The sequence below is a fragment of the Hypomesus transpacificus genome, chromosome 12 (assembly GCF_021917145.1).
Source record: "Hypomesus transpacificus isolate Combined female chromosome 12, fHypTra1, whole genome shotgun sequence".
In the NCBI taxonomy this organism is placed as follows: Eukaryota; Metazoa; Chordata; class Actinopteri; order Osmeriformes; family Osmeridae; genus Hypomesus; species Hypomesus transpacificus.
Window position 1 is genome coordinate 2,405,110 of NC_061071.1, and position 62,667 is coordinate 2,467,776.

A 62,667-nucleotide genomic window follows, 5' to 3' on the forward strand; every position below is an offset into this window, starting at 1 on the left:
AGCATGGTGATGTCATCACAGGTAGGAGGAGACTCGGGGCAGAGCAAACGAAGGAGCCTATTAGCCCTCTATAATTAACGAATAAACAATATGTTAAATTACTCTCGTATTCGACACTTATTTCCATTATTCAAAAGACGGTCTCTTTTTTTTTTCAAACAGCGGGTATTTCTCCTGTTAAATATGCACTAGAGTTGCCATCGTGCTTGACAGGCACATTTTATGTGCCTTTTGTTTTACCAATCAGAGCGGACATTTACATACAAGGAAGAGGTGACTTGGTTAAGGCAGTTGCTACCTAACTTCAGCACAGTTGAATGTGGAATGTAAAGTGTACCGACACGAGGAGCGCATTCATTACCTTATCGGGCACTTTGTTTGAGAGAGAAGCTCAAGTGTCTGTGCATTAGTCTGTTTAAACCTTTGCACTTGATTTCTCTTCCTATGTTGTCTACTGTTAACAGATGTTCACTTGCATCGTATTATATGACACCAAGAAAGAAGGGCATCAGCCTAGGCGCATCCACAGTGTAACCATAGGGACTGATGAGACAGGCTTGAAGACTCTGAGAGAGAGACGTGTACAAGGATGCAATTGCTTAAAATGTAAGATGAAAGCATCCTGAGGGGAACAAACAACTGTTAGCTCCCTTGTCTAGAAAAAAAGATACAACTTCTGAGGATTTGTCTCCATAAGATCATCTGAACACTGTTTTTTTTTAGTATTTATTGACCGTCCTTCAGAGCATGGAAATATGAGTTGATTTATTTGACATCTCTCACAGTGCTATTTCACATTAAGATGATTAACCCTGAGAGGAATATTTGGAAAAGATGTTCTATATATGTTTTTTATTTTAATTAGGATTGGGAGTGTACATTGTTATTCACCATATAAGTCAAGATAATGGTATAGTTCAGCTGTGGGAGCTTTCACAGGTTGTTTCATATGGATATGACACCTTACCCATTTATCATCACCATGGCAAACATACTCAATCAGGGTTCTTTGTAAGAAAAGACAGAAATAAGGCCCCCTCAAGTGCTGTAGACAGCTTTTCCTCTCACGTTTGGCATAAACAGCCGTCCCCTCTCACAAAGAGGAACATTGTGCAGAGGTAAATGTGTTTTAGCACAACAACAATAGCTACCACTCTCCTCCATAGTGTGGGTCATTAGGAAGGGGGTTGGTTTTGATGGGATATCCATTCAGCACCATGGAAACAACTACATTTCAAAGAGTCTTTCCCCTCACTGCCTTTCAGGAAGATACCTTAAATTCTTGGTGTGAATATTGAGCATGAGCAATAATTGATAGTTTACCATCCAACTGTTTTAGACACACACTCACCATTATTCAGGATCTTCACAACCAGAGCACTTTCACTACAGATACAGAACAGCTCATCTATTTTTATGCAACACTGTTAAATAAAATTAGGTGGATCATGAATAAATCGTTTCCATAAACAGGTTGCACTGCGTCCGGTGTGATGCTTACTGAGATGAAATGGACAGATGGGTAAAAAAAGAGGCACACTATCATGGGAAAATACGATGCTGTACTATGATAATCTCCTCCACAGTGAACCTGTCTTTGTGTCAGTATTGCACAGTGCAATCACAGTGTAAAGCAAATCCTGGAATTAATTACATTCAGACTCCCCCAAGTAACTAAGAGCACTGTCTCACATTTATCATATATGTGCCTATTATATTTCTTATGTTTATATCTCGTATAAGATCCCCTCATTACTTGAGGGGAGTTGTTTAAAGCCTTTTCAAATATTTTAAATGGGAATGTATTCAATATTGTAACTCCACCATGAAGTCTTTCAAGAAATACTTCAGACAAGTGGGTCGATAGTGCCCGGTGACAGATGCTTCCCTTACAACAAGTTTTAATTGGAAATGCTATGCCCCACCTCCGCTCAGCAGCTGTTACCTGTCTGGAACGAGCGACACAGAGACAATGGCCTAAAACATCAGAGACTTCAAAGCGGTGAAGAAAACCTTTTAAAAAGCAGATTGTTCAGTCAAGGGGATAATATTGTTGTGTTTTACTGTTGTCTTAATGATGAGACTCGTGATAGATACATACCCCACTGAAACATAGTCAGGAGGACCCAGGCGTGAATAAAATGTGGACAGGTTGATAATCTGCTTCTGCATTGAAGAAAAGGCTGCTTCCTGGGTTGATCACTTACTGTATACAGTACATGCCAAACAGATCCCTAGGCCTTAATCCATCTCACCATGCTGTCTTCAAAAGCAAGCTGAGAGAAGCTATAAGACATTTGAGGGGCTACTTTACCCAGAACTCAGATGTAGAATTTATTTGATTGTACTGGCCCAGACTTGAGAGAATTTAGTACCCCGTGTCCATGACAACTCATGCTGGTCAATTTAATCATTCGAGGATTAAAAAGGTCAAATAAACAAAGAATGAGGGGGGTACCAAGCTCCAAATCACACCCCAGACCTGCAAAACTACCTCTCAGACAGAAGGGTTGGAGTCAAACCAATGCAGGAACAAACAGCCACTCAAAGGGTACAGTGTGAGAAATCAGTATGCAGAGAAATGCACTACATTTTCAGTTGACCCTGAAGAATAATCCTTATGTTGTGCTGTCTTGTAGCATTTCTAAAGCACAAGTAGACAACTGTACACCTTCACTCTTTGTTGGTTAGAAAATAGCAACACTGCATGCGAAAATTGCGAATGTCCATGCTGCTGCTGTTCCAAGGCAGACACTCTCAGCCAGTAGTGAGTAATGTGTTATCTTAGTGAGAGGTCAGCTGGACAGATACTCCTTTGTGTCTGTGCAAAGCTCAGGTTCCACCAGGACAGAGAAACACAGAGAGAGAGAGAGAGAGTGAGAGAGAGAGAGAGACAGAGAGAGAGAGAGAGAGAGAGAGAGAGAGGAAGAGAGGAAGAGAGAGTGGGATGGATATACCTACAATCTCAAGATCAAAACAAACGTGTGCAACCACACAACAACAGGATGGATTAGACCTAAACAACTAGAGCCCTATCCATTCCCTCTCCCTGTCTCTCGCCCTGCCCTTGTGTGTGGAGGTTGTGTGTGAGTGTGTTTACCATCTGAGTGTGTGTAAGTGCGGAGGGAGGGGGCAGTACATGTGCGGTACCTGTCCAAATGTATGTGTTTGGCAGTGGTCTTTTGTTGCTTTGAGGACATTTCCAGTACATCCCTGTACACTTCCATGTAATCATCCTGACAGTCATAAAAACAGTTCCTTGTCATTCCCCTGCTTGTGCCAGAGGTTAATTCTAATGTGTCTGGGGCTCGGCTCAGTCTGTCCGCCTTCAAGAATGATTACCTCTAATTGATGAAGTTTGCAAGACACAAATGACTGCTTTTGGACGTGGGACAAACAGGCTCAATTTAGTCCACGGAAGTCATCAAGACGCGGAAGTATCAAGGATTCACCCCCTCATGGGCTCATAGTGAACTCTGGTTGCCTCTCACTCTTTCTCTGCACTTAGACATTAAAATAGCATTGGGGTAAAGGAGCTTTACCACAGCAGATCATTCTCATTCTAATGGGATGAGAGGATCTATGTAAACTAAGTGAAAATTAATTGAGTCTATAAAATAGTTAAATGGTCATTTCACTGGTCCAGATGTCCATTTAGCCGTGTACACTTAGCTTGGACCTCTGAAAACCAGGTTTGTTTGCTTATTGACTAATGGCCCAATTAAGTCCCTTAATAAAATGCATTGTAATATGACAAGTCAAGTTAGATTTACCTATTCATTACAATGAAGACTGATACCTGATATGACCAAGGGGAAAATGTAGATGGAACCGGTTAGCATTTCTCCACCTTAATTCCTCTGACTGTGGGCATCATTTCATACAGTGTTCCACTTCATCTCAAGTTTTGCTGTCACCATTGCATTGATATATTTTAATGTGCCAACACTCACAATTGCTGATTCAGCCAGCGTGTTTGAATATTCAGCTCAGCTCATTGACACATTTCAGAACACATAGAAACAGTACAGTTGACGTGCGAGGTGACCTTAAAGTTTTTAAGAAAAGTAACTGTATTCAAATTTCTTTCACAACTTTTCAAAGAAGATTATACTCAAAATAATCAAGTCTTAACCTTGACTCAACGGAATTCCTCATCAAAATGTGTACAAAAGTGTCAAAATGATTTGAAGTTGAAGAAAATCTTTGGAATATGTGTGATAGGTCTTCCAATCTTACAACAGTTAATTCTCTGAGACAACAGAGCAATCACTTGCTACTTAAATGAGTGTTCACTGAGAGTATGTAAACACACATGACATTGTAAGCCTCCTTGTGTCTTTATGGAGTGAGCATCAGTACAGTACAGATATTCTCCATCATGGAGGATATAGGTCTGTAGGCCAGGGCTGTCTGTCGGTCACCTGAGAATGTGTACACTCTGTGGGGGATGGATAGCTCTGATCTGACAATCGTAAGCTGATCGTGGGTGGGGATTGTATCCTCGGCCTATCCTGAGTGAGAGTTACCCTGAAAGAGGATTACTGGGGCGATGAGAGATGACATGGCCACTTTGAAGCACACCACAAGACCATTTAGTAGCATGCATGTTTACATGTTGGAGTAGCGAAAGCCTGGAATTCATGTTTATTGGAGATATTCAATCAGGTTGTGACCAATTGTATGATGTCAGACAATGTAAGACTGTGTAGTCACTGAGTAGTATAGATTGTTTGTTTAATAAATATTGATGTGGTTGTTTGTGTACAATTTGGAAAGGGCCCCTCCACATATGAGTAACCGTGATTGTATAGAGTAGGCCTATTGGATTAGGTCAGAGAGACAGATATAGGATCTCCTGATCCTTACTGTAACTATTAGACATGAGGAGGAAGTCAAATAATCCAGGGTTGCCTTCACCTGCCTTGTTGATTGCTATCGTGTCACGTTTGACATGGCACGAACAACACATAGCCTGTCTGGAAGCAGCTTAGAATAGAGTTGACCCCCATGCAAAAGTAATCATTCTCTGTGCCAGCTAGACAGGAAAACATAATTTAAAAGGGGAGAATGTTTGGGGATGGTTTCTAAAAAATAATAGATAATCACTCTGACTTCAACTGTCCTGTATTCTTCGGAATTCTCTGTCATTTAAGTGTTCCGCTACTCCCATCTAGTGGTGAACACCCAGCATCATTTATCGGCTCTCAAAAATTTGATGTTCAGTAATGGACTAAATAGTGGTACAGGAGGTATCATTATGGGGTTCACCTGTTCCCAAATAGCTATGGTCACTGCTATTCTTTCTGCTGTCACACTTATTTAATCTAACTGTATAAAACTAAAACATCTAACTGATGTTAGTAATGATATCATATTATAATACAGTAATATAAACATAAAATTGGATGAAGCAGGATTGTAGAGTTGAATGATTCCAAACAATTCCATGCAATACTAGATGAAAGAAGAGTACAAATAAGGGGGATTTTTCATTTGCATAGCCCAGCGGTTTGCCTCCTGAGCCCATGCCAGGTGATGAGTCAGACCCTTGGCAAACCTTTGGAGCTCAGCTTGAGGTAATGGCCAATCACCATGGCAACGGGAAAGCTGAAGGAGCCTGCATGATCTTTCAAAGTTACCGCTCTTTTGCTGGAAGAATGTCATAAAAACAAACAACACAGGGCAGAAGAATCTCTTAAATATAAATCTTGGTATCTCATTATACTAGGATACAGTAGTTATTTACCTTGGTGGATTTGCGGCTGTTGTTAGTCGTCACTTCAGTGTATTATTAGATTTATTGTAGTACATCCTGGTATTATAATTATCTTGTGTACAAAGGGTCCGACCCTAATTAAATGGCTTCTGTACAGAACAATGTACCACATACCTCACTGCAAATGGAATGTAGTGGAAGACAGGCAAGCAGACAGACAGACAGACAGACAGACAGACAGACAGACAGACAGACAGGCAGGCAGGCAGGCAGGCAGGCAGGCAGGCAGGCAGGCAGGCAGGCAGGCAGGCAGGCAGGCAGGCAGACAGACAGACAGACAGGCACACAAGAAGGCACGCAGGCAGTTGATCTGACAACAATGAGTACACACATTTTCTTTAGACAGAGGCAGTGTTTCAGTCAACAATGGTTCACTGTTGTGATGGCATAAGAAGTTTATAGCAGAAGAGACAAAGAAACTTCTATCATGTCATAAATAGTACTTTCACTAAACATGGCAAACAGCTTCCTGACAGGAATGAATATGTGACACCAGTGAGTGAGGGCTTGCGGGGGAGGATGAAGTAAGTCCAGCAACCATCCAGTGTTGAATTAAACTTTTTGAATGTTAATTTAGCATTTCATAATTGCAGCAAACTGTGTGCTTACTGTCGGTGCATAACATAATGGTTTTGTGGTTCACATAACATCTGACGATAATCTTCAACCAACAATGCTTCCAGTACACCTTCAATTTAGTTTGCTTTCAGATCACCAACCATACATCCAGTAGGGCAGACAACGGTTGAGCAACACATTTGGCATGAGAGCGTTGGGCATCGGTAGCTGTGCCTGCTTGGTACTTCATGGGTGCATAGGGCACACGTCTGGCCAACTCCACCACAGAAAAGAATCTCTTCATTAACATGCAGAACCATCCGTTTCCTCTAAAACAGAGCATTGTTAGAAAGCAGTAGCCTGATTGAGTAAACAGGGGTGGGAATGGTAACGGCCAGAATGGTCCAGCCTGATTAAAGGAATTGCCATGCATAGATAATGGTCTATACATTGAAGACTTTAAATGACTGAGGCACATGTTTAAAGGCTTGTTTGTTAGTTTTTTCCTTGATTGGATTTGATGGGGTCCTTTTAACTTGGTGTGGTACTCTGTCATTACTCTTGTAAACAATTGAAATAGCATGGCCAATGGCTACTGCAATCAAATACATTAATATGGATTAAAAAGTAGTCGGTTAAATAAAACTATCCGGTATGGTTAACAGCATGTCATCAAGAACTACCAATTGTATATATTTCTGCAATGCAATACATTGTGTAAATCATCTGTTTGGAAAACAAATTCAAAAACCTGTCCACATAAGTTAAAACCATATTTTTGATTAAACATTTAAATGGTACTAAAAGCCTGTGTACCCATCAATAGTCACTTGTCTGCGGGCCCAGTGGAGTGAGTGGGATGAGAGGAGGCTATTGGTTAGTGAGCTGGACTGGCAGGGCATCTGGCCACAGTCCTGATCCTCTTCACCCCAACTATAAAAGCCAACGCTCCGTCCCTCCGTCACTAGTCACTCTGATAAGACAACAACCCCTGTTCCCGTCCAAGGCAAACAGGTAAGTCAAGATTGATCTCTCTTATTATTTCAGCCCCATTGTTTTTGTATGCACATGCATATCAAGAAATACTGTAATATTGTAGTTTGTGAGATGCATTCATAGTTGTTTTTGAATAGAAATAAGCGGTGATCTTTAACTGCTAAATAAATACTTTCTGAGAAATTCAAATACTAATTGCATTTTCTTGTGTGAATATGCTATTTGTGGTATATTATCAATATACATGAACATTTGACTGTGTTTTTGAACAAGTTCCTGGTTGATATTTTAGTATTACAGTACGATGACTGACCTGGAAAACTCCCTGGCCACAATTATCGATGTGTTTCACAAGCATGCAGAGAAAGATGGGGACAAGCATAAACTAAAGAAAAGTGAACTAAAGGACTTGATAAATGATGAATTACCTAATCTGGTTGGGGTAAGTTACAGTAAAACATGTACTATGCAATAAATCTATTAAAAAGTCAGACAATATTGATGTTCTGGTTTGCCCTCAGCAAGTGAAAGACCAAGCCACTATGGACAGTTTAATGGAGAGCCTGGATTCAGACGGAGACTCAGAGTGTGACTTCCAAGAGTTCATGACTTTCATCACCATGGTTACCGTCTGTTGCCATGAGTTCTTTGAGCACCATGAAGACGAGTAGGCACCAGGAAACACAAATGGGAAAACTAGTAAATTATGAGAATGAAATTAAGTCACCAACAGAAAATCCAGTACAAACTTTGGATAGTTTTTGATAGGGTTTCATATCGTATAACCTGTTGATGTAGAGACCTAAAGCTTCTATTCATTATCAATGTTTGATCTGTGTTTTTGCTCTGGTTTGATAATCATAACAGATATTGAGTCAAACTGTTGTTAGCTTATCATGATACTTCAGTGAAACAGTTTTGTCTTCTATATTCTATAACACTTTTCCTTATTAGTAAGTGATTTGGGTTCAAAATACAGAAGTTTATACTACCAGTACAGTATACAGTTCATTGTTTACTACCGAATAGCTTATGTAAATCGATATATCTGCATTATATGTTGCAAATCATTCTATCACCATTATGTCAGTCAAATGATGACTTTATACAAATGTCAATTGTTGAGTCCTCATGAGGTCTAACACAGCAAATATTGTCAGAATTAATAAAAACAAGTTCAAACCAACTTCAGATTGGGACATATTGTAAAATTTATTCTGCCTCAAGATGGCAGTGTTGCAATATCAGCAAAGAACAACCAAAAAGCATGGTTTACTCATAACCAGAGGGAACAATGTCAGAATATATCATTTTATCATATAATAACTTTTCACAATGGGCTTTGTATGAGTTCCGATTAAATTAGGACAAGAAAGTGCAATAATTGTGGTGACACAAGGACTGATCAACTAGTATAGGTTTTCACAATGAATTGCATAATATGACTTTTCAACTATAGACCTAGGAGATGGGCTTTTTTGACACAAAGCCTTAAGTTGAATTATGGATGTTGACATGACACTAAGTAACTGACAAAAATTATACAACGTTCAGGTCTGTATCTATTGTTGAAGTTTTTGAAGCTCGAAAATGAGGACTAGACTTGACATTGTAGTGCGAAAAAGTAGCTGTGGCTTGTACATTTCATGAAGCATGTGTTATACAATCTTGTGTCACTTACCTACCTACTTACCTACCTACTTACCTACTTACCTACTTACCTACTTACCTACCTACCTACCTACCTACCTACCTACCTACCTACCTACCTACCTACCTACCTATGGAGCACGTTTGATCAGAAAATGATTTGCATCAATAATTTGCATAATTTTCTGTTCCAATCAAAGTGCCTGTATTTGTCAAAATAAACAGTATGTGCATAAGGACTGAGCAGATGCATGTTTTTAAAATATAATGAAGACCCATGAGGAAAACATCTGCATGAGAGTTTACATTGTGTCCATGTAGTTACCACAGTGTTTGGACTTGATACTGTACCCTGAAGAGAAGTTTGGTATCTTCCCTGGAGACAATTTGCTCTCCCTCGAGTCATGACATTCTCCTTCCCTTGCTCAGTGACCTGTGGGAAACAGGTGGGGACACTGAGCCAGTGTGATGTGAAGGAGTTCCAGCTAGAACCAGGCCAACAGCAGGTCTTACAAACAGTCCAGCTGTCTCATTACAGAACCTGACTAAAATTGGTTCATACAGTGAGTTGGCATTCACTTCACACTTACGAGTAGAAAAATCCACCTGTTCAGTCTGTCTCCACCATTATGCAGAGGAAATCAGGTACCAGTGTCAGATCAAGTTATGACTTTATTCACACAAATCACATTGATTCGGTGCACAAATCCATCTTAAATGAGATGCCATAACAGTGTGTCTTGTTTATGATCCATCGAAGATTTCAAAATGCGAGTGAAGGGTGATGTGATAGATTCACAGTGGGGGAAAAATATCTGCCACTTCAATTTGCATCAAAGGAATAGACTCCCTGCTCATAACATTAACCCCCTGTTGTAGGACGTGACATCTCCAACAGGAGCATTTCTGACTATAGAGGAAACCTGGGTGAATGACATGCTGGGTTCTCAAACATTGCAACAGCAATATTGCTTTTGTTAATTGCCGGATAATGGACTCTCTGCAGGTTACTGTCTCCTCTAGTTCTGTGTCAGCGAACCATTGCCAGGACACGACAGAAGGACCCTCCCCCTGCTGTGACCGCGGTGGCAGTGCAGGGGTGGGCTTCTTAGGCCTTCCGCTGAGTTGATTACCTGTTCCTTCCCCTCAGCATCCACCAAGGAGCCATCTGCTTCCTCCCAATATGATTGGTTACCACAGTGGGACTCGAAGGCAATTACTTGCATGGGATGACTAAAAGAAATACTTTAATGACTGTGAGAGGTGAAAGATGACATGTTGGAGAGCCTTGCAGTGCCTTTGTTTGTCTTACTGTGTTGAAAAAAGCAATGGCCGATGGTAGGGGTTCATAGGTGCCCGTTAAGATTTTAGAGCTAAGACTTTCCACTGTAGGATATTAGATGCTAGCCACATATCCCAAGAACTGCAACAAAGTTGGAATTTGTTCATCATTATTTCTATTAACAATGACAAAACCCAGCATTGTTTGACATGAAAATCCTGCAATCAACAATTGTTATGTTGTCAACGTCAACAATCCTACTATCAAACCTCTCAAAGTCTCTCACTGCCTCCACTTTGATCCACCTGCACCTTTACCATCATTCTCAGTGGTAAATATTTGCTTGTGTTTAGCTGCTTCTGTACACTGATTAATCGAATGAGTGAACTGAAACATTAAAAACATATTGCCTTTGGCAAACACATGCTCCACTCCAGCAGTGATAGGACATGGGGTATCATTGTCTCGCTTCAATTATCTCCACAGTGTCCCTCAGGAAACGTAGAATCCGAGTATTAAACCTAAAACTGCGAAGTGGAATGACGTCCTGGAAAACGATCCTCTTTAATTCATAGGCGCTCACTTTTTGTTCATTCCTCTCATGGGAAGTGTATTTTTGAACAGCAGTGATGAATGACTGTCAACCGGTTTTCTGGCAGTCTACAGAGAGAGGCCTTGTAAATAGGGATGCTGATGTAGATTAGGGCAGGGGGACGGTCAGCGCCCCAGGTAAACTCCATGTGAATCCGTCTCTACTCCTCCAGAGACCCTGAGCTTCACATCAGGATAACCCTGTCATATGATTGGTCTTCTGGCTCCCAGGATAAAAGCGTCACCATACCCAACTGTGATTGTACTTACTGATTAAACTTAAGTGCATAGCGTGCTTTTGAATGTTTCTCTCTCACCCCTTTCAATTTGTCATCAACTCAACAAAACTCAATGTTCAGCTTACTTCTGTCGAGAATGAGTCAAATGGTTTCTGCATTTTTGTCTTTACATTTCTGGTTTTTGTTTGTACTGAAGATTTACTTCATGAGAGTAAATGTGGTTCCAGATAAATGATCAAAATGTAATGGATTACTATAAAAGTTAATAGTGTAATATGTGGATACGTTCAAATAATATACGTAAGTTATGTATTCAAAAATAACTGATTTGGGTCAGGTTTATCATCTTGGGGCGTGACACCAACCAATGAGATAATTGTCAGCACACCTTTTGAAACATGACAAGGCATGGTTGAACCATATCTACGTAACATTACAATGGCTGCTAAAATGTGTCAGTTATATCGATTAAGTGTTACTTTAAACTGCTACATCAAATGAATGTAATCTCCTGTTGTATTCAGTAGGTACATTTTGATGTGAACATTTTGATGTGTATATTTTGATGTGTACATTTTGATGTGTACATTTTGATGTGTACATTTTGCCTCCTACACCGTGTTGTTTTCCAGAAGTGAAATAAAATCACCTCGCAGTTAGAAACATAGCGCTTGCATCTACGATTCAGAACAACCTCCTTTTCACAAGTGGACTAGGGATGAGAGGGATGAGAGGGACCTACAGTTTGTCTCTCTATATAATAAGAATATAACAGATTAGTATTGATTTGTTTTTAAGTGTGATTTGAAAGATGGCCTTGTCTGTGTTTCATGGTTTTCATTCCTAATTTTGTTAATACAGTTCCAGCCCCCTGAGTTCACTTTCAATCTGGAGAAAGACGCTGTATAGCCTAGAGCCATAGCGTTTAGTGACTAAAAGTAGAAGTGATCGGGATTGAAATTCACAAACCGCCACCACAGGACTGTGGTAGATAGATAAACGTTGAAGGTTATTTGAAGGTACATTCTAGAGGCTATGTGCTCCTACATGTGAAATGATTTTTTGCCACATATTTCACCTCAAAACATGTTTGGAAGAATTACATCTACATCAAAACCTAACCAAGCAGCCCTCAGACTCAAGCTAATTGACAATATCCCGGCCCATTTGTATGTAGCTAGCTGAGATGAAAGATGAAAAATGAGATGGTTTTGTGATGACGGGCAGATGGACAGCTGGGTGGTACCGCTGCCCGTTGCCCAGGACCAGATGATCCGTCATGGTCAGCTCTCTCCCCCTTGACTCTGATCATGACTGTTCAGGTATCTGTTCAATCTTTTTTTATTAATATCAGGATTATCTTACACATTGCTTTTTTGTTTTGAATTATGAATGGTGAATACAACAAAAGTACACAGGGTGTAGTTTTATTCTCAGTGGATGATAATGACGATGGTTTTGTAAAGCTTCAGTGCCAATGATCTGGAATGGTTGTTAGTAAATTGATCTTCTGGCAAGATTGCTGAAAACCATCCATCTGGACACCAGCATCTGTGACACATATGCAATTATAAGCACTGTAGTCATAATGTGTATAGTTGGGTTTGTTTTTGCACATGCTGGCCTAATTCTGGGATAAACAGCACAGTACCCCATGAGCACACACGCACACATAGACAAACACTGCCATCAAGTGCACAAACAATAATTCAAATATGACAAGGGAAAGTGCCATCTGAATCAGCAGTTCTTCACAAACTCCAATTAATGCTTTGGATTAGAGCCTTTCTTTCGAAAAGTCACATGGAGTCTCCACAAGCCTGACCTGGCTTTTCTGCTTCTAGTTTAATCTCCAATTCTCTTCAAAATAATACTACAGCCACAGGTATGCCAATCACACTGTTACATGGCACTGTCCATGTTGCATAAAGCAAAACACAAACTGAAAGGCTCATTCCTTTCGCTTGACGTCTACCACGTCTCTAAATGACTGTCAAGAAGGCGACATATTGATGAATGACCACATCTACATAGGAAATGAGCTGTAAGATGCATAAATGAAGGTCACTGCCTAACACATAGAAGACTAGTGATAATTGCTTCAATGCCCTGATGTTTTTCATGAATATCAAGGTAGACCCACTTTCTATTCATTCTGTCACAGGGTTGCTGAAAGCTGAATGCAAAGAGGAGGCTTGGTTCAAAACACCTACGTTCTCTTCCTAATATTTGTTCACGGTAATTTGACACCAAATTACCTTTTTGCTTTTCTTGTTTCAAGGTTGTGTGTGATTATCAAGTTCTTTTCACTTCTTCTAGCGTGAAAAACGAGACGAGAGAGAAGGGCTTGAGAGAGGAAACAATTGAATTGGCAGAAATGCTTCTCGTATGACATGATATGATGTTACTGTATGTTTCTTCGCAATCAGATCAGCTACACAGTGAACACAACAATCCAAAAGACACTAAGGGAGATCAATTGTTTTGACTTATTATTAAAATAAAATACTAACCCAGTATTTCTGTAGAAGAGACAAACCTGATTCAATAAGTGAATGTGATCTTTGAGGGGGTAAACAAGCTTGCTGTGTGAGACATAATGTCTGTCCTCAGAAAGGGATTTAGTGGCCAGGGTCACCGTCTCGCTGTCGCCATGTCCTTTTGCAGACATATGAAACTTTGTGTATCATCCTCAAAGCTGGTAATCAGTATAGCATGTCCGGCATCCTAGGAGCAAATTATTCCCAATAGGTCTCGCATGAATAAGCAAAATCAGACCACCTTACAGAAAAGTCAATTGTATCTACTGATTTCTAGAAAATGAGTAGTACTGTATTACTAATTCAGTCCATTTTCAGAGTATCCATTAGCAAGGGGTCTCATATCCATTTAGGATTTGAGTGTCTGACTCTATTTGCACCTCAAACTGACCCTGGCCTGGCCACCACAGGCTAACGAGCTTTCTCTTTCCAGAAAACAAAAAAACAATCAACAAAGGAAATGCAAAACAATTTAGATGTGTGTGATATCCTGAAGGAACTAGAAACGAGAAGTATGCCCAGTTATTTATCTTAGTTAACCTCCTTTCTTATCGATACCTCAGAACAAAATATTTTTTGTTAACTTAATATCCATACAATGTTATTTATAAACCTGCTAGCTGAACAAAAAATGTAATGTACGTACGTGGTACTGTCCGTGGTCCTGACGCCATTCGTTTTCTCTCTCTCTCTCTCTCTCTCTCTCTCTCTCTCTCTCTCTCTCTCTCTCTCTCTCTCTCTCTCTCTCTCTCTCTCTCCGTATTTTTCTTTCAAACCAAAACACACATACGCATGCACGCACACACACCCAAACACACATACACACACACACACACACACACACACACACACACACACACGCACACAAACAGACGCACACAAGGCATAGCCTAGATGAATACATCCAAGTGCGAGGATCAGGCTTGCGAGTTAGGGTTGTTTTGTGTACTGTAGGCTTCACAATATCGACTGTGCCGGGGAGTTTTCAGAGGATCAATAATCAATAGTTTTTACAGGTGTAGTACTTCAGTAGCGTAGTTAAAATGAAAGGACTTTTTAGGAGTTAATCAAAAAATTATCACATGGCATTCATGGTAGTGGTTGGAAAAGCTGATCGGCCAATGGAAGAACTGTGTAGCAGAATACACATTCGTGGAGAATTTATATTGCGACCTCGATACATTGCTATTACAGCTTTTGGAAGTAGTATACTTTGAAATGCTGGGTTTTCTGGTCACGATGAGAGCGGTGTGGAATGTATGGCTGAGTGCATTTATTTTGCTATGGTGCAGTTGTAGTTCCACACACGCAGCAAATAACTGTAAGTATTATTTCGCTTTATGTGTTTGCCTGTGGCGGCAAGTTGAAATCGTTTTGTACAATAAATGGTGATAAGTGGGCTAAACAAAATCAATCATGTCTTCCAAGGGGCCATATTCTCAACTCAGCTTTGCACATAACTATAACACAATACGTAATTTTAAAGAGGTTAAAATATATTATCAACACAAGAGGTCGGTGTTCTACCTTTCTAAAGGAGCTTTGTTTTCTTCTTTAAAAATAACTAGAACATAACAATGTGTGTCAGATTTACGATCACGCTATTTATGCATCAAAATGACCGTAAGTAAACTAAACACTGTAGGGTCTGCCTGAAGGCCGTAGATTAGAATAGAGCCACTTAAGTTATTATTTCCGATCTGGAAGGAGATACTAAGTGAAAAGAAAGAGCTTTTTGATTGAAGGTTTTCAAGCTGAGCAGTGTTGCAAAGCAGCTATGTCCTCTGCCAAAGCTAATAGTCATCAATGAAAATTGCTGTATTCATTTTTTTAACTGTGAGACTTTCCAAAACTTGACATGCTGCAAATGACAAACACATTAGCGAAGTACCATTGATATCTTGACAGAGAAAAAAATGCATGTCCATGAAAGATCTTCTCAATTTCAATTGAATGCCACTTTGGATAGCTACACATTTTGGAATGAAGTGGAATAAAGTGTATCTTTTAATTTTACAATCGTTTTTTTGTGATTTGCTACAAGCAACAAGAATGAATCATCCTCTGAAAATTATATCGACTGTGATACATAGTCTACTATAATGCTTTTATCTTTTAGATAATTGTAACGGGCCATTGCTCACAGTTTTGCCTCAGTCATCCTTCAAAGGCTCCACATCCTCCAATGGACAGTTTCCTCACTTGGCCAAGCTGAACAATGAAGAGGGTGAGTACTCTAACGTAACAAGACTGAAGACAAGATAAAGTAGGGAATTCTTGGAATTGTCAGTGTTGTCATCCATGCAGGGGAGGGAGGTTGGGCGCCCCGGCAGTCAGACAAACAGCACTGGCTGCAGGTGGACCTACTGGGGAGGGTAGAGGTCACCGGCATCGCCACCCAGGGACGTGCAGGCAGCTCTGATTGGGTGACCAGATACATGCTGCTGTTCAGTGACCTAGGACAGGTATGGAGGCAGTACCAGCAAGAGGACGACACAGTGGTGAGTTTGCATCTGTCCACGTTATCAATTCATTCGCTATATTTTTTAGGGTACCAGCTTTGTCTCATGTCATATTGTCTTGAACAATATGATGCTCATCCTCTGCTTTCAAACACAGATAATATGAATCGGATGTTTTAAGTAGATTCTTTGTAACAAACCTGATCGGAAATAGAATAATGTCCAATAATACTTTTCAAAGTGCTACAGCCAGACACGCATTGCAATTAATGAGAAGTTCATTCTGCAAGCTGGTGAAAAAGATAACTCTGAAGATTGCTGTTGGACTTGACGTGTGCCTTCAGAGCCATAATGAAAAGCTTAAGAAAAACTGTGCCTGGAAAAAAAAGTAAATGATGGGATTTGTCAGTTTATCGTAGGTCTTAAAGGAAATCCTTGTTCTTTTCACATCCTCTGTTCTCAACTTCTTACTTTCAAAATTAACAAATGTGCAAATTAAACAGCCATCTCCTGGTTTCGCGACAGTGCAACGCAACACCTGAATCTGAAAGTGTTGATTTGTGTTGAATTATACCAAATATGACAACAAATGCTGATTGTTTGGCAATTATCATTTTTACTTTACGTTACTATGTGTCACCACAGGCAATCTAAAAAAAGTCACAAAGTTAAGCAGTAGTTCTGATTGTGTGGACAGGACCCTTGTCAGTGTGTGAAGGCACTCTCAGTAGAAGGACTAGCAGAGGTACAGTAAGACAGATTAGAGATCACTGTCCACTGGGACATAGGGTCACTGCTCAGCATTCCTGACTTGAATTACTGCTTTTTTCCCCTTGTTTTATTTGAACAACTCTTGAATCGATGTGTGCGGCCACCAGAGAGAACGATTGCGGTATTTCTCCTACATGAAAAAACACACGAGTAGGCTTAGACCTCCAAAGATGAATCAATACCAGTTATTTTAGAGCTCCATCATCCTTTTGGCTGTCCTTTTCCAAAGGGACAGACAGGAAAAGTTTGGAGGAACTAAAAAAGAAAACCAGCATTCGATGCACAATACTGCACACCAGGTTATCCCGGCAGTCTATAATACAGTATTTGAGGCAGGTGATGAAGTATAATGGGTATCAATCTCTGACGTTTGTAAGCAACTACTATACTCTTCCTCACGTCACTGGTGTATTGTTTTATTTTACAAAGGTTTGGAATGTGGTGATGATGATGATATCGTTCTTTATCTCTGCCCACCCCCCACCAGACATTCCCTGGGAACACCAATTCAGATGCTGTGGTCCCCCACAAACTGCCCATGTCCATCAGGGCCCGCTTCCTTCGCTTTGTCCCTCTGAAGTGGAGCCGGGAAGGGGGGATCGGCTTGAGAGCTGAGGTCTACGGCTGTGCATACAGTGAGTGCATTGAGCCGCCTTCTTCGATTCTCCAAAAATGGAGCCCTGTCTGTATTCCTGTTCCATGTTCACCAACTTGATGAAGGACTTTGGTGTTTGCAACCCAAGACCCTCACAGTCACTGCTCAAGGAGTTAACATCCTTCAGTTTGAGTTTTCTTTCTTCCTTCGTAACTGTACTTCTGCTTGAAGTACAGTAAAACTGCCCAGACAGAGTCGTACTGCTGGTCTTTTCCAGACTAGCATTTGGGTTCAGGGTATAATATTGATTCGGTGCACATTTCAACTGTGTGGCCTCCTTAGGAATGAGACTCCCCTAATGGCGCCATGGTTTACCACACTGATTAAACCTAGAGTGTAAACTGGAATTCGGACCAGTGACCACACATTATTCTCACCTCAGTCTGGCTGTTAAAAACACAACTCTATACATCCTTCCACAAGAAAGACAGATGTACTGTACATCGATGGATATAATACAAAACAAAGTAGTAGAAGGTAAGCGTATGTGTGCGTGCATGTGTATGCATATGTATCCCTGTGTGGCCGTGTGTGTGTGTGTGTGTGTGTGTGTGTGCTGACATTGCTTTGTGTGTGCACTTGATAGGATCTCCCTCAGTATTCTCTCTGTAACAGAGCAACCAGATGGAAAGTTCTTCATTCTTATTTTCCTGGTCTTGGTTTACAGAGTCAGATGTGGTGGACTTCAACAGTAGAAGTGCTCTGTTGTACCGCTTCAACCAGAAGTCCATGAGCACAGTGAAGGACAGGATCTCTCTCAAGTTTAAGAGCCAGGGAGCAGATGGGGTTCTGGTTCATGGGGCGGGCCAGAGAGGAGACTACCTGACTCTGGAGCTCCACCAGGGAACCCTGGTCCTGCACCTCAACCTAGGTAGGCATGGGCCAGGGTTTGGTCCTAGAAACCACTGGAGCAATGAATATTTCATGACAGATTTAGATGGTACGGATTTGTATTTTTATTTAACAGATTTCAAATAAATTCCATATACAATACAATTGGAACCTTTAAGTTGACTTTAACATGATTCTGTCAATTAATGTTATTTGTCTTGAGACTCTGCTGTTGACTATTTATAACAAATAACTCTACACAGACTGTTAACTACAGCCATGCCGGTTAAAGTTACAGTTATTAAATAGTATTAGTATTATTATAGTATTAATCATCTACAGATTGATTCTCCATAAAACTTAACAATACTGTAATTAAAGTTTGGGTGAACATCCCATACGCTTTATTCCCTGAATTTATGTTTTTCCAAAAATTAAGGTGATTTCTTGTCTTTGTTGTCTTCTACCTGACGACATCCTTGCCTCCAGATGATGAAAAGTTATATCCCAGAAGTGGCAACCTATCGGTGAGTGTAGGCAGTCTCCTGGATGACCAAGGCTGGCACTCTGTCCTCATGGAGCGCATCAACACACACGTGAACCTGACGGTGGACAGGCTGACATACCACTTCAGCACCACAGGTGTGGCCAATTCACTGGAGGTGGACTATGAGGTGGGGCTTCTCCTGTATACTAGTTCATCATTCCCCCGCATTCTTCCTGAAAAAAAAAAAAACACATTATGAATCAATTGGTTGTAGAGTCAGACACAGCAGCACACAACCTTTTATATCTCTTCCTTTCTCAAAGCTCAGCTTTGGAGGTATTCCCCTGCCCGGAAAACCAGGAACCTTCCTCAGAAAAAACTTCCATGGCTGTATTGAGAACCTCTTCTACAATGGAGTCAATATAATTGACCTGGCAAAGAGGCGCAAGCCCCAGATGTACAGCGTGGTAGGACTTTAAATGCCTTTTGTTGGAAAAAGCTATTCAGAAGGCAATCAAGGGTTCCTAGCTCTGACGTGTGCACCATGGGTATAGCTTGGAAGCTGAGGTATTTTAAAATACAAAGAAAGCCTTAAAAATATAAAACTAATTAACTTTTTGGTTTGTAACATTCAGTCGGAATGTCATGCCACCTCTTGCTGTGGTAAGTAAGCATAAAAAGTAAGATGTAGTTAAAGTAATGGCCATTTACAAAGAAAATCACAAAACCTCCTTTGGTGTTCTTTATGGTCACAGCTCCAGTCTATTTTTAATAAGATTCAAATGCCCTGTTGACGTCCAAACAATACCTGGTGCAATCAGGTGTAAATTATTCCTACTTCTTGGGACAATAATTGCCCATTATATTTAACTTTGGGGGCAGACAAAGATTGACTATTGTGGAGCAGCTAACCCCCCTCCTCTAACCCCGTCACTCCCTCCACCCTCTCACACCCCTCACCTCCAGTGGCAGCAGTATCGATTATGTTTTCAGTGTGTGCTCCTCTGAGCAAAGTCTAGATATTGGACATGTATTCTGTAGTCACTCCCTCGGCACCCAGGACTTGGCCAAACAAGGGATGACATTTGACATTTCCATGGCCTTTCCCTTCCCATGATCAGCTACCGTGTGTGTGTCATTAGTCTTCATTCCATACTCCACAGCTTCACTTAGATGGGCAGAAAGATGCAGTGCGGTATTCACCTCATGTCCATTTCTTTCTCAGGGTAACGTTTCCTTCTCCTGCTCGGAGCCCCAGCTGTATTCCACTTCCTTTCTGAGTACCAACAGCTTCCTGTCTCTCCCTGTTGAACCCGGGATGGAAGGGTTGTCGGTTCGATTCCAGTTCCGCACCTGGAACCAAGAGGGGCTCCTGCTCTTGACTGTTCTGTCTGGAACCTCAAAGCTCCTGTTTGTGCACATCAGCAGAGGCCAACTGCACCTCACTCTACAGAGACTAGCAGTTCAGAAGTCTGACGTTGCCATATGTGAGCAGGAAGAAAGCAAACTATGAATAGTCCTCCTTTCTTTCTATGTGTGGTCTTACAAAAGAGACCAGTCACAGTTCCCAGATTACAGTGTCAGTTAAAACCTTTGTCACTGAAACTTGATAGAGACTGGAGTTATCTATACAAATATTACATTGTATACTCAAGGAACCATAGTATGAAGTCTATTTGAATGACAGTTGTTGTGAAGGTTGCGAAATAGGTTCAGTTTGTGAGCTAATGTACCTACACAAAATGTTTCCTTTCTTCTCCTTTCTTTTCCTTCAAGCAGCACATAGTGTAAGTGATGGGCAGTGGCACTCAGTCAGACTCAGCCTCAGAGATCTGAAGGTCTCCCTGACCTTGGATGCTGGGCCAGTCTCAACGATGGAAGTGCAAAACCATGTGGACCCTGACAAGAGTATATTTTGGGGTGGTAAGATTATTCTTACCTTTCTTTTTTGAATGTTTTACCTCTGCCCTCACCTTTTATAAATTACCCTGTCCAAACACTTCTTACTGAGTGTGTGATAGGAATGACTGAGGGGTGATAGACTGTAATTATGCTGCATTACAGCCTTTGACTGATAACCTACCTACGTTTTTGGGGACCAAGCTAGAGATTGATTTTCTCTTCCATGGAAGATTCTATGCTCCAAATTGGACTGAGACCGCTGCAGACTGGACAGTGCCCATTCTTCAGACCTGGCCAGTGCAATGACACTGCACCTGATTCGCCAGTCGCATGCCGTCTCCGTCTGATTGTCAGATTGATCTGTCCTGTCATTTAAAAAGAAAGTGATCGTAGTGTCTGAGAGTGATTGTGCTTGTCAACAGGTTGTCCATCCTTAGTGACCAGTCAAGGTTGTAGGAACCCTACTTTGGCCTTTCAGGGGTGTCTACGGCAGATCACCATCAACGGTCAGCCTGTGAACATGTCCTTTGTGCAGCAAGGGATATGGGGCAATTATAGCCAGATTCACTTTGATGTATGTGAGATCCATGACAGGTAAAACATGGCTCCTTTCCATATCACAGAATGAACGGTGTTTGTCTTTGTCACCCCATGTCCCCCGGTATGTTCATGAGTGTTTTTGCAAAGCTGCAACTCAAACATGTTAAGATCAATCGCAAGTCATCTAAGACAGATGGAGGGGTTAACAAAGCAAGACAGTTCCTTCCCTTGTAGTGCTCCTCCATTGGTGCCCTGGCAAATCTGTTGTGCCCTCTGTCATCCTGGCTTGGCAGGAAACAGACCGTGACTTCTAGAATACCTCAGCCTAATCACAGCTGCCTGTACTGGCAGCCACACAACACATTTTTCACTCAGTCTAATACTCCAAGCTGGCACAGAGGTAAATCAATATTGGCAGCTCAGAGATGGGACTTAATTACTCAGTGGATTTTTATTTGGCAGTCTGCTCGGGCATGCAAACCTCCATCAAAAGCTGGTACTGTGGGTCACATGAACACGTCATTTGGTCCAGTGTGGCCTTCTACTGTTCCTTCTGCTATCGCTTTTGTTGGTTTTCACCTTGTGCTGTGTGAATAATGTGCAGGCATGTGTGTATACATGGTAGTATCTGTACGAGTGGGTATGTGCGTAAAAATAGACAGCCGGTGAAAAGTTTGGGTGAGGGGAAACAAATATTTGTTCCGTTTTAAATTTGACTATGTTTCTTTTTATAGATGCCTACCCAATTATTGTGAGCATGATGGTCAATGCTCCCAAACCTGGAACACCTTTTACTGCGACTGCTCTGGGACTGGTTACACTGGAGCAACCTGCCACAACTGTGAGCAAATTGAAACCTAGTTCCTATTTCCTATAGCCAGGCCAGGCATCAGGCCGCTCCTCTTCTTGTCTTTGGTTGTTGTTTACTTGAAGTGGATGTGGCCTGATGTCTGTGTGTTTAGCTACCCCGGGAATAATCCCAGTCCCATTCAAGTCTGCACTTTCTACACGGTTCACCTGTAGCACTAGACGAGACCATGTCACGTAAAAGAATATGTTTGGTCTAAAAAAGTAATGGGGGTTAACTCCATGGTGGAAGTCACAGTATTTATTTTGCCTTCAACAGCTATTTATGAGGCGTCTTGTGAAGCACACAGACGGAGCACTGGTTTATCCGGCTACTTCTCCATTGATCCAGACGGCAGTGGTCCTCTCAGATCGACGCTGGTGTACTGCAACATGACTGGTGAGCTGTGGATGAACAAACGTGTCAAGACAAAGCTGCACCAATGCTAATCACTTCCGACAGGGTTGCAATCATCAGGCCATCGTGTGTTATGGGAAGCTAACCATACTGTAGCTTGGAGCCAACCAGCCTGTAGCTTTGAGCCAACCAGCCTGTAGCTTTGAGCCAACCAGCCTGTAGCTTTGAGCCAACCATCCTGTAGCTTTGAGCCAACGTCCTGTAGCGTTGTCCAGTCAGCCTGCTTTGTTTCCTGTGCAGATGACCGGGCGTGGACAGTGGTGGTCCACAACAGCACAGGGCCGGTGAGCGTTCAGGGCTCTTCTCTGCAGGGACCACATGTGAGGATGTTCCACTACACCGCCTCGCCTCAGCAGATGCTCTCATTAGTGGGCCGGTCTGAGCTCTGCCAGCAGGAAGTTGTCTATGGTTGCAGGAAGTCCCCTCTTTTCAATGCGTTTGGTGAGTCATTTCAGAGGAAACAGTTGTGAGTGGTGGTTTTGTTCTGCGTGGAAAATGACTGCTTAGGAAACGCTATCCTTTCACAACACCAGACACTATCTGGTGTCTCGCTATCCTTTCACAACACCTCAAGCCGTTTATTCAGTCTCATGATAAGGAAAGACAATGACTGTAGATGTTTCTAACAAAGTTTGTTTGTTTTTTTGCGTCACTCATCTGCTGCCTGGCTGAGACATGTGTTTACCACTCCCAACCCTCTGTTCACTCTCTTTCATTTCAACTCCCACTGTGAACAAAGTGGCTCTCAGTCACTTCCATCTCACGTTGGGTATTCACGCTTTTTTGTAGAACCTCTGAAGAAATGAAATATTTATGCCGGGAGATTTTCTGAGACATAAGCAAACGAACAAGACACTGGTATCAACAAAAATATCAAGGAATTTAGACTCAAATGCATTTTTTCCTAATGCCTATACTGCAGCATAGTCAAGGAGTTCCACTGCACAACCTTAAAGACCCACTTGGATTATTTTTAATGGGTTACCCAGCCAGTTACCATGAATATGTTTGAAATAGAAATCTAATATAAAAGTATTTTTCATCATGGACTGTTGACCAAACACTGCTTTGCTTTATTGACTGCATTGGTTGGTGTTTTTTATGAATGGAGCACAGTCAGTATCAGTAGATTCACATATGCGCTGATGTTTGAGCTAATTAAAGCCTTTGGTTGTAACATGGTTAAACATGCAATAAATAATAGTAAGAGTTAAAAGGGGGTGATTAGGAGTTAATAAGAGAAAGTGAGACAGTGAGTGTGACAATGACCTTATGAGACAGTGAGATAGTGTGTGTGTGTGTTTTCAGATGGGACTCCGGTGTCATGGTGGCTGGACAGGGACGGAGAGAGGAGGACCTACTGGGCTGGCTTCCAACCTGGCATCCAGCAGTGCTCCTGCAGCCTGGAGGGAAACTGCATCGACACGGACTTCTTTTGTAACTGTGACGCAGACCGAGACTCATGGCAAGATATGGCCATTTCACCAATGAACGACACTGAATCAGTTTCAGATACATTTGATCACGTTTCCCTGGACGTCTTTGTTTTATGTCTGAATCCTTGATCATGGTTTCACTGTCTTCAACAGGGCCACGGACACAGGATTTGTCTCCTTCAAAGATCACCTCCCCATGACAGGAATGGTTGTCGGAGCCACACACAGAACAGGTTCACTGGTTACATACAGGGTTGGGCCTCTTCAGTGTTCTGGTGACCGTAAGTGTTAAGAGTCAACGCTTGACTGGTATTAACAATGAATACCAAGTACATTTTGAGTGTGTGAATTTTGTGGATTGGATGAACAAGTGAGATGTCTGACACTATGCAGTGTACACAATGAGACTACTTTATTGAGATGTACCGTATGTCCACTGTATATCTCCAGGATTTCTGTGGAATGCCGCATGGGTCTATGAGGGTTCATCCTACCTCAGCTTCCCCTCCTTTCAGGCTGAGCTCAGCGCTGATATATCCTTCTACTTCAAGACCAGCAGCTACTCCGGGGTCTTTCTGGAGAACCTGGGGAAAACTGATTTCATTAGGCTGGATATGACCTGTGAGTTATAGACAGAGCCCACATGTTACTCAGGAAACCTAGTTCTGTTCTCTTATCTGCCATAGGCAATGTCACATTGCCAACAATTGCCATTCTCTTCTTTCAAATTCGGAAATGCCTGTATAGAAATGTGAAGAATTTAGGAGAGCTTCCATCTGTGTTCTCACCAGCACCCACAGCCATTGCCTTCCTGTTCGACGTTGGGAATGGTCCTGTGGTTTTGACGGTGAGATCCCCAGTCCCCCTGAATGACAGACAGTGGCATTATGTCCACGTGGAGCGCAACGTGAAGGAGGCCACGCTCCAGGTGGACCAGCTGCCCCCCCAGTCCCTGGGGGCCCCCTCTGATGGCTTCTACCGCCTACAGCTCTCCTCCCAGCTGTTCATAGGTAAGCCTCACTTCATAGGGGGTCCCAGGGTACACCACTGACAAAGAGATTCATTTTCAGGATTCATCTGACAATATGAATCCGGAAAGGGTGATTCATTCGATTCATCCTCTCCTCAGGATTCACATGAGCATACTATTAACGTGACTTGATCTCACTGTCAGGAGGAACAGCGTCCAGACAGAGCAGCTTTGTGGGCTGCATCCGCGCACTGACCATGAATGGGGTCACTCTCGACTTGGAGGAGAGAGCTAGGAAGAGCCCAGGAGTCAGACCGGGCTGTCCAGGAAACTGTGGCGGTCAGGAACACCACTGCCACAACAGGGGAAGGTGCATTGAGAAAGACCGGGGCTACGTGTGTGATTGCACGCACTCTGCCTATGGAGGTCCACACTGTGAGAAAGGCAAGTCAATCCATATTGCAGTCAGAGGGATTTCTATATACAGTAATTGCGTTAAGTTACTTTTCTGACGGGCTTCTGATCAAATTTCAAACCAAATGGGTTCACAAGGCCAGTGTAAAATGCAGTCTTTGTTGTTTAAAATATTGTCCATTAGGGGTCTAATATGGCACAGGGCCAACTCTTTTGGACCAAAAATCAATGAAAGCACAATTGATGCTGAATTACAGTAAAAGCAATTCCAGAGAAGCTTATTTCAGACATCAGATGTATGAGCAGTGCCATTTCTGTACCATTTCTTTAAGCTTTTTCCACTGTAATGTTCTATTCTCTATGTAAGGGACAAATGGTTTGACAAATCAAAACATTCCAATCAAGTTTTTCTTGATTGTACAGCACTATCTTGTACAGTACCCCTTTTCAAAGGTTTACAGTCTTTTCTCATGGTCATACCTTGTATGTAGGCTGTTCAAACTGTTGATTCACATGCATGTCTTCATCTGTATAGTGTATTGACACTCTGTCTCTGTTATAGAATTGTCAGTGTCCTTTGAGAGTGGTTCCTCAGTCACCTACAGGCTACAGGAGCCTTCATCCGTGATGGACAGCCGAGGCAGCCAATCAACTGACAAAAATGGAGACAGCATCACCTTCCGTTTTCGGACAGTCCACGCCCCTGCCATGTTGCTGTTCGTCAGCAGCTTCAATCAAAAGTATATGGCAATCATCTTGGCAACAAACGGTGGTTATATTATCTTTTTTTTCTCCTTTTCTCTCTACTGTTATCAATTCACTCTTCTCTGGTACAAATTGAAATATTGGAGTTCTAAACATTTAGTCTATTATCACAATCAAAAATGTATTTTTTTATATTAATTCTTTCCTTTTCTTAACAGGGAGTTTACAGATCAGGGACCAGTGGGCTAGAGAAAAGACTTCAGATGTATTCAGTCCTCAGACCACCAGTCTGGCTGATGGAATGTTCCACCACGTCCATATCCACAGAGACAGGAGAGACTTGGATATTCAGGTTAAAAGCTCTCTAACAGGATCTGTGGTTTCACACACCGGGACAACTGTACTACTACTGCTTCTGTCCCTGTACGTCACCTACACCATCATATAACTGCCTTTCTATTTTTGGAATAGATTGACGATGACATCACTCGAAGATTCAGTGTCTCGTCAGATGCAGAGATGGCCAGACATACATCTTTGACGTTGGGAAAAGTCATGGGTACTTTAACCTTGATAGGTTTTTTCGGAGTTCTGAGTACTTTGAATAAAGTACAACTGTAATAGCATAATGTCCTGCTCATTCACATAATAGCACTTTTAAGCATTTTTTTGAAAACTCAACATTGGGATATAAATTAAATCAAACTGGAATTTAAGGTCTCTACATTGCAAATGAGGTTACAGTACTATTATTATTATTTTTTTTATCAAAACTATTTGTTTCATTCTGTTAGTCTGTCCAAGAGTGTTTGAGCTGGGACCAACATTTAGCATTCATGTGAATATGGTTTGTTTCTAATACAGGATCAAAGTTATTTCAATCTTGTATGTGGTTACATTCTTAAATCTATATTGCACTGTCCAACACCTCTGTTTCACATCAGCAGGGCTCCCTGGTGTGGATGAGGAGGTGTTGAGGGCTGGATCAAGCGGTTTCATTGGCTGCCTGTCATCTGTCCAGATCAATCATTTGGCACCTCTGAAGGCAGCCATCTTAAATCGTGTAAGCTCATTGGTCAGCATACAAGGCAATATGGTTGAGTCCAACTGTGGAGCTCTTTCTAATGTTACGACATCACACTCAATATCTGGTGAGTGTTAAGCAATTGCATTGATCAAACATTCCTTTGTAGTATAGCTTTTTGTTTGCGTTTGGGTCAATAATATGGATTTGAGCCCTTGTTATCGTGTGTATGGAACAATACACTCCTTATATGGTTGTAATTTCGAAATGACTCATATATACAGGGTTTTGTAAGTTAGTGCAGTTTTTACTCCCTTTTCCTTTTTCATAGATCTGTCAGACAGTGGGGTGCATGGCGACAAAGAGCGACGGAATAATCCAGAACACAATGGTTCAGCTTTAGTTGGAGGTATGCTAATACTTTCCGGTTGCTGTTGAGTCTGCTTTTCCATTCTTAAACAAAGGATATGTGTCATGGCAAACTGCTTTTTATTAGCACTGTTACTCCATGTTACTTTTCTATTTACGTCAGAAGTGGGTAACAGAAAAAGCACAACAGCACCAGTACATGAGATATGCTACTTTGAGACTTTATTCTGAAGGCACTGCTTCACTTCTTCTTGTTCACTCACAGACTTTGAGCCCTTAACTCAACTGTGTTCTCTGTTGTCTCCCAGGAATCATCGCTGCAGCTTCAGGTGTCATCCTCTGTGCAGTAACCCTGACAACTCGCATCGTGTACCAACGCTGCCATTGTGCACAGGACAAGCAGTCCGTCACACAGAAAGAGGCATGTCCCAATCTGGACACCCGCTACCCTGAAGGCTACACTGAAGGCTACCCTGAAGGCTACCCTGAAGGCTACCCTGCCAACATTGACCTGGACCTCTGCCCAGATCTGGATCTGGACATGGACCTTGACATAGATCCACGCTTGGATCCCTGCTTGAACCTGAGTTCTGATAACTCAAAGATAGACAACAAGAGGGAGTATTTAATCTGAGACCCTCCCATTGAGCTTTTCTCTTCTAAAATCTCCTTTTTGTAGCACAACCCCCAACCCTCTCCCCAATCTGCTTGCCCTTGGGTATTGAACAAATGTACCAAACAGGCAAGGCTCAGGGTCTAGCTTGAGTTGGACTTGTTGCTGTGCCCTGTCACAGGTACAACTATGATGGATTCTGTAAAGAGACCAAGAAGAAAAAACGGTCGGCGTAAAACTACTAATCCTCCAACACAGACAAAATAATACACCAACATGAATCCCTCAAAGTCACCTTGGTAACCTCCATAACATTCTGATCTCATGGCCTCATGACATAGTTTTACTCTTGAAATGTTTTTTGGTTTGCTGGTGGTGTTTGCCATTTCAACAAAGGAAGACTTAAAGTAATATGAAGAGCAGCTGTTTGTTGCTGGGTCTGCTTTTGGTGTTTGACTGCGTATCTAATCCAAGACACATGCCTTACATAGCAATTTACTGAATGTCTACCTGGTTATCAAGACTGAGATTTCCATGTTAACATTTGAATATATATGAACATATCCATACAATTTGTCATACTGTATGGACAGTTCAAATACTTTTCATTTATTTTTCAGGTTTATGTGTAATCATGTAACAACATTCCACAAACATTTTGTTTAAAGTTTTTGCTTAATGCCTGCAGTTAAACTTTCAAGTCACCTAATTTGGTGTTTTACAGATTGTTAAACAGTTGATTGGTGCACATCTGATAGCTAGGGCTGTCTGTGCAGTGCACCTGCTCCAACTCCATGGCAACAAAACACAACATATTCCACTGGATTGGCGGAGTGTCAGGACATCCTCCTTACTGGCAACATTATTATTGTGCTGTATGACACTCCAAAACAGTATTGCAATGTAATTTTAGTCAGCAGTTATTGAATCATCTTTGGATGTTACAATGTGCTTGTTATGAATTTGTTATGTCGTTTTTACATGGTTTTATTAATTGTCCATCAAACGATAGAGGAGCAGATGTGAATAGAGGTGCACAACTCTGGTTTCATAACTGTCTTTTTCTACAGTGCAAGCATTGCAACAGTGACTGTGCTTAAACATTATATTGTGGGTAATATACTGATTTGAAAACTCAAATTATATTACTCAGAGATAATCTGAGGAAATGTTGGTAAATATGTTCTCTGTTGACAATGAGCTGATGGCTAAGTTGTTTGTTTTATTTGAACGTTAAAAGTTATTAGTCAAATAGATTTTGTGAAATTTCAGTTCTTATGGATTTTGAGTGACAAAGGTAATTATTATTGTTATTATCAATTTGAACACTATTGAAAAATGTTTGAAAGCTTTACGATAGTTTTTTCACTGTTGCTGTACTCTGAAAAAAGTGTGCCATACTTTTAAGAGATTTAGATTCTGTGACAAATGTCCATGTAACTGGTCAACCAGTTCTGCTACAGTAAATGGATTTGTGTTTGTGTTTTGTAGATTCTGAAGTTGTACTTATGTCCGTTATGTGAACGTTTTCACTAACAAATATATCAAAAACAAAATCTGTTTATATTGACTTCAGCGTAAGCTTTTCAGGGTCAAACCAGGGGCGTCGTTACTGGGGCACGTGCACTAGTATAAATCTGCTGTTACCTAGTAAAATCAATAACTGTAAAAAAGTTTGAGTATTAACAATTTACTTTACTAGTCAGTGCATTAATTTAGATTTAGATTGATAATCCCAGGAAAAAATAAATGCAATATCTCAAGCAATGCTTGTAAAATCAAAGCAGTTGATAACACAGACGATGCCCACACGATACCTGCAGAATTCCAGCGCACGCTTCTGAGCTTGCCAAATAGCCACTGAAGCACGCACACAGAAGTCCAGGTATCGGACTTGGCACACAAGTCGGAATTGAGATAGGCTAACCAAACTTTACACAACTAAAGAAAGTTTCTAAATGATAGGCCTACCAATCATCATATTTTGACTAAAACAAAATTTGTACTGCGCGCTTGTATTAACTGTTGATGTCCCTGCCAAAGCTGATATCAAACTTGCGCCTCTGAACTGTTGTACAGTGGGTTACGCAGGGGGAGTTTCTATAGCCTAGTAGTGCATTGTGCGCAGCAAGCTTGAAAGAAAAAAAAGGGATATCAATTGGGGCCTGTGCCCCCGTAGAGTTTTATGTCTAACAACGCCTCTGGTCAAACTATCCTCAATCCAGGATCTTTGACCGGTTTGTATTCACTTAAGTGCATAGGCAATTCTAAAATTCTAAATTTCACATAGGACACTATTTAACACAGTGTTGTAACAGTATGAAATGAAAATTATTCTATTTATTATTACTTAATTTGTTTTTATTGTATTAGTATAGAGGAATTATTTCAGGTATTGTGAACCAATGTATATTTCAGTATAATCATTTTTTTACAGTATAATTGTCCTGTTATAAAATATCTCCCCTCAACTATAGATCAAAATATTTCTCACAGATTAAAGAACTTAAAGTGCACTTGAATGATGAATAGTCTTTCACAGCCATTAGCTGACTTTCATTTACTGTGGTCTCCTAGGGCCTCTGAAGTGTTGGGTTCCTGGAGAAGGCAACTTTGGGGAATGATTGAGGTGACATGGTTCATCATAAATCATTGGACAACTAGTATCTCTAGATGTTTTGGTGATGAAACACATTACTCCTCCTCTCCTCTGCCTTTGGCGAGGCATTAATTAAATTACCTGCAGCGGGCTTGTGCTAAATGCCAAACAGGCACTGTTGCTCATAGTCACATGGTGACTTTGGTGTCTTCCTCTACATGGACAGAAAGAATAGGATCACCGTGCACAAAGTCCAAAGGAAATTGGCATCTGAGTTTAATGGCCAGTGGAAATGATGTGCTGCCGGATTTCTGTAGGCACAACTCAGGTTAGTAATTGGATTTTACTTGATCAGAATATAAGTGGGTGCTTTCTCAGGCTGGAAAGATGCAGCTTTCATTTTGCAGACATGCCTGCTTTCTTGCTGAAATTTCCCAGCCTTGCACTGTCTGTGACCTGCTCCACATACGTATTAGGTAAGGTTTAACCTTTATCTTAAGTCCCTATACTTCAACATATCTATCAGTGATTAGGGCAGAGGTTCTCAATTCTGGTGGCACTTGTCCCCAAGTAATCTACATCCAGAAAATAAATGTTAAATACATGTTTAGCCAAACCTCAAATGTGTTTGGAATATAGATCATATTGAACTTCAGTAGACACTAGTGGAGTAAAAATACCCATGGAGTAGGTACTGTACATTAGATAGATAGATGGAGATAGGTAAAACAATTATCGATGTCTGAAAAGATTGAGATTGAGAGAAAGTGTAGGATCACTCCCAGCGAGTACAATTACTGGCTGTCATTTGAACCAGCCAAAAGAAATATGTGGTACTTTGGGGATATCAACAAATATCCTGCATCAATCCTTAACTACTTCTACCCATGAGTATTTACTGAGTTACAGAAGAGTGTCAAGCTTTATTGAGACCATCTGATATAGCACAATTTCACCACGCTGGTGGAGATGAGAAAATAAGGAGGTACTTGGGCATGTCAATGTCATGGAGCTATAATTTGAAGTCAACATACTTGTTTTGATATATTGCACAGTGCTATTAATCACATAATGTTCTTAAGAGTGGAAAACTGTAGGGTGGAATTGATACTAGAGAAAAGAGGAATGTTGTCTTGCTGTATTTCTCTCCTTCTCCTCAGCAATGAACAATTGCTTGTCAAATCTTTTATTTTTGAGCCTTGAGCCACATACCCTTGCAAAGCAACCACAGCCAGTTTGAGCATGAACAATGAAGAAACCAACCATTTTGGGAAATGGTTCAGGAAATTATCTTCATCATTACATAAACAGTGTTATTGTAACCTACACAATACTTAAACATGAATATCCTGAGCACCCCATTGTTCAAACACATTTTGCAAATTCACATCCAAACATCTCATTCCCATTTAGAAGCAGTCAAACAAAATAACTTGATTGGTACACGTGTTATGTGCAATAAAACATGTTAGACAATTGAAAACAGCAGGCCCTATGTTTGCATGGTGGTAGAGAACCTCACAGATGGCTACCACAGTTTCTCTCCGGAGAAAGAGAGAGTTTTTTTTTAAATAAACTCACTTTACAGCCATTGCTTCATTGTAGCTGCTGACCCCTTCACCTGTCCTCTCTCCCGTGGTGCAGTTCAGATCCATCTCCTCAGAGGTGGAGTTTACCCTCTGCACCTGTGACCACTGGAGGCTGCTGCTGGTGGTGGTGGTCTCATTAGACGCAGGCCGGGAAACAGGTCAGGGTGCTGTGGCCGTCAGAACTCCACAGCACAGCCATTTTTCTGCTCCACACCAACTGCGTCCATCCCTCCAGGGTCTACTCGGTTCAACGAGACAAACCTTCACTGCCACATTTACAGCACATAACCGTCAACACTGTTCAGTGTCAGAAATTATTTTTGGTTACCAACGTTGGCCTTATTTATCATCGGTCATGGCACTGACTGTAAAAAACATGAGTAAAAAATCCCTCGCTCTCCAGGGGGCACTGACTGAACATCATAGCTTTTAACTCCAGTGCAGTTGGTGTCCAGCTTCCCATCAGGCTCCCTCTGACACATGGTCACCCATGTAGGCGAGAACAGGAAGACAATCAAAGAAAATCTGGCCCAGAAAGCTGGATCTCTCAAAGCTTGTACAGATCAGTCCATAGCAGATACTGCAGGTGGTAGCTGCACAGAAGCATACATTGTCAATATCCCCAAGTGTGGCTGGAACAGATGGGGGCTTTATCGAGCCATGGAGGTAAGATCTTTCTGCCTGTTCTCTCAGTTAGCCTTCATCAATTTCCTCACAACTAGAAATGAGCTAAGAGCACATATCCCTGTATGTGGTGTGCAGTAATATATAATAGGTACCTCTGCTGACTGTAAGAAAGCGTTATTATTTTGTTTGTTTATTTTGTGTTGGTCGTCTTTTTTATTTTTTTGGGCACTTTTTTCAGTTGACATACAAATAAATGTTGTTTAAGTAGCGTTATACATGTTGCTTAAAGTTCAGGGTTATAAAACATTTGAATTCATTTCATTATATTTTTATGACTACATACTTCAAATGTAGATTCCTGTGAGACTTCCTCTCCCAGCATCTGTGGTCTATTTGCATTTTAAGAAGTTAAAGGGGCATGCTTAACTCTTGGCAACACACTCGAATATCTACCCAGGGAATTCGCAGATCACTTCACAGGGCAACAGATGTGCTCCACGCCCATTCAGCTGAGGCAGAGGGAGAGAGAAGGGGTGGAAACTTTAGACAGTCTTGTACACCAGTCGAGAAATACTTGTTGCTTCTCAGCATTCGTTGGTAAGTTCTTCATGATTTTTTGATTGCTTGAATGCTTTTAGAGGTTTTTTTAGCGACATAGATGGTAATTATTCTTTCTTAAAATAGATATGAATTTGCAACAATATGAACTACAGCTTGATTAATGACACTAAACATGGGAAACGTTTAATTATACTCAGTGACACAAATTCAGTTCAAATTGATGTGTTCTCCATGAATAAATTATGTCACTAATCAAGTCGTTTTTTAAAGACCTGACAATTTTTGAAACAGCTTTGTTAGATCTATGAAATCCCTTTTAGTTGGTAAAATATCACTACTGTCAAAGAAGTTTTGAGAGCAGTTTTGAATTCTCAACTATCCTTCACTTGAACTAAATGAGTAATGTATCTTATGTCATAACATCAACCAGCCTTTTATATTTTATTCTCTGAATCTCTCTCAACTGTGGCTCATTCAAACGTGTGTTTTGATAAACCCCAATAGTTGTCGGCTGCATCCAGAATTAGTGATTCACCATGACAACTGAAGGTCCAAAATACACATACAGTACATCAAGTGTCATGACAACCACAGCAGGAGTAGCTGGAATAGAACCTACCATGGCACCTGTTCAGGCCATCACACAACTCCTCCAGACTGGTGAGAATGTCACATTCTTTGACGTAGATTATGCCCTACTGTTTTTGATGGAAGAACATTGTACACTCTCAAGAACTAGAAATGCAGAGGCTAAGAGATCGGTGTAAAATGCGTTCATGTTTGTGACCCTCTTCTACTGTACACCCTTGTTCTGACACTCATACACTATAACACACACCTTAATGATAGATATTTGAACCTTATACAGCTGGGCACTCTCACTTGGCTTTGTATATTGTTCAGGTATGGCCAATTACGTAACTCTTCAATGTGTTGGCTGTCAAATTTCCTGCTCATCAGTGTGGCATCTTTTTCTCACTTTCTGGAACCCCATTCAAAGATTTTCAAAATGGCTTTCTGTCAGCTTAGAAGACAGCAATCATCAGAGACTGTGTGAGGTAAATGGTGTAGATGGAAACAGCAGCGCAGAAGATGAGGGCTTTCTCCAAACCGACAGGAAATAACTCCTTAGCTTGAGTTCCTCCACGGGGAAATGGATCTATTTGCTAGAGAGAGACATAAAGAGAGAGAGAGAGAGAGATAGAGAAAGAGAGAGAGAGCGATGGAGGGAGAAGGCTTGAGAGAGAAACAGACAGACAGACTGACCGATCGAGATCGTGCGTGTGAATGTGCGTCAACGTTTGCTTGTGCTCGCGATCATGCTTTGGCTCAGCGTCTCTGCACGTGTGGCACAGTTGAGGTGTGTATCACTCTGCAGAGCGACAGATTAAAGGGAGTGTCTGTTTATCATACACACTCAGGGCTCAGAGAGGAACCTGGGAAAGGCGAGCACCATGGGAGCTGCTCCACTGATAAGGGACAACACACACACTCCCAGCCCTTCAGAGTCACCCTCCCCCACCTTTCCACAGTACAATTGCAATTTTAACAGCACACAGTTGGGTGACAGCAAAAGACACCCTATCCGATAATAGGCTAATTTTGCACAAGAAAATAAAAAGTTTACTACAGAAAAGGGGTGTTTTCTACACAGTCATGCTACCTCGTGGTGGCCCAACAAACTGTTTATATTTGTCATTGACAACAGAAGCATAATCAGCATTGCCCATTTGGTTAAACTATTGCATAATTTAATGTTGTATATGAGGAGAAGACAAGAAGAAATCTATTGTTCCTTGTTCTGTTTTTGGTCCTTATCCAGTGTTCACCAAACCTTCAGCAGTTGCTGAGGGGTTGAAAATGGAGATTAGGCGCTTAAGCCTGATCTGTGTTAAAACCCAACTATGTCATAAAAGGACAGCTGTCTCCAGGATGTTGTCACTTTCCCTGGATGGCACCCTACCGTGCTCACATACGGTGCGCGTGTCTAGACAAAAATGCGTTTGATGGAGAGCAGCCGACAGTGTCACACTACACGCCGTGTCTCTAGTCAGAGAGGCCACACTACGAAGCACAAACTCTTCCTTCTTCTTCTCCGTGACGAGCAGATGCCCATGCCAGCCTGGTGCAGAGCAGAATCCTCCAGCTGTTGACAGGTTGGTGTGACAGGCTCAAAGTGAAGCCGTCTGACTCTGAGCGTCTTAGCTGAATACCAAAGGGACAGCCCCTTCCATGGCTGGGCTGTCAGAGTAGTCAGAAGGAGCCTGCAAGGAACACAGTGAGCATTCTAAAATGCACGCCTGCAAGGCTGTCGAACAGCCGTATATGCTTTTGTCCCCCTGTGAGGGGAAGTTCATTGAGGTGGGACAGTCGAGATGTAGGACAGGAGATCAAGGTAGGAACGGTGTTCGGCTCCCTGTACGTGGCGCTCTGAAAACACTGTTTGTACACTCATGGCTTATTCGGTCTCATTTTGTCTCTTTAATGAGGCAGATTCAGTGCGATCCCTTTGCTCTCCTTATCACTGTGTCAACCGGCACTCCATACTTGTGTTCAAGTTTGAGAAGTCAAGTAAAGGCTGTATCGCCTGCTACTAATTAGAGTGTGTTTTCTAGCCTGCCTCTCTCACATTCTCTCACTATCACTACCTGTCAGGCATGGCGTGCAGGCCATTCTTCGCTGGTAGGCCAGTCAGACTCAAGGTCATCTCATTGCCTCGGAGCAGATTGGGGATAGTTTCAGAGGGCAATGTGGAGATACATGAAACTTGTGACTCTGCTGAACAAATGGTCTTTCAGAGATGTATAGCTCTATGAACACCATGTATAGTATCTAAGCATGCCTTTCCACATAACTTTGCAGCCACATCATTTGCCCCTGTTTAATACATCAATAATCAACATTTGAATACTCAAAGAGATAACAATCAAACTAGAACATTATTATGCAGAACAAGAAAGCATGCCCTAGCCTAGACTCCTTTTGACACATGTGTTTTAAAACCATGTTGCATCAGGCCTAGGCAGGGCTGGAGAAAAGAATGAACATTTTGAAGCCAGGAATGAAATCATAAGGGTGGGAGAAAGAAAGGCTGGGAAAAGGGGAGGAAGGAAGGGTTGAGTTCAGCAGCATGTGAACTCATCTCCAATAACTGGTGTGATGCATGTAACAGCACATTTAATGGACTGGGTGTGTGTGAACAAGTTCAGCACGTTCGATTTTGAAACCACAGAAACAAACAAAAAAGACTTACCTTTTCAACAAAAACTTGTCAGAGGCCAGTTGTTACTTGTTCTGGTATACTGTACTGTAAGATAGATCCCTTCCTTTTAAACGATTATTTTATTCAAAGTAACAGTATAAATGTTAACGGTGACATCATTAAAGAGACTGAAGATAATTGTTATGAGTTATGAAGAGGTCAGTCCTGCAGTTCTCTGTTTCTGGGTAATTAACTACTTATTTGCATAATTAGTGGTCTTCCGGCTATTGTGCACCTCAATACCAACGCCTACAGTCCTGAGGTTATAAGTCAACACCAGTGAATCTATTTTTAGTTTTAGGAACCAGATAAGGTACACAGGAAAGGAACTTCTCACCCCTTTCAGTTTGTGAAAGCTCACTTCGAAGAGCGCCCAGCTTCCTGTGTTCACAAAATAAGTGTTGCATTTGGATACTCTTTTGAAGTGATAAGTATAAAAACAGTCACACATACAGTGACTCATACAATCAGTATATCCACTGTTTAGAACTCCTCACAAGCCCCAAAATATTTCCATTCATTATCTTTGGACCACTACCTCAAAATAAAATTTGGGAATTAACCGTTAATTAGACTCTTGGTTTAGAAAAAAGTAAACAGTAGCATGGCACAGCTAGGAGAAAATTCATCTGGAAGGTTCTGAAAACAGACAAGCCCTACTAGCAAGACCACAGTGTCTTCATTTCATTGACTGAGAATATGTTTGCATCAGCAAGATGTCCGACTTCCAGACCCACTTTACGTCATTCCCTAAAGAGAGAAGCTTTATATGATTCTACAGACCCCAGCTGCTCCTACGACTGAATCATAGTATAGCCCACCTCTCACTTGTTCTGCTCCAGTGATTCTTTTCACCAAGTACATTTACAACTATTGTATGCAGATTACATTTTGCAACATATTGTCTATAACACAAAAGGATCAAGTGAAGCTATTTATCTCTATTATTTCTCGGTTTTGTGACTCCTGTTTTAGTAGAGGGCTGCCAAATGCATTTCACTAAAAGCCCAACTTTCTTTGTGCTTTGAAAATGCAATTGTCAGTCATTTAGAAAAACGTCTCCGAACTTTTAGACCCTTTCAGAGCAAAAATTGGATATGGTTTTTGATTCAGTTCTATTTTCAATGCCCATGAACAGCCGCCAGTTACTGGATGACAAGGGAAATGTGATGCACTCTCCTTTGGCAACCAATTTGTAAAGCTTCTCTCGGGTGTATCCAGTCCTTGTTTGTGTACTCGGATGTTTGTCAGCTTGAGCCAGTTGGGTTTGTTCTGGAGTTGTTCCATTTACCATCCTGTCCAGCACCATGTGACCACACAGTCATCCTGAGGTGCGGTCCTAAGGATTAGGTGGAGCTCTGTGATGGGGAGCAGATGTTTGGCCTAGAGAAGGAGCAGAAACACTGTTCCCTTTTTGTCACTGGAGTTCATGTTAGCTTCGTGGCAATACAGTAATAATCAGGCAGGAATTTGAAGTTCAAATGACATTTGTATTTGTTGATGAAAGAAAACTGTTTAGCTTGTGTTTGTGTCTCTTTACGACTGTGGTCATTTGAATTTTTTCTTTAAAGCAGGAATCCCTTTAATCCTTGAAACAACTGAAGCACCTCTACGTAAGTTTAATAAATAAAAAGTATTGTCTGTTCTTTTACTTTTGTTTTCAGTCTTTCAGTATTTTTTCAGTACAGAATCCAAACCTATTCATGGGAACGTGTTGTCTTTATAATTAATTGCTATTTAGGGGGATTCACCGGCAGACATACAAGTGAAACAACCGCCGTCACCATCATGGGTAAGTTTATTACAAGCAATGATACTGTATATTCTACAACAAAGCTAATGGGAGATAAACAAGGATAAAAGAGATCCAGAACCAAATGCCATAAAATGACATGCTTGGATAACCCATTAAAAGCCAAGCTCCAATAACACGTCTTAAACTGCATAACCTGCATACAGCAAGAGACAAAGGTAGGTGACACTCAAGGTAAAGTGTGATATCAAAATAAGAACGAGGATGTGAAATTTGGCAGGGTGGGAAGAGTGGTTGTGCGATAATGAGGGAGCTCATTTGTAAAACACTCTTCACTCTTAGTCACACCCCCCACTAACCCTCTGACAAAGGACGTCGAGGCCACTGCCTCGCACTTTCCAATCAATCAAACACCTCTCAAGGCGCGTCACCTCCTGCGTCTCTTCCTCGTAGAGAAAACCTCCCTATTAGACCGGAAGCACCAACAGGGGTTTTGCTGGCGTTCCATCCACCATTCCCCGTCTGAGGCTCACAGGCAAACACACTTTCATGACCTAAGGACTCGAATTAGCTTCAGCCGCAAAAATCTGTCAAATCCACTTTCTGCAACGCGCCCCAAAAAACAGTTTATTTGAAACAATATACAAATCCCTTGAAACCTTTTGCATGATTTGCCTGTAAGAATGCTGCTGTTAGTTTGTGTTTGTTGTTTCTTTGACAATAGGTAAATACCACAAAGTGAAAGATGATTAAAGCATTCATGATGCAAATGTTTTCAAACTAGACCCAGATCTATTTGCTCCTCCTAGCACCTGGGAGGGTGGTGGAAGTATCACGTCTGAGTAGGAGAGACTACAATGACACACATTCAGCTGATTATGACAAAGTCCCACAGCCAAGGTGAACAGCTGTTCCTCTGCAATCATTTATACTGATCACCTACTCAGTCTCTCTTTATTTAGTTCCCCCCCCCACTCGACAGGTGACAAGGCCTGGATCTGTACTGTATTGTTTTTTAAATATCTGGTTCTGCCATGTGTGTTCTGGATTGTTGTAGGTGCCTCTGTGGATGAATCGTCATTTTATGTTCTTGGAGGTAAGAAAACAGACTTTGTGATACAGCTTATTGCTGATGTCAATGATATGACCTATTACCCACCTGTATGTAATAATAATAATAATAGGCTCTAAACTTCCTTTTTGCTTTTAGAATTTGTTTTACTGCACCTTTTCTGATGCCTACATACGTCCCTTTCCAGGGGTAATTGCTGCAGTTGCAGTGTTGTTGCTGTGTATAACCGTTTTGGGGCTACAGTACATGTTCAAGCACAAGGGATCATACCTCACCAACGAGGAAGATGAGTATGAGTCCATTGAGAACACTGACATAGAACTTCAAAAGGACACAGACCTACTGGAAGCTGTGGGTGAACAGTAAAAGAAACTGAAAACTCAGTGTGATATTGGTCTCAGACCCCACATTTGTGTGACATTTGTGAAATAGCTGCATAAAAAACTGAGGTAAAATGTGTTTGCTGGAGATCTGTGAACCATCCATCAAACGTTATTTTGGGGAAGGGAGGGGGGTGTTGGATATTGGACTTTGACTTTGTTTATTGGCCAGTTGACAATGTATGACATTTTAGAAAGGTCATTCTCTGCTCTTTGATGCAAACAGTGAATCAATTGTCATGATAGTTCACACGGTTGTACATCATGACATTAATCAAGCATATCTGCCAGATACTGTATGTTTTCAATATTGACAGCACTTAAAACATCTGTGAAACTTCAGTGAGTTTTGTGTTTCTTCAGAAAAATGTTTGTAAGATTATTTTGTTTGGCTATGTAAAAGCTCTTTTAAAAGACATTTGGTATACAAAGACAGATTGAACTAAATGTGACAATTCTCAAGGAACCAGATGACTGATTTAGTAGAGCCTGCCAGATATTGAGATAATGGAGGCAGACAATGTTCATAGACTGTCAGAAGGGAAGATTTCAAGTCAGTAAAAACATGAGATGGTACACCTAACAGGGTCACAATATTTGTTTTCAACCTAACTAAATATATGCAATCCTAACCTAGCAATTTACCCTTTTCATATTTTCATACTTAGAACTGTATTAAACTGTATTCTATGATTAGAACTTTCTCTCTAGAACTAAAGAGCATTTCTTTCAAATGCCCAAAGAAAAATATCTGAATAAAGAACTATAGCACTGTATTTTGAGATCCTGTCATTGGACTTTAACTAGTTTACTGCAAACCATAGGATCATTCATTAATTGTGTTTCTTTAATTACAAATACCCGTGCCCCTGCAACCTCACTATTAACGTACGGAATGACCTCATTTTGTTTGAGGAAAACATGAAAACAATGTCTAATTATTTTTTGTACATATTCTTGCTGGTTATGGGGAGACCTTTATTGTCAACAACAACAACAACAGAGAGGTTTCAGAGGAGAGCTCAGAATAGCTGCATCATCAGGGGACAGACTCGGAGACAGTGTCCTAGCTATAGGATGCAGCAAAATGGGTCCCAAACTGTTACAAACAGTAAGACATTAATACTGTCAGGCTGTGATGGAGAATTAGACTGCAAAGCAGATATGTACTGTACAATCACAATGTAATACATTTAATGAAAGTTTAATAACCAAAAATGAATCTACAGTATGTCAGCATGAAGGTGCTAAAAGGGTTCCGAACCAAATACAAATAAGAACAAAAATATTTATAAAACAATGATCTCCACAAAGAATGTTCCAGAATAAATACAAGTTGGAAAAGAATGACAAATGTTGGGGTGATACAGCCAAAAGCAGTGACCACATTCAGAGATTTCTGAACGTTAGTCTTAAATGTTTGTCAGCTACAAGACAAATATCTCTGACACATTGAGGGTTTATAGCATCACTTTTCCCAGCTTGATCAATTTCCCAGAGTATATAGCACAACATTCAGCCAATGACAGTGGGTTTAATTATGAGAGAGATTGCGAGAGCTGTGACTGCACCCAACACCACACTCATTAGAGTGGTCGTTGTGTTTCTTTTGAAAGCGATTTTGTGTTCATGTGTATGGGTGTGTGTGTGTGTGTTTGCCTCTGTCAAAACAAGTTGCAAAACCCTTAAATACAGTTAACTAACCCAACGTAATTCAATGATCAAGATCCAATTTCTTGGCAATCTGCCTCTTACAATCATCTTATTCCATTGTAAAGAATTACCATTGTAAGTCATAGCAGGAAATATCATATTGCTACAGTGATGGTCTAAAAGACACTTTAATTGGTTCTATTCTTTAATTGCCTTTATTGCTCTTTGGTGTCAGAACACACATTTCAATGCAATAAACCCCTCATTTAATTTCTGAGTGCATCCGTGGCATAGGAGAGACTAATTGAAAAATGTCAGAACAAGGAAAGCAATTAATTCACCTTGAAATTACTTTCATCAATACAATGACATTTTTCTTGCAATGGAATTCTCCAAGCAGCCCTGGTGGTGTGCAGCAATGGTTTGAGACAGAGGCATAAATGGACCGCTTTACAATAATAATCCCCAGTCAATTTCCAGGTTTCCCACTATTTTTGTTTGTTTGTGTGTTTCACAAGTGATCTTTTTTGAAGGGGGAATGAAAACTATTAAAAGGTTGTGTGTGTGTTTCCCCAGGGGGAGAGCCTTCACATTACACAAATGATTAATATCAAGGGCTATGACATGAGGGAGGGCTGTTATAATCAGTATCAGCACAACTGGGATCCAGCCCATGCTGCAGGCCGTTTGCCAACACTACCCACTCTACCAACACTACCCACTCTACCACCACTCTACCAACACTACCCACTCTACCAACACTACCCACTCTACCAACACTACCCACTCTACCACCACTCTACCAACACTACCCACTCTACCAACACTACTCACCCTACCAACACTACCACCACTCTACCACCACTCTACCAACACTACCCACTCTACCAACACTACCCACCCTACCAACACTACCACCACTCTACCACCACTCTACCAACACTACCCACTCTACCAACACTACCCACTCTACCACCACTCTACCAACACTACCCACTCTACCAACACTACCCACTCTACCACCACTCTACCAACACTACCCACTCTACCAACACTACCCACTCTACCAACACTACCCACCCTACCAACACTACCACCACTCTACCAACACTCTACCAACACTACCCACTCTACCAACACTACCCACCCTACCAACACTACCACCACTCTACCACCACTCTACCAACACTACCCACTCTACCAACACTACCCACCCTACCAACACTACCACCACTCTACCAACACTCTACCAACACTACCCACTCTACCAACACTACCCACTCTACCACCACTCTACCAACACTACCCACTCTACCAACACTACCCACTCTACCAACACTACCCACCCTACCAACACTACCACCACTCTACCAACACTACCCACTCTACCAACACTACCCACTCTACCAACACTACCCACCCTACCAACACTACCACCACTCTACCACCACTCTACCAACACTACCCACTCTACCAACACTACCCACTCTACCACCACTCTACCACCACTCTACCAACACTACCCACTCTACCAACACTACCCACTCTACCAACACTACCCACTCTACCAACACTACCCACTCTACCATCACTACCCACTCTACCAACACTACGCACTCTACTGACATGGACCACTACCTCCATGAAGTCATCCTTGAGTCCTTCGCCTGTATGTCTAGGCATGTACTGCAAATACACAAGGACACAAAATGTACTGCAAGCACATCCCACACACTCCACAGCTAACCACTAGACAGTAAAACATTTTTTTTTAAATAATCATGGAATTAGCACTAGGCTACCCCTACTAGATACCACTACGAAAACTGTAGGCAGTTGTACAATATCAGCTATGATAAAGTTGACATTTTCTTCATTGTTCCTTAATTTAGGTAAGCATCCACATGGTTTCCTCCAAACATGTGGTGCACTGTTTCTGCACCATCTAGTGGTCAAAATACACAAACACAATGAGCTTACTTGTACATGGGACGAAACATTTAGACATTTACATTTAGTCATTTTAGCAGACACTCTTATCCAGAGCGACTTACAGTAAGTACAGGGACATTCCCCCCGAGGCAAGTAGGGTGAAGTGCCTTGCCCAAGGACACAACGTCATTTTGGCACAACGTCATTTTGGCACAACGTCATTTGACAGGCACGTGCCTTGTTGCATTGATAAACAGAGACTGCTGTTGGTAAGGCCAGAGAGACAGTTACAGAGAGTTGTCGTTAGCCCAGACATTCAGACCATTGACCGAATGCCAGTAAAACTTTCTGGCTTGGGGAGGGAGTGGCAAATGTTAGCCTTACTGTAATATGACCAAGGCCAGCAAACTGCCTGCCTTGCCTGTTAGGTTAGCAGGAACACCACACACTTGGTTCAAGCATGACCATAAGCACGGCCAGAGAAAATAAACAAAAGAAGGTGTGGAGATTATCATCATCCCAGTGATGTGTTGCGGTACAATAGTTTCCTGTGTCGCTTGGATGCAAGATGCCTGAGGTATTATTTACAGCAACATTTGAATTGAGGGCATACACGGCGGAGGTGGCAGATTGGTGGTATTGGTGGAGTTTAAGAGGCCACTGTAAGTCATACCATTCTGTTCCTCACTCACAATTTTTCTTCTCAAAGTTATTGGAAAGGAAAGAAAAAGGTGCAGTGGTCTAACTTTTTCCAGAGCTGTATATCTGGACTAAATGTCAGTCTTCTGGATACGACCATTCATTTGATGCTGTGTCTGGACAAATGTCAGCCTTCTGGACAAAAACTTCTAAGAACACTGCTCATTTTGCATTCCTATTTGAAACTTAAATGACCCTGAAATTATCAAGATGTACACTGCTGCGCAGTGGCGGTTCTAGACAAATTTTACTGGGGGGGCCAAGGGGGGGCCAGTTTTAATCAGGGGGGCACATTAAAAACAAACAAATGATAGACATTAAATACTTAAATTTTGCTTTACATTAAAATCATACAAACGGCTCTGGCTCTCCCTCTTCCAGCTCTTCAGCTCTCTTAATACCTTGATATGCTTCTCTAACTTTTGTATTTACTGGGGCAAAACTGGGCAAAAAATGCTGCAATGTCCCTTCCTCATTTCATGATGACTACTGGAAGAAGAAAAACTTTTTTTTTTTTTTTTACAGTCAGCTCAGGGGGGCCACAGGGGGGGCCAGGGACATTTTTACAGGGGCCCTGGCCCCCGTAGGCCCTCGTGTAGAACCGCCCCTGCTGCTGCGTTCAAATGCTCAATGTAATGTACTGTAGTGTAATTCTCGATGTTAGACAGTCACTGACATTACAAAGCTTAAAGGGCAGCCCAAGGGTTCAGAGTCAATTTCGGACTTCACAAGGTAACACATAAATACATTACTTCATTATTCTTCATGGCTATGGTGCCATAGGTGTTTTTATGATATTGCACATATTAGGTCAAGTCTTGAATGGCTGACAGCCTACAGTCAGACTTTGAATCCACCCATCCATCCATCCTGCAGAGGCTTGGTGAACCAAGATAATCTGAAGCCCATTAGAAAGGCATAAAACTCACAAGCTATGACTTCAGCACAACCCAATCCTTTTTATACAGGGATCAGCATTCCTTAGACATCACACAAGCTCAGATAAGATTAAGGATAGTGCAGTCGAGGGCCAAAACCTTTTTTCTACTCCTGTTACATTATCTTAAAACAATCTTCGCTGAGTCCATAAATATCAGCTGTTCTTCCTCCCTTTCAACTAGTTTTAATGTTTTTTTTTTTGTTGAGAAAATGTTACTTTATCTTTTTTGCTTGATTGCTAATAATTATCAATTGCAACTGCCAAATAAATATTGTGTCTGGCCTCTCCTCCTCCCATACTGTCCACCAGTCTGACCTCTCCTCCTCCCATACTGTCCACTAGTCTGACCTCTCCTCCTCCCATACTGTCCACTAGTTTGACCTCTCCTCCTCCCATACTGTCCACCAGTCTGACCTCTCCTCCTCCCATACTGTCCACTAGTCTGACCTCTCCTCCTCCCATACTGTCCACCAGTCTGACCTCTCCTCCTCCCATACTGTCCACCAGTCTGACCTCTCCTCCTCCCATACTGTCCACCAGTCTGACCTCTCCTCCTCCCATACTGTCCACCAGTCTGGCCTCTCCTCCTCCCATACTGTCCACCAGTCTGGCCTCTCCTCCTCCCATACTGTCCACCAGTCTGACCTCTCCTCCTCCCATACTGTCCACCAGTCTGACCTCTCCTCCTCCCATACTGTCCACTAGTCTGACCTCTCCTCCTCCCATACTGTCCACCAGTCTGACCTCTCCTCCTCCCATACTGTCCACTAGTCTGACCTCTCCTCCTCCCATACTGTCCACCAGTCTGACCTCTCCTCCTCCCATACTGTCCACCAGTCTGACCTCTCCTCCTCCCATACTGTCCACCAGTCTGGCCTCTCCTCCTCCCATACTGTCCACCAGTCTGGCCTCTCCTCCTCCCATACTGTCCACCAGTCTGACCTCTCCTCCTCCCATACTGTCCACCAGTCTGACCTCTCCTCCTCCCATACTGTACACCAGCATGGCCTCTCCCCCTCCCATACTGTACACCAGCATGGCCTCTCCTCCTCCCATACTGTCCACCAGTCTGGCCTCTCCTCCTCCCATACTGTCCACCAGTCTGGCCTCTTCTCCTCCCATACTGTACACCAGTCTGGCCTCTCCTCCTCCCATACTGTACACCAGTCTGGCCTCTCCTCCTCCCATACTGTCCACCAGTCTGACCTCTCCTCCTCCCATACTGTCCACCAGTCTGGCCTCTCCTCCTCCCATACTGTCCACCAGCATGGCCTCTCCTCCTCCCATACTGTACACCAGCCTGGCCTCTCCTCCTCCCATACTGTACACCAGTCTGGCCTTTCCTCCTTCCACTGTAGGGAGTCAGGTGGCTGAGCGGTTAGGGATTCAGTCTAGTAATCAGTAGGTTGCTGGTTTGATTCCTGGCCATGCAAAATGAAGTTGTGTCCTTGGGCAAGGCATTTCACCCTACTTGCCTCGGAGGAATGTCTCTGTACTTACTGTAAGTTGCTCTGGATAAGAGCGTCTGCTACATGACTAAAATGTCAAATGTAAATATACTGTACACCAGCCTTTGAAGAGCAGCAGAGGAAAAGGTGACACATCCTTTCCCACATTCAACTCTCTGTTTTCCTTAGGTAATGAACAACAGCTCCGATTGTACAAATTAATCGGGACATGGAAAGGTGTGAAAAGCTGTGAGGGAATGATTTACTCTGTTACCTCATCTTAATTTTTTTTATTCTCGTCTTTAATCATGTGGCTTTTATGACATCTGCTGAAACGCATGGATGGAGGCAGTGGCTTCTCAAACGTTCTGTCAGATGTACTAAAACAGCTAATGCAATAACGACTTGACTGGCTCCTTTATCTAAAACCGAGTTTGGGTTTGTACACACCAGTACGGAAAATCAAGGAAGGCAAAGATGATAGCCCAAACAGTGTGAAGAAAACAAAGACATAGGCTGCAATCCCAACAAAAATGTTCCAGCAACAACAGTATCAGTGTATGTTGTCGTATCTAAATGCCACAACTGCTCTTCCTTAATCCTGTTCTCCTCTAGAAGAAGTGGATGTGGGGGCCAGGTCTTTCCTATCCCAGCGCAGGGGGGATGAGTGAGTTCATGGGAAGCTGCCTCGCTCCCTGCGTGTGTGTGGAGCCGGTCCTCTGCAGGCCCATACCTCATGTCAGCGCAGAGGGAACCAGGGAAGCGGACTCCTAATCAGCCACAGATGAGTGGCGACGGAGCGGGCCAAGAGCAGAGGAGGCCGGGCCCTCTTCAATAACATTAGAGAATAACAGTCTGGGCTGGACGGTCCGTCCCAGAGGCCCGACAGGCCTGGCCCACTCCAAGCTCACGGCACACAGATCCTCCTGAAGTCACCACCTGAGAATGTTGGGACAGGGGCCCCACAGCACCTCGCGTGCAAACGCAGTTTAGGGATGGAGGGGGGGGGGGGGGGGGGGTCCTGCCTACTCAGACAGCCAAGTGCTTCAACACCAGTCCCTCTTGTCAACTCCACACAGTCCCCTAGACCAGGCTGGGGCCACCACTGAGGAGAGACTACATGCCTACACACACACACTAAAAGGGATACTGTACAAGCTACGCTGTTGCTCAGAGAACGGGACTTTGTGGTTGCATGTTCAGTGCAACTACAGAATCTAGGGAACTACCCCTGGCGAATGACCATATCGTCTTCAGTCTGAGTCACAGGTTACTTAAACAGGAGAAGATGACATGAATAGGCCATAAGGACAGACCTTATGGAAACCAAGGTGAAATTACCCCCAAGCCATGGTTTTTGCATAGGAGTTCATTTGAATCTTAGCAGGCTGAGAGGGAGAGAATTCGCACATGCAGAGGCATTTAAACTTCTGTTGAGCCAATCTGATTACTAAGCTTAGTTACAGTACAGTGTGTGAGTGAATGGAAACATAGTTGAACATCAAACCACTAGCACTACAAACAGTTTACCCTCCACACTATGGTACAGAAATAAGTTTTGCAATTCAAATTCAAATTATTCATACTCACAAAAACCAGCATAGTGTCATGTAGTAAGACCCATGATTTTTTAGGTATGTTTCATAAAAGTTGTGAGACCAAAAGGGTTTTACTGTATGTTCAAGCCAATATTAGCCACGCTTAAGAAAATATGGCTGGTTACAATAAAGGAATTTAAGGCAGGAGAATGACTGTACAAACGTTCCAAACCAGTTCAATAATGTGCGCCATCTACTGGATGTAAAACGTAGAATGCAACACAATGGATTTGGAACAATGTTGTATCGTTTCCTAGCCATTATACTAAAAGCGCAAAGCTTCGCAATGCACTTTATATTTGGCATTTCAGAATAATAATGATCTCAGTTAGTTACACCATGTCCTAACATACAAATACCAGCCAATCAGGTATTTGTATGTGTACTGTAATGGCGTTTGAATTTACTGTAGCTACACAAAGTGAGATAACGGTCTCTCTGCAAGCTGAGTATATCTGCATTCCATTTCAGATATTAAAAACACTGTCAGATAAACACCAGAAACACATTCCTCCACTTTTCAAGTCAGTAATAAATCATATTTCCTCAGTGTACAGCCAGGTAGGGGTGGAATTTATTGTAAAACAATTCCCCTAGTCTGCTTGGCATAGAGATCAAGAGGACAGCAATGGGCGAGTGTTTGTTATTTTAGGAATAAGGCAAAGAGAGATTTAATGCCATGAAATGCTGATAGGGATGGAAACTAGTTATTTTCCTAGTTCTTAGTTCATAGTTCTTCTTGTGCCTCTGTAATTTATTTTCTGAGCCTTGCTGATGAAAGGCGAGTTACAGGCATTCCAGGCCTGATGAATATCTTAAGCCTGGTCGTGGTTTAACTGTAGTGGAATACTTCTATAAACCTTTGTTTAATCCAACAGTGTCCACAAGGTGACTGACTCATGTCCTCCTTGCTTTGTTTCGATATGTTAGTAAAAATACTGACATATTTCTCGACCACTACATAAAATGGGGCTGAACTGAATTACAACTTAACCGGATTGCAATCTAGCTTTTATTCATCTTTGGGGACCCGAAATAGCCTGGGTCTGAGAGCATGACTTTACAGCAGTGACCAAGGGGGCTTTGTAAAACCTGAGCCTCCAATCCCTGTCTGAACTCAAACCACATGTGGCGGAGAGCAGACCTCACTCTGGGTGCGCTCCCTCTCTTCATTAATATGTTTATTTTCTCACACTTGCAGAAAATTGGGCATTAGGAGTGGCGCAAGCCCCTCTGGGAGAGTGCGCGTCATGTTGAGAAAACACTGCTGTCTTTCCTCTCCAGCTCTTTTCCTCCAGCTTCCTTCACTTGGACTGTGTTTTGTGTGAATACTGGCTTTAGATATGTGCTATTAGTTAGGTTAAAACACAGCTTATAGTTGAACAAGCAAATCGACTTCTTTTGTAGAACAAACCGGCGATTGTGAAGCAAAGACTGGCTTCAAGTTATTCAATGGGATACAAACAAATGGTTTCCTGACTGGGAACATACTGGCAAGACTTCAGTCTAAAGTCCACCCTAGTATAACAGAAAGCATAACTCACTTGTCTCTTAAAGGTCCACAGCTAATTATCTCTTGTCATAAAAAAAACAAGATGAGAAATGGGACCAATTTGTCTTCCAAAGGCTTTAGCATAACGCCTACGAAGGTGAGGCCTTTCCAACATTCTAGTGTGATTCATGGGCTGGAGAGAATGCCGCTCTCAGATGCCATGGAAAAAGCCCCGGCCAGACGGTAAGGTAGAGTTTATACAATGACCCCACTCTCCCCCCGCCCTGCATGCACACAGTCACACCGACGTCCTCGCCAACATCTGCCACCAATTACAGGAACACGCTGGCCCACTCCCACAAGTAAATCCAATTCAATATGACTGTGCGGTGTGTGGTGTTGTCTCTTTAAATCTACGTACTCCTCAGACCCCTCTCACGATGAAACTTTTGTTTATGTTGATGTTTTTTACAATGGTTGAAGCATGCGTCTCAGGTTTTGAACATGGAGATAAAGACACTGTTACCCACTTCTATACAAGACTCATGATGTGTCTTGTGAAAAGAAAATCTTGTCATCACAAACTGCATATTTGTAAAATGCCTCTGATGTCGCTGTCACAAAAAGGGAACCCAGCCTGTACCCAACTAAGCACTGACAGACCATTAAACCTGATAAACACCAACATACAGTGGGTTGAACTCGTTCTTTGCCTAACGTCACTGTTTTGATTCACAATCATGTTGCTATGAGTCGGCATCTGAGTTTCAAGCATGTTTCTTTAGTCAGTGAATCCTAGATGTTCATATATGGTTGCTTGGAGTCCTGTTCCACCCCACATAACCGTTGGTAGTGTTGATACTTGCGTGGTATATAGTGTAAAGTAAAAGGTACGGAGTACATACAGAAAGAACCCGTTTAAACCAGTAGGTGGGGATATTTCCTATGTTTGAGTGCAATGTAAACAACCATAGCCTGCAAAGTTCCTTAATCAGCCCAACAAGAACATGGTGTGGATATGATACCATGTCATATTTCCAACAGGGTTACAATTGCAGTAAATAATGAAGTACACATCCATAGAAAGGGAGCTTCCAAAATATACTGACTCAACAGAATTGGAAGTTTCATGAGCAGCATTCAGTCACTGAACATGTTTACAACTGCATTAAAGTCACTTCTGTGTCTTAGTAAAACTGGTTGTAATCGGTGACTTGCTTACTCGCTCATTATGGAAACCAACCACAGTTTTACTGTCCCAGCTGAACTTATGATGTCTTTATTTTTATGTTCCAAGACATGGCAATGTTCTACTTGTACGTTTTACAGAGTATGCTTGATCCCTGGCTAAGGTTTATATTCACTCAGACATATATGAGCAATGAAACGATGAACACAGAGTATACCAGGGTAGATGATTAGTCCAACTAATTATATTACATTGGTAAAAGTAAAAGGACACAAATGCAACTCTTACACAATCCTTATTAATACAATATGCTACACAGATGAGAGATATTTGACCTGCTTAAATGTACAATATGACAATTTGATTTGCTAACCCTAACCCTAACCTTATTTCAACAATGTTAAGGCCTATTTTCAACTAAGGCCTATTATCACATGACTTAAGATGACATACAGAACAATTACAGGGAAAAGTGGAGTGATGGAAGGAAAACCCAAAACTGTGCTGTGTTGCTACGGCATCACTCCTTTCAGCGACAGATGTACCTCCAGATGGTACAGGTGGCTTCAGACAGTGGCACATGGACTAATGCAATGTGTCAGCACAATCAAGCATTCAAAAGGACACTCTCACGGTCACAAGTGACTGGCATGTTTTGTTCCTTAGAAATATCCACTTTGAGATCTCAAGTTAGTTACAAATGGTGACCTTCATTGGAAGTATTGTTGATGAAAGGTTTAGGCATGCCGGGTTATGACAACGAATCAAAACATGTAGTGAGTGATATCTTAAAGTACTAGTAGAGAGAGTGACCTTCTCAACCCTTGCTAGGCCTTTGAGTTCAACCATACTCTGACAGGGAGTGGGAGGCAATTGTCAATACAACAGTCCAAATATCCAATGATTTAACTGTGTGACCATGACTTTTGGTACGTTCAAAGTGAAAGAAAGCCTTTGTGTTTATGTAACAGCTCAGGTTGTTTGTTTTGGGTGACACTGTTTCAATATGCGAGCACCTCTTTCTTTGTGATATGGTCAGAGGCTGTGTGTGTTTTTCCACACCCTGGCAGGCATGGTGACCGAATCACAGCTGGGCTGTCAACACTGGAGCATGAATACATATCCATGTCGAAAAAAGCATTTGCACTATAGACGTGATTCTAATGCTAAAACAATAACATGTTCATTAAACAGATGAAGAGGGATGTGACCCTGTAAACCTCTTGGCCTGCAGTCATATGCAGCTAAGTCTATTTAAACTTCATTGCTCAACCTACATTGTGGCAACATATTTCTTCATCTTACCCAATGTGCTGAAGATATAGGACTTCTTAATGGCTGGGCTTGATGGGTGGAGAGTGGTATAGCGGTTACAAAAATATATTTTATTAGCATTTTATGATATTGTAATTGCATTTTTATATGCCACATGTTTTACTTGAAAAGCAAAAGAGTATGGCCATTTAAATCAGAGAAATCATGATTTAGAAAATTATCATACCTGCTTAAAGAACAACCTTGTGCTCAATGTAAAGGGTTAGAGTATTTTTGTCTTGCTGTTGGAGTTGTCAAGTCATTTTAGGCTACACCAGTATAAAGTGTTGCAAGTCTCATGATATCATATCATGTGGACCACCTTAAAAGCCTCTCTCTTCTCTCTCAAAACGCTCGCACCAATAGCAAGGCCACTGTACCTGCTGCGCAGTTTACAGTAACAGTGCCTGGTTGGTTGGAGTAGGAGCAAAGCCGTTTATAACGCAACTGGAGTCTGTTTGAGTTTTAAGACTCCGTATATTAAACTTTCAAGGAATACGGATACTATTTGACTTGGACTAGGAAAACACTTCACTTTTTGTTTTTTTTGTTTCAGCCTTCATTGGATTTCTCGGTTTATCAGGGAGGATTCTGTCAGAGGTTGCGCCGACCAAAGCGAGCTGCGAGTCGGCTTTTTCAGCAGGGATTTTAACAGCAGTCCAATTTCTTCTAATTGTGTGAATCTTAGAAACATCGACAAAAAATAAGAGGTGGACAAAGGATAAAGACTGTTTTATTGACTCTACACTTGAGAAACAGACTATGTTGGGGAACGTGGCGCTCTACGCTGCTAAGAAACGGAAGAAGCCTGTTCAGAAAGTGTAAGCAAACCGTCCCCTTGCTCATAAACGCTTCAATAGATGCATGCATTATATTAACATTGTGCTTCCGTATCTCCCAGATGTCATGTTTGTCATACGTTGTATTCTTGCAGGAATAACCATTCGAATCGTATCATATAGTTTTAAATGGTATTCAAGATTATTTGTAGTAACAGGGAAACTATTCGGGTACTGAAGCTACAGGTAGGAAGCATAACCAATGAAGTTTGTGATACTTCATTGGTCGGTCATCTATAGCCTACCGATACTATACAAGAAGTCCAAATTATGGTTGGACTGTGTTGTCAAAATAGTTGAATGTACGGATATCTATATGTAGACTTTAAGGCAATAGTCCATACATCGCTTCAAATGTTTAGGGTTACCTTAAAAGTCTGCCTCGGTGTGTAGGCTAGCCACGGTCTGGCATGGAAGTAGCAGTCTACCCTTGCATTAATCATAATCAAGTTGCTAGCTGGCTGTGCTCTCACGCGATGCTTACATGAGGGAGGGGCAGCAAGGGGGAGCTGGCGCAAGGTTCTGTAATCTGATAGGCCTCGACTTTTTTTTCTAATTATGAGAACACGTTTTTGTCCTTTTTTTCTGCAAATAAACATATTTTCAGATATCACAGTTACACAACAGTGACCTGCGGTCTGTAGTAAAGATAAATACATTGTACGTCAGTTTGTTTTCTTACAGTTACTAAACAGTTATTTATTGTTAATTGTAAATATACGAACGCTGTCAAGCTAATTTGAACCGGTACGCGTGTTGTTCGTGTGTACAGCACTAGTGTGAAAGGTGTTGACTCTTAGTTTTTTTTAAGATACTTAAACTATAGCACTATATTAACAGCATATGCGTATTTTAGAGTACTGGCGTTAAAGTGCGACCTTTTTGGCCAATTTCCAGTTGTGTTACAGAGATATACAAAACTCAACTCAACAATGAAGGGTTCTTTCTTTCCAATGCCTAGGCTTTTAAAATATGTTAACATATCTGCCTTTACTCTTTAAATCACACTTCACCTTTGACTAACTTGTATAATTTCTAGCATGATTGCTTCAAAGGTTTTTCTCCATTAAACTAATCACAAAGTGCATACATGGGTGACTACAGAGATTGCATCATGCAAAGACTACCTCCCTGGCTTTGCAGTATGTGACATGTTACCCAGAAAATAGTCTGAATGTTATTTTTTTTACAGAATAACATTCACCCTGCTGAGGTATGACTACCTCCACCATTGCCTCACAAGTTTCCTGGCACTTTGGAGAGTTTTTTTTCTTCTTGAAAATGAAAGCAGTCTTTTGTTCTGAACATTGTTGTCTCAACAACATAGACAAGCTGTCTTTGTACACTCAGAAAAAAGTGCAACCTGGAACCATTGTTGTGTGTGGCTCTCATTCCTTGAAAGAGAACACTCTGAAAAGAAGCATTTGTTTCTAATAAGAAGTAGCCTAATTTAGCAAACAAAGTTTACAGTCATATCTATTTTTTCAATAAAAGGTTGCCCATTTTCTGAGAATGAAAAGGAACATGTCTGGCCAAAACCGATTAAAAAGATTCAGGAAAACAAAGCACCTTTCTTGTTTTCAGTGATTTCACTGCCTCTGATGAATGCCAGGAATAGATAGATAGTCATCTTTAGGTTTAACTTCACTTAGTTTTCTTCTGGTGAATTCAAACCAGATGCTTTTGACCTTCTTGTCTGTCGGATTAAGTGACTCCCCCTGCCTCCTCTTTTGTATGCGTTTAACACAAAATAGACTTCATGAATAGTTCCATGAACATTGAATTACATTATCAACACAATAATATCAACATCTCATATCTTCTTGGTGCATAATTTTGAGTGCCAATTCCATTATTTTGACCCCCAGTACAGCGTATGTGAATCAAACTCAATGTTGCAATCACACTGTAGGCTTCTGACTGAAAGAGTGGTTATTTAGCCTTTAACAGTTAAATCCCCTACATAGAGTTTGGCTGAAGGTAAACAACAGTGGCCTCACTCTGTAGCCTTTTGTCCATGAGGCTCTTTCAGGTGTTGTCAGTTCTCCTCTTGTCTATCTCCAGTCTCAAATTTAGCCTAAACCTCTGGTTTGAGTTACAGCTAAAAGGCCTTGAGTGAACAGGTAGGGGGGTAGTCTTACAAACCTACTTTCCAAAACAATAATTTCCCAAGGCGCCATAAACACAGCTCTTAATCGCGACCTTAGAAAGTTAGGTCAATATGAATGAACCATATTAGACACAGTCATTGATGAAAACATCTTAGTTTAGGACATTGTTTTATTAAAATGTTACTACAGTTATAGAGCCAAACAACAAATAACTGGGATATCCTGCACAGTAACTCTAGTCTGCCCTGAAGCAATGTGGTAAAGCACACTTTCAAGGACAAACAACTGTCCCCAGTAATGTCAGGATGATGTCATGCAAATGACCCAGTTCCCTAACCACAGTTAGAGGAGAAAAATGCTCCAGTAACCGTTCGATAGTCTGTCCATAGACCAAACTCTGACTGCACCACCGCTACCACCAGAAAATCACGCAATCCCCGTCATGGTGTCATATCAGGGACACCTATCTTTTTAACGTACTGTTTTGGACCAATTATACATCCTAACGCCTCTGTGCCTCATGCGTTTGTTTCTGTGTCTCTCCAGTCCAAAGCCCAATAACCACGATGGCATCAAGTCCAACCCGTCAAAGCGTCACAGGGATCGGTTGAACGGCGAACTGGACAAGCTGACCAACCTGCTGCCCTTCTCTGATGACGTGCGGGCACGGCTGGACAAGCTGTCTGTCCTTCGCCTCAGTGTCGGTTACCTGAAGGTCAAGAGCTACTTCAGCGGTGAGTGACAGCCACAGCCTCCGTCTGTTAAACCTTGATGGGTTGAAAGGGTCATAACATTTGAATTATTCTCTCTTTCTCTTCTCCCCTCTCTACCACCAAACTAGTAAGATTAAATCAGAGATACAAGTGTCATAGTAGAAGTTACAAAATAACTAGTCTTTATCCTGTGTGGACATAGGCAATGCTCAATCATCCCCTGCACTCCCCTAAGAGCCTATCTATATATACAGCACAATGTTCTTACATTGTAAAAAGTGAGGACTGGGGGATGAATATCATGGTTTTACCGAGTGTTGATTGTTAAGTGCCTCAATCCTGCTGCCCTCTTTCGCCAAGCTTCCTCATATTGTTCCCCAACCGTCCAAAATAGCATTAATTAGAACCAGACGCCAGCCTTTCTGCGAGCCAGAGCTTGCCCAGACACTCCAAAAGAAGAGGCTCTATTTTTGGGGCACTCTACTCTAAGCAGTTGTAAAAGACCAGGCAGAGGCAAATTAGACTCGGCGCTTTTGGATCATGTCTTTTTTTGATGTAACTTCCCTAGCAACGAGAGGTGTGGAGAGGAAGGAAAGACAGCATTTCTTTGTGAATGTCTTCTGAGGTTTTCATGTTCAAGGGATTGCCTTTTTTTGGAGGAGGAGGAACAGATTAATTTACAAAGACCTCAGCTTTGTCTCATGTTCCAGCGTTGAAGGATTTAGCATCACCATCTCAAACTGCTGCTGCTTCACCTGTAATTACCCAGTGGGAGCGAACTGCAGCTCGAAGGGAGTGTGCAAACTCAAGGTCTCTCATTCATATCAACCCGGCATTCCTTAGATGTAAGTAGCATAAGACAGCCCTATTCCCCTCCCAGAGCCAGAAGCAGGGGTAAAAAAGGTGTGTGTGGGGGGTGGGGTATATGGAGAGTCAAATCAAATATATTTGTATAGCCCTTTTTACACGCAAGCATGTCACAGAGGGCTTCACATGCGCCCATAGAACTGCCCCTCAACCAACCTAAACCCTCAAGGAAGACAAGGAAAAACTCCCAGAAAACTCCCAACAGGAGAAAAAAATTAAGAAACCTTGGGAGGAGCAATTCAGAGAGGGATCCCCTCCTCCAGAGACGGTTGGTGAGAGATGGGTTGGAAGACGGGGCACAAACCCTGACCCCAGCCACTCCTACTTCCTGTTTGTGCCCCTCGCTCCCCTTCCCTCCACCGTTTCCAGTCTTTCCTCCTCAGCCTGTGTGGAGTGTCAGCTCATAGAGCCTGCACTCCCACAACACGCAACAGGAAGCCCACTTGTTATTACAGCGGCGTGAGATGTTCGAACAGCCGACTGGGAAACGTTTTCCAGACCCCCAAAAAACTGCGGACAGCACAGTATACAGTATCTGTACGTACGGTGTTAGAGTCATAGCTCTCCAACTATTTTGGGTTGACGACCAGAAATGTCTGACTGAGTCTTTCCTGGCCTTTGTGAATGTATGGGGGGAGGAGGAGAGACTCTGCTCTGGAGGGTGGGAAGAAACCTCCAGGTGGCAATGAGAAAGGCCCTTGGGTTGGATCCCACGCTGGTCACATAAGAAGCACATTGTGCTGTCTGGGCCGTGATGGCCTGGCTGCCCCAGGGCCAGGGCCAGACCCCTGCCTCCTGACACCAGTGAGCAGTTATCTCCCCAGGCCAGCTCCTTCGAGGAGTCTGAGGACTCCTGCTACACAGTCTGCCTCTTGTCTGACCACCCAGACTGACGATCACATGGACAGGATGAGTGATCTGTGTTGCGCTGTGCAACGATGGTTCGCGTACAACGCGGTTTCATGAACATACGATATATTTGTGTTTGAGATGATTTCAGAATCGAACAAGGATATCAATTCACCTAATTGACTCACGTCAACATGATCATCGATAATTGTTCTGGTAGTCAGATTGCTTGGCCATTCTTCTCAAAAAGCTCCCTTTAAAGTCAATTTTTACTGCGGCATACCAAGTTGTTGACACATGGAGACAAAGTCTCAGGAGTGTCAGCACAGATCGCATACTGTCCCATGTGACACTGTGGTCTCCGTCTGGTCAGACAACAGACACACTGTGCACTTGATGGCCCCACACACTACCCCCCCCCCCCCCCCCCCACCCCCACCCAGACATAAATACACACCATTGTGAGCTTGGCCCCTGGTTTCTCCTCTAATAATTGTAACCGATTCTGTTGTCAAGGCTGGGAGACATGGGATTTGAACCCATGAGACATCCACTGAGACTAAAAGGTGTCTGAGACCTCTTGAGAGTCCACCCTGCCACCAAACACTGTTTTTCCAACCCTAGTCTTCTCCCTTTGTCACACCTTTCTTCCTCCGTGTCGATGCCTACTCAAAGACTGGTGGCTGTTTGAGAGGCAGATAACATTGGTTTGGGAGGGGGGGGGGGGGGGGGGGGGGGTTGCAGCATAGCAGGCTCAAGGAGACATGCATCATGGCATGGTAAGCTCCCACCCCTCAACCCCCCCCCCCCCCCCCCCTCACCACCACCACCACACTAGAAGGCAGTGGCAACCAGAGAGCTTCTGTTCTAGGCCTTGTTGTCACAATAACCGGCCAGAGTCTGTTTGGCTTCATCCCCTCTAAAATCTCACCTTTTCTAAGCCCCTAACTTGATTTCACACCCCCCACTAACTCCCACCCCCTGCCAGGGCTTGGCCAGATGTTTTTCCAGCGTTGGGAATTGGCTTGGGGAGAGAAGTGCAGTGCTGGCCACAAACAGAGATAAGTTGTAAACCAGGCTCAACATGCCACAGAGAGACGGCCACCTTTGACCCCTACTTGCTCATTAGGTTCATGTCATAAGGTCATACGGGGGTCAGGTCGTATGCGACCACATGGCCGCAGCATGACCCAGCTAATCAGGAAACCATTGAGCTCGTGGCCAAAGCACGTAAATGACATTGCGTGGCAATGCCACGTGAAGGATCTGTTTTGGGAACTGATTATGGTGTTCTGTTGATGGACAGGTTGTTAAGGAGCGTTGACAGGGTGAGATAGAACAGCCTGGAACCGAGTGAAAACTCTCGGTGCCGAGTGCCGTGGGTGTTAGTGACTCTGAACTTAGGATAAACACATGGGCTGTGTGTTTTAGTGTGGGTTAACCAAGCTCTTGAGAGTGGGGAGGGGGAGGGGGGGCTACTAAAGGATGTTGAGACCATCGCTGTCTCAAACAACCAAACTTGCATCATTCAGATGCTATATCAGTTGATCATGTGATATTCTAATATAATAATACCTTTCTAGTAGTAAAAGCAGAGTTTAGATGAGATGAACAGAAATAGAAAGCATACTGCTGTTTAGTATAGTATCTGTTGATATCCTCCTAACCTATGCACTGGCTCAGCGCTGTCTGTCTCGATCAGCCCTATAGAATGCAGGAGCAGGTACGAGGGGGGAAAGGGAGTGTCGGGGAAGAGAGACACAGTGACAGAGTGAGACAGAGAGAGAGAGAGAGACACAGAGAGAGAGAGAGAGAGAGAGAGAGAGAGAGAGAACACTTGGGACACAGCTGCTAAATGGAGTGTAGAGGAGACAGACAAAGAGGCAGAGACAGAGAAGAACCAGCCCCGTCTCCATTAGCGACGACCTCTAACCCCCTAGGAAGCTCCTCGCAGGCTCACAGAGGGCGAAGGCTCATGTCGTCTAAGTCAACAACTTCATGTAGGGTATGAATGAGTAGGACAAGCTATGAGGGTGTCATGGTACATACTGTAAATACCACCGACCGGTTCCCCCAGACACAAACTGAACCTAGTCTCAGTCTACAGAACCAGCCCAGAGAGGATTCCCCCATTAAAAGCGATTCACTTTTGTGTAACCTCAGGCTTAGAATTCTGTCCTGGACAGAAGTTGGCTTCATGTCGAAGACAAGCAACAGTGGAAATAGTTTGCCGTAATCCTGACTTCCATCCACTCTAGGTCTGCTTTAGTTCTTGCGCTGCGTTAGCGATGAGAGCCTCTAAGTCCCAGCTCCACTTGGTCTTGTCACGCAGCTTCATCTGCTGTTTGTCCAATGAAAGAGGGGGCGGTCTCCCTGGAGACGCCCTGCACCTTGTCCTCCACCCCAGCGCTTCCTCCACAAAGACCCTGTCAAGTTTCACTTTCTTCGTCTCTTTTGTTTTGGTACTGTGGGAGATCCGACTAAAGCTACCGACACTTTTTTGGCGGGGGTTTGTCTTTCTTTTTTTTACAATTACAATGGCAACTTTTGACATTGTCCTCCCTAAACATCAATTTTTCTGGTATTGTTTGTTTTGTCCGCCATAGAAATACTACTTTGCAAGCTTCTCCATTGTAAATGGGAAAAAAAGAGTGGGTTTGTTTCAGAGGGAGGTAGAACATCAATATTTGTACTGGCCTGAGTCATTCATTGTAATGTAATGGTCTTTGGAACGATGCAACAGAAACTTGCTCTGTGACTAGAAGGGTATAAGCTTGAAGCTCTGTGATGAAAGCGAGATTTATGGTTGAGGTCATGACATTGACTCCCACAACGACCTAATAAAGACCTTAGCTTTTATACCACGTGTGGTCTCCATGTCCTTTGCACAGCAATATCAACCTGCGCCCTCCTCCAAATCCTTGCCATTATCATGCCAGAGATATAATTTCCAGACACAGTATGCTTCAGACACGAGGCCAAATTGGTCAATGTCTCACAGTGTTCGTTGTTGCAAGGTTGGCCATGTTGCTCCCTCTGAAAGGGAGATTGACATTTGAAGCCCCCTCTTGCAGTACAGTACATTTGAGACATAGTGGTTAGTACATCTAGGGGCACAAAATGCTGTGTTTGTGATATGGTCTGGTATGCATGTGACAGATTCCAAAATCCTGGCACTCTGCCAGCTATGTAATTTAAGAGGCCCGACTGCCCTTAACTCAAACAGTTGTCAGGGCAAACATAACCTCGGCCTGCCTCATTCTATTTCCAAGGCCCTTGTTTTGCAGGTCTCCAAAGTTTTGATCCGCTTTAATGCTGGGATCTAGTTAGCGATAGCATCAGTTAGCATGACTGCTTCAGGACTATCAGGCCACCTTTCAGAAGAAGCAGCCCAGTCAAAACACCACACACAGCTGCTCAAGTGAGGACATGCCCAAGCATCTGTTAAAAGACCCATTGTACCCTCAACACAGAGGAAAATGACGAGAGAAAGAAGACAAGACTTTCGTCATAGTTTGGATTGGATGCTGTTTCTGCCTTTCTGTTTTGTGTTTGAATAAATCATTGTGTAATTGAGCGCGTGTCAGTTGGGCGTTGGAATGTATTTGAATGTTATTATGTTTGTGATTATCATTGGCAGTCTTTTTGTGGTATAGCTACTTTGGACATTCTTTAGTGACTGCATGGGTAGGCTAATAGTAAAAGAAAATAATGGACTTTGTGTAGTTCTTTGAAAACAGATTTTGTTTGTTTGCTGTGTTGGCAAACGCAACAAACGACTAATTAGCCATGTTGGAACCCTCATTGTGTTTACCTCACTGCCTAGACTAAACGTGCTTGTGAGGGTTTAGCCACACAAGCACTTTTATGTATCACAATATTGTCCCTAAATTATTTCATCTAGCATCTGGCCTCACGTCACACTCTCTCAAAAAGTCTGAAAAAGAATGTATCGCCTAATGAACAGGAAATAATTAGAATTCATCATTCTCCTCCTATTCCTCCTTAACAGGGTGCAATCCATCATGGCATCCCATAAAACATACTGTCACTTCAAATACATAGGCCCGCTCAGTCAAAAATGAGGGGATATTCCCTTGTAAAGCCCTTTACCCTGTGGACGGGTCCTGAAGGGCCCCAGGGGGAGTCTGAGCAGGGGGAGTGGGGGGTGGTGGGTGGAGGCGGATGAGGTGTGAATCATCATTCCACTCCTCAGTGTTTCTGATGCATGACTTCAACGTTGGAAAGTGGGAGGGGAAACAAAGAGTCTCTCACTCTCCCCCTTTGTCCCTCTCTCAAGGTTTTTGGAGTCGGCTGGTTTTACAGCTGGTGTTGTGAGAGCAGTTTGAAGTTGAGAGGAAGGGGTTTCAACAGTTTGAAACTGTGAAACATTGATGTGCAACACTGGCTGCACATGGATCGGGATGTCACCAAGATATCCCATGCTCGTCAGTAATAATCAAGGGAAACCTGTAAAGCATGTTGAGTAATCTCTCCTATGAACACAGGAAGTTCTCTTTGTTCAGACGGATAGCTAGAGGAAGTGAGGCTGAACAAGAATGTCTGAGTTCTATGGTTGAGAGGCAAGGTGCGTACCCAACCTCAGGTCGTGACCCTGGTCCTGCCTCGAGGCGTGACCCTGCCTCAGGTCCTGGACATTGCTTCTTCTTTATATTTGCAGAACAGTTGTGTTTCAACCTGTACTACATATTTCTTCATTTGTCTTCATAATCATTCCTTGTTGCATGATGGCTTACTGCCATGTGTCATCATTGTTCTCAGTTTAAAAATGGCCACATGCTAATGTTGTATTTGGTTGTCTTACAGACTTTTCTTTCTAGAAGAGACGCCTGGTTTTGGTGTCCAATCAGTCCCGGCCGTGCAAACACAACTGTCATCAAAACATAGGGAGGTCATTTGGTTGTATCATCGCTGTGGAAAATTACCAGCAATCTCTCCCTGCCCTGGCAGTTATGAATGAACGTTTACATAGACAGGCCTGCATGGGTCATTAGAGCAGAGAGGTGGAGTCTGGGGAGGTGAGAGAACCAGCATGTTGTGTCAGAAACTATTGTTTATATTACCTTCATATCTCCATCTAC

The 62,667-nt window shown here is 42.3% G+C and overlaps 4 protein-coding genes across 9 annotated transcripts in view; all 4 read left to right on the plus strand.

Annotated features, from left to right (window-relative positions):
* Positions 1 to 7,246: 7,246 nt before the first annotated feature.
* Positions 7,247 to 8,524, plus strand: s100b (S100 calcium binding protein, beta (neural)). The gene is made up of 3 exons (XM_047030995.1): positions 7,247 to 7,351; positions 7,626 to 7,775; positions 7,855 to 8,524. The coding sequence occupies exons 2-3, from the start codon at positions 7,638 to 7,640 to the stop codon at positions 8,002 to 8,004; spliced, it is 288 nt and encodes a 95-aa protein (XP_046886951.1). The 5' UTR covers positions 7,247 to 7,351; positions 7,626 to 7,637; the 3' UTR covers positions 8,005 to 8,524.
* Positions 8,525 to 12,295: 3,771 nt separating this feature from the next.
* cntnap5b (contactin associated protein family member 5b) lies at positions 12,296 to 29,562 on the plus strand. Its single transcript, XM_047031335.1, has 24 exons — positions 12,296 to 12,377; positions 15,755 to 15,862; positions 15,943 to 16,136; positions 17,356 to 17,503; positions 18,191 to 18,394; positions 18,844 to 19,028; positions 19,165 to 19,308; positions 20,067 to 20,328; positions 20,621 to 20,764; positions 21,166 to 21,337; positions 22,018 to 22,124; positions 22,410 to 22,529; positions 22,788 to 22,988; positions 23,856 to 24,012; positions 24,137 to 24,264; positions 24,434 to 24,604; positions 24,775 to 24,993; positions 25,158 to 25,397; positions 25,930 to 26,136; positions 26,291 to 26,424; positions 26,544 to 26,631; positions 27,020 to 27,223; positions 27,428 to 27,505; positions 27,774 to 29,562. Exons 1-24 carry the CDS (start codon positions 12,296 to 12,298, stop codon positions 28,097 to 28,099), a joined length of 4,023 nt encoding a protein of 1,340 aa, XP_046887291.1. The 3' UTR covers positions 28,100 to 29,562.
* Positions 29,563 to 33,351: 3,789 nt separating this feature from the next.
* Positions 33,352 to 40,697, plus strand: LOC124474780 (glycophorin-C-like). Of its 5 annotated transcripts, none has more exons than XR_006956860.1 (7): positions 33,353 to 33,490; positions 33,959 to 34,114; positions 38,288 to 38,329; positions 38,458 to 38,508; positions 39,254 to 39,369; positions 39,527 to 39,565; positions 39,729 to 40,697. XR_006956860.1 is itself a non-coding variant. In XM_047031200.1 (6 exons), exons 2-6 carry the CDS (start codon positions 33,991 to 33,993, stop codon positions 39,905 to 39,907), a joined length of 435 nt encoding a protein of 144 aa, XP_046887156.1. In that variant the 5' UTR covers positions 33,352 to 33,490; positions 33,959 to 33,990; the 3' UTR covers positions 39,908 to 40,697. The 5 variants fall into 5 exon arrangements, 3 of the variants coding, with proteins under 3 accessions (XP_046887156.1, XP_046887157.1, XP_046887155.1); XR_006956861.1 differs by having other exon boundaries at positions 39,279 to 39,369; XM_047031200.1 differs by lacking the exon at positions 39,254 to 39,369 and having other exon boundaries at positions 33,352 to 33,490.
* An 11,830-nt stretch (positions 40,698 to 52,527) lies between these two features.
* ahr2 (aryl hydrocarbon receptor 2) overlaps positions 52,528 to 62,667 on the plus strand; it is a 28,586-nt gene continuing 18,446 nt past the window's right edge. Inside the window, exons 1-2 of one of the 2 annotated variants that reach the window (XM_047030936.1) lie at positions 52,528 to 53,007; positions 55,683 to 55,870. In XM_047030936.1, coding sequence (XP_046886892.1) covers positions 52,949 to 53,007; positions 55,683 to 55,870 — 247 coding nt within the window. In that variant the 5' untranslated portion in view covers positions 52,528 to 52,948. The remainder of the gene's footprint in view (positions 53,008 to 55,682; positions 55,871 to 62,667) is intronic. The other variant, XM_047030935.1, reaches the window with a different exon arrangement.

Coding starts and splice junctions, on each gene's coding strand:
- s100b (XM_047030995.1), top strand. CDS start 7,638: ATGACTGACCTGGAAAACTCCCTGGCCACAATTATCGATGTGTTTCAC. Junction 7,776..7,854: donor AATTACCTAATCTGGTTGGG/GTAAGTTACAGT, acceptor GTTTGCCCTCAG/CAAGTGAAAGACCAAGCCAC.
- LOC124474780 (XM_047031200.1), top strand. CDS start 33,991: ATGACAACTGAAGGTCCAAAATACACATACAGTACATCAAGTGTCATG. Junction 34,115..38,287: donor CACACAACTCCTCCAGACTG/GTGAGAATGTCA, acceptor TTTTCTTTAAAG/CAGGAATCCCTTTAATCCTT. Junction 38,509..39,526: donor AACCGCCGTCACCATCATGG/GTAAGTTTATTA, acceptor GGATTGTTGTAG/GTGCCTCTGTGGATGAATCG.
- cntnap5b (XM_047031335.1), top strand. CDS start 12,296: ATGAGATGGTTTTGTGATGACGGGCAGATGGACAGCTGGGTGGTACCG. Junction 19,309..20,066: donor AGCCCCAGATGTACAGCGTG/GTAGGACTTTAA, acceptor TTTCTTTCTCAG/GGTAACGTTTCCTTCTCCTG. Junction 20,329..20,620: donor GAAGTCTGACGTTGCCATAT/GTGAGCAGGAAG, acceptor TCCTTCAAGCAG/CACATAGTGTAAGTGATGGG.